At 38.3% G+C, this 72,089-nt stretch overlaps 1 non-coding gene across 1 annotated transcript; it reads right to left on the bottom strand.

The window, feature by feature from the left end:
- Positions 1-49,689: 49,689 nt before the first annotated feature.
- Positions 49,690-49,796, bottom strand: LOC125925011 (U6 spliceosomal RNA). The gene has a single exon (XR_007458665.1). It is a non-coding gene; the product is annotated as a U6 spliceosomal RNA (small nuclear RNA).
- Between the last annotated feature and the right edge of the window lie 22,293 nt (positions 49,797-72,089).

Here is a 72,089-nt window from a genome sequence, read left to right as displayed (position 1 = left end):
AACTAGGTCCCTCCTGTCAAGGAGTAAGCATATTAGAACAGCTGGGACTAAACGGTGAAACACAAACTGCTTTAAATATTCAGAACAGAGGAAATTTAATACAGGAATTGGTTACACAGGAAACGGAAGAACTGTGAAGGCAACAGGCCCTGAGAGCGAGGCAGTCCAGAGATTAGCAACAGCAAGAAGTCGCTGTTACCCCTGGGCTGGAGCACAAAGGGAGATGGTGTTATCAGAGCGCAGGGGTCTAGGTCACCTGGCAGGTCTGTGGATAGGCAGCTGGAGAGGCACAGCGCAGGCAAGTGTCGCTTCAGACCCCAGGCCACCTGGGCAGAGAGGGATGGGGAAATATATCTTGACTTTTTTCTTCTTTCCACTGCCCCACCGTTACTTCTAATTTTCCGAGCCCCGTAGGAAACCTGCTGGCAAAGGGGGCTGGCCTGTGCAGCCTGCAGGGGAAGGCCTGGCAATACTGAGCGGAACAGAGAAGGCTGGAGAGCCAGGAGGACAAACAGCATAGCATTAGGGCACATACGTTCTAGGGGATTTAGAGTATTGCCCCCAATCCCCTGCCTAGGCTGTTCCTTGCACCTGTAATTGGCAGATGAAAGTTGAGAAATATTTTAAACTTGCACAATATAGGAGAAGTCGGAGCAAATTAAAAACAAGGAGTACGGCAGGGAAAATAAAAGTTCCAATTTATTTTTTTTCTGTCATTGTAATACATTTGTATTCTCTCCTAAATGAATGAGATGTTTAGCATGAAAAGATGTTCATGTGCAAATAGAATAGGTGGATTAATTATACCACATTTCCTATCAATTCATTTTTTAATACTGACTACAGTGATTTAAGCTTTCAAAAAGCTAAGCGCTCACACAAATCATGTCTCCGGAGACTGTGTGCTTTGTGCTGATCAATAATTATTCTGTTAATTATGGAGATATAGGGAAAATTAGGCCATTTATAATTCTGCATGCATAAGAACAACTCTTCAAAGCTGAAAATACCTTTCTGTTTAGGTTGGCTTAATGCTCTGGAAGATGATTAGACCACATCCTCAATTAATCTTTTGGCAAGTACAATTTTCTTATTTTTCTACCAAGCTTATTTTGCTTTGGGAAGACTAAAAACTAAAAATCCCCATCAGCCCAAATATATATTTTTTCTCCTGTTGCGTTTCTACCAACCTTTAAGACCTTTTCTGTGAAGGGATCTTTGATTCACCGAGTGTTTAGTGCAGGCATCTCTGGTGCAAAATACTGTAGAGGGTAAAAATACTTTTCATAAGAATGAAGCTTGTACAGAGAGCAGTCTCCAAGCCTGGGTTTGAACAGTCTTCTGGCCAGATAGGCTGTACCTGTTAGATTTGTGACCTGGTTTGAATTAAATTATCCGAGTCCATTTCTTTCTTGGTAAAATGGGACTCATCATATCCGTCTCACAAAAAGCTATGAGAATTTAAAAATAATATATATTTCTATAGGTCTGATGCTGTGTCTGGAATACAGTGAGTGAGTACACTTATAACAATAAGTGTTAGTTTCCTTCCTAAATATTCTGCATACTTTCCCTCTCCCTAGATAATATCATTCTTTTTTTTTCAATTTTTTAATGTTTATTTATTTTTGAGAGAGAGAGAGAGAGAGAGAGAGAGAGAGGTGAGGGGAGCAGAGAGAGAGGGAGACACAGAATCTGAAGCAGGCTCTAGGCTCTGAGCTGTGAGCACAGAGCCTGACCCGGGGCTCGAACCCAAGAACCGTGAGATCATGACCTGAGCTGAAGTCAGACACTCAACCGACTGAGCCACCCAGGCACCCCTGATAATGTCATTCTTTTATATTTGTTCTTTAATATCACTGAGCTCCCTCTGTACCTTTCTCACGGGCTTCCTATATTTTTCAACATCAGAATAATTGACTGCCATTGGCAGTCATTGTGGAGAGAAAAATCTCTCTAGCTCACTCATATTGTACTTTGACATTGACTTTATTCATTCAAAGTATTTATTGAGGCTCTGTGTTCCAAGCACTCTTCCGATGGGTCCAAAGTTCTCCTAAAACAGACAAGATGTTTTCTCACTCAATTAGAAAGGTGTTTCAAGAACCAGCTACTAAGTGTATATGACATGCCAAGTTTGTTCTAGCAGTGAGAATACAACAGGGGACAAACAAGTCTTTGCCCTCATGAAGCTGAAAAATTAGCAAAGACCAACCGATTGATTAGCAGCCAATGCTAAAATACGCCGTGTAGAGATAAGAACTTGGAAGACAAATAAAGCAGGGTGAGGGCACTAGGGATGGCAGGTGAAAACACGACTCTTAGTCAGAAAGCAGAATGAACAGGGGGAGTAAGCAAGCACCCGGAGCGTCGGCAAGACGAGAGGCTGTGGGCAGTGGAGAGGCCAAGTGCCATGACGAAATGCCAGGACACGGCTGGTGTGGTGACGGTGGAAAGCAGGGTGAGTAAGGAGCATAATGAGGACTGAGAGGCAGTGGGGCCAGTTCCCATTGGGCCGTGTGAACCAACCTCTCACTCATCCTTCTCTTCATCTTGTGAGATGAGCACTCTTCATCTTGTGAGAAATGAGGGGCGTTTCTGACTTATTTTCTAAGGAGCCCTCTGGCTGCCTGGTGGAAGAAGGTCTGCAAGAGGGAGGCATGGAAGCAGAGAGGTGGCTCTCAGGGAACAGAACTGTGGCTCTGCTTTAGTAGTGTTGAAAGGAATGAGGAGGGGGCAGGTTCTGAATATATTTTCAAGATGGAGCCAATGGGATTTGCTGAAAATTGTAGATGGAGGGTGAGAGGAAGACAGAAGGCAGGCATGCCTTCAAGGGTTTTAATTTGAGCAATTGGAGAAAATCCCTTGCAGAGTGTAAACTCTGGTGGGGGAGGAAGGCACTGAACAAGTAAACCTACTGGAATGGCATTGACTAACCTGATGGGTGGTGGTGAAGGTGGGTCAGGCGGCCAGCGACACTTCTACAGGAAGTAGTATTTAGTCTGGGACCTGAAGGATGAGTGAGAGGTAGCAGGGGGAAGAGGAGAGTCTTAAGGGGGAGGGGAGGCAGTGGAGGGCACAGATGTCAACATATGTGGAGACCCTGACACAGACAAGAGCTTTATAACTGTCTGACTGTAGAGTAGACTCAAGGGGGACCTAGCCTGGTTTGTTCATTTGTATCTCTTCTACCGACGCACAACTTTTGCCCAAGTCCACGTATACCAAAGGTCTTTTGTTTGTTTGTTTCTCATTCAGCAAAATTCCAGTTTTAGCTTCTGGTTGTATAGCTGTCTTATGTTAAAAACCAGTAATTTTTACTTTGAGAAATTAAAAACAAATAAAGTTCAGAAAACAATAAAACACTCGCATGCCCATCATGCAGAATCAATAGCTAGGAACTAAATTGTTTCCAGTCTTTTTTATTTTTAAGTTGTAATATTTTTTTTTTTTTAGGCTGTTAAAGATGTAAGTAGAATTAACATATAATGCTATATTCGTTTCAGGCATACAATATAATGATTCAACAAGTCTATAAGTTACTCAGTCCTCATCAAGATCCATATACTCTTAATCCCCTTTGTCTATTTTACCCATCCCACCCATGTTTTCCTGGCAACTACCAGTTTGTTTTCTGTATTTAAGCTTGTTTTTTTGTTTATCTCCATTTCTTTGTTTTGTTTCTTACATTGATTTCTTGGTTTACTCTTTATTTATTGACTTCTTAATATAGAATCTGTTTCTTAATATAGAATCGGTTTTCTCTCCTTATGCTTGCCACACATAGATCCATTCCGTTCCCCCATGGACATTTGTCATTTAGTATTTTTACTGTTATGATCCTATTAATGCTATTCACAACTGACCATAGGGTAAATCATATGTATTTTTCCTTTCCTGTACACTTTTGCTTTCCCTGAAGTTAATAACTACCCTTTTGTTTTGATTGTTTGCCTGATTTTTTTGTATATTTAATCACAAATCTAATCGCAGACTCTCATCCTGTTGCCTGAGCTCATGGTTCAGGCACTTCAGATATTCTATCCATTTAATTTTCTGCTGGAATGACATCGGAGACCTTGGCCTGCTTCAGTCCTGGCTGGGGGTGTCCGCGTCTCATGTAGAAGTGGTCTTCTGGGACCTCCTTCCACCAGTATCCTAGGAGTTCCTTTCTCCTCCCTCCTCCTGTGGGTACCTGTCTCCCTGAACCTGATGTCCTCTTTGCTTTTGTTGTTGTTGCTGTTGTTGTTGTTTTACTCCCTCGTTTGGATACTGCTAATCCTTAGTAGCACATTTTTGATACCTTCTATGCTTTATTCTAGCCATACGCTTGTTCCAGTTATCTGGGTGCCTCTTGCTATGTTGGAGGCAGGGACTCTCCATTCTTCTTAGTGGTCCCCCGGGGCCAAGCCCAGCTCAACAATTAAGTACAAGAACAAATTGGTGAAGTTTATAACATGTACGCTTGGTCCATCAGTATCATATGTTTGAAAACAAGTTGTGAAACTTAAATTATCATAGAGGCATTTCCAAATACTTGTACACATGGCATCGGGTTGACCAACTATATGGATACTTGAGCTTTTTGGCATTCATGTGGATGTTGATGTTTAATAGTCCTCTAGGCCCATTGTCAGATTTTATTTTGGGGTTGATAATTTCCATTTAGGTGCATCTAATATATATCAATATATCTACACATATCTATATCTAAAATTAAAAAATAAAAATAGATTATATAAAATAAACACATAAGGGGTGCCTGGGTGGCTCAGTCAGTTAAGCTTCTGACTTCAGCTCAGGTCATGATCTCATGGTTCATGAGTTCAAGCCCTGCGTCGGGCTCTGTGCTGACAGCTCAGTGCCTGGAGCCTGCTTCAGATTTTCTCTCTCTCTCTCTCTCTCTGCCTCTTTTCCACTCATGCTCTTCCTCAAAAATAAGTATTAAAAAGAATAAAAAATAAAATAAACAAACAAAATGTAATTACATATATGCAATTAATATATAAAAATATAAATACAAAATATGTTACATAAAATTATATCATATAATGTAATTATATAATTATTATATAAGTATTATAGTATTAATACAATATAAAAAATATATGCAATTTTATATATGCAATTTTATATAAATGAATCAATGCCATTTTTGTTACTTTTTTACTGTTTTATTGTGGTAAAAAAATATATATGACAAAATTTGCATCTAATACTATTTTGAAGATCAGTCTTTAATGTAGAAGTTTGTGAATCTATGACTACCTGTGTCTGATAGGACTAATGAAGAACTCAGACTGAAATTCACAGGGCAATAATGGGGAAAAGATCTGCGCTTTTAAGAGTTTAGATAGTTTTTTCCGATGTAAAGTCAGTATAAATCTGTGTTGCATAAAGTAATTGCATATGGTCAGGATGGGATACTACTAGATAAGAGTTAAAGCAATTGTATATGTTATATGTTACAAACCGAATAGAATTGTAATAGTAACCAAAAATTATTGGGCTATTCGTATCTGCTGACACAATGCTAAGTGTTTTACACATATTAAGTTTTTTTGCAAAAAAATTAGTTCTCATACAAATAGTGAATTAAATAGTACTGTTTTTCCCCTTTTTTATATATGTGGCATTAGGCAAAAAGTACAAAGTTATGTAATATTAACTGGTCTGGTCAGGAGGTGAACCAAGGCAGTCACTCTAGAAACTGGACTCCTCGGGGCGCCTGGGTGGCTCGGTCGGTTAAGCGTCCGACTTCGGCTCAGGTCACGATCTCGCGGTCCGTGAGTTCAAGCCCCGCGTAGGGCTCTGTGCTGACCGCTCAGAGCCTGGAGCCTGTTTCAGATTCTGTGTCTCCCTCTCTCTGATCCTCCCCCGTTCATGCTCTGTCTCTCTCTGTCTCAAAAATAAATAAACGTTAAAAAAAAAAAAAAAAAAGAAAGAAAGAAACTGGACTCCTCACTGCTAGGCCCTCCTGTGCGTACTGGAATCAATCTTCGCGCTTTTGGAACGAGAACTTGATTTAGATTCAGAGTGTATTCAGTTTAGTATTCAATTTAGAGTTGAGTTCCTATCTCAGCTATATCACTTACTAACTTTTTAAACTTTGCTTCAATCCACATGACCTCACGCCAAAGGAACAGGGACAAATAATATCGATTTACGCCGAAAATTACATGTGGCAGTAAAGGATAGCCCGTTGCTTTTTTCCCTTAGGACTTTGAAATTCATCTCAGCATAAAAGATATTGTTCTATACCCAAGCACTAGTATGTCTAGGAAAACAGTATTTGTAATAAGAATTGACCATCAAAATCAGGAGAGCACCCCTGTCCTTTCAAAACTAGCATATATTAACTTTTTGCAGGAGTTGAGAGATATAAGATTCACAGACATCCAATTAACAGTCTAACAGGACAGAAACAGTTACAAAATTAATTACCTATGATTATCACACAAAAGGAGGTGATTACATTACTTGAGTGACAAAAAGGAAAGTGTTCAGCGAAGACAAAAAAGCACCAGTGGTTATAAACTGATAAAAACAAGGTTACCCATGGTTCACATAGAAATAGCACGCTTTAGTTTCTGTTTTCACAGTAACATTAAAATAACGTGTTTTCCATTTTCTTAGGCATCAGTACATCTTTTCAAGGAACATATAGTTATCATTAAACCTTTGTTTTGCTTTTCCCTCGCTACATTTTATAAACATCCATCACTAGAGAAAAGTATAAAAGAAACAATCTAGTGGCAGCTGAATCACATCAGAGGCATAATTAATATCTTCCCAACTCCTGCTAGTCCATTCAGACTCAGCTTAAAACCCTTTTGCTCACAAGCTTTGTTTAGCCTCCTTGATTATTAGGTGCCTCGTAAAATTATGCTCTCAGAGCACCCTGTATTTCCAGAGGAATTAAAATCATATACAGTTGCTCGCTTAATGTTTTGTCATACGGCCTGGAAGCTTGCTCTATAACCATGCGCCATATTGGCTTAGTCAATGCCCTGGCCGGTGCCTGGCATTCCGAACATGCTAAAAACTTAGTTCTGTACTTGACACTTTACGCTAATTTGATGTACACCTTTTCTTGTCTCAGTCTCCTTTCCCCACTAACCTCCAGACCCTCTCATAGAGCACTTACTCTTAATACTCTTCAAAAAAACAAAAGGGAGAGAATAAATCAGGAAAAGCTTTCATCTTTAGACACTGCCTCATCACTGACACAGTACCTTCCTCAAAAACATGTCACCTCCAAGGAAGTTTCTCGTCACTATATCACGTTTACCAAGGGTCAGTCACGGGAAGAAGTCTATCATTGCTGTCAGCTTTTTATATTGTATTTTGTAAGTCTAGTACTCCAGAGGTTTCTTCATAGTATTTTCTCTGTAAATAAAGTGCATGGTCACTTGGTGGCCCATGTGACTTGGTTATTTTTTTCATTGGGTCCCTACTGATATTTGAAGGTAAGTAAAGATACGGAATTCAGACTTGTGGCAAAGTCATACAGTAAAGAAATAATTAGAAAAAATGTTAAAATTTCTTTGCTCCCTCTTTAGCAAGGGAGAAATTAAAGAGTTGTCTGTCTTTGTTTTTGCCACTTTCTTCCCTCTCATTTTCTCTTGAGCTTGTTTTCATCAGGCTGTTATCCATTTCACTCCAATTCAAGAACTCTTGTCAAATCACTAATGACTTCTGGCATTACCAGATTCTGCGTTCAATTCTCAGTCTTTATTTTACCTGAACTTCTTGGCCTGTGGCACAAATAATTCCTGAACCACTCTCTTTACCCAGCTTTGGGCCACCCCTAAGATATGGCGAACAGACCCCTTTTGGACCTCATTCTTATGTACAAGATCTATTTGCCCAAGTGCCTAACTTTTCTACTTACAGATGATGTTCAAAACTGAACTCATGGTTTTCTCCCTGAAGTCTGCTCCTCTGTTGGGCTCTCCACCTCAGTTAGTCACAAACCTCAGAGTCACCCTTTGCTCCTCTCTTTTTCATTTAACCTTATCTCAGCAAAGCCTGTTGTGTCTATTTGCAACATCTGTTTTTTGAATGTATTCTTTGATTACTACTTCCAGAATGCTCCTTGGTCCACACCAATGTCCTCTCTTATGCAAGGCTGTAGTCACTTCCTAACCGGTCCTAATCCCCCTTTCTTCACCCACTACCCACCCCCACCTCCCCAGTCTATTCTCACAGCAACCAGAATGATCCTTTAAACGTATAACTCACATTTTACTCCCGATTCGAAAATATTGTCATGGCTTCCTCCGAATAAAATCCAAGTGCTAACAATGACTGAGAAGGCCTTGTGTGATCTGACATCTATCTACCATTCTGACCTAAATTGTACGACTCTCATTGTTCTTCTTGTTTCAGACACATCAGACTCGCTCACATCTCAAAGCCTTCACATTTGTTCTTTCTGCTGGAATGCTCAGCTATTCCGAGGGCCCACTCTCTCACTTCATTTAGATCCCTGCCCAAACATTACTTTTGTATCTAAAATAGCATCTACTTGTCATTCTCTAGCCCCTCAGCAGCTTTAATCATCTTCACAATATTTATTAATGCTTGACACTATGTTATTCTTTCTAATATGTTTGTTTGATGGTTGCCCATTTCCCCAATTAAATGTCAGCCCCATGACAGCAAAGGTTTTATTTTGTTCCCTGCATCCTCAGTGCCTAGAACAGAGTCTTGCAACAGAGTAGGTACCAAATAGTATTTATTGAATGCATAGATGAAGAAATATATAGAAAGCTAGAAGTGGTGGTCATGTAATATACTTAAAGTACCGAAGAAATTGTCAGTGTTTTCATTCAACAGACCTATTCTGAGTGTCTATTATCTGTGACACTGTGCTGAGCAATAAAGCATGAAAAAAGATTCCTGTCCTCTGAGTTCTCATGGAGTCCATAGTGGTAAATATGGAAACATACCAGTCACTTTAGAAACAGGGACACAGTGTTCCCATTGAGATTTCTTATACCGGCCTTTCAGTTTTGTCCCATTAGTCATACTGGAATTACAGATCTTCAAGATACATTGGTCCCCTCATAGTCAACCAGGATGAAACCAGTCATTTGATTTCGTCCCCAGATGAAAGCGATTCCACTTAAGGGTCCCCTTGTGATTCCATTCAGGGTGGAGGCCGTGTCTAAAAAAATAAAGCCTTTGGAATATATCTGAGTTGTGTCAATAGTTCAGGTAGTCTTAAAACTTGATTTATTTATAAGCATTTTCTTTAGAAATAGATTTATCCACATCCATTTACTCTGCTATCATAGGGTTAATAGGTGTCAAGATATTTATCTTAAATAGAGATTAAAAAATGGTCAAGCAAATGCTTCCATATAACATCTACGTGAGGATTGTTTATATAATTGTCACACCTGCTGTCTTAGTCATTTTGGGCTGTTCTAACAAAATATCAGTCTGGGTGGCCTAAAAATCAGAAATTTATTTCTCATAGTTCTAGAGGCTGAGAAGTTCAAGATCAAGATCACTGTCTTCAAGGGCAGTTCATTGATTTGCTTTCTTGTAAGGACTCTTCCTGCCTTGCAGATGTCTGTCTTCTCGCTGTGTCCTCATATGGCATTTGCTCAATGCATGCCACCTAAGGGATGCAGAAAGCGTAGAGAGAGATACAGAAAGAGAAAAAGGAAGAGAGAGAGGCAGAAGGAGAGAAAGGAAGAGAGAGAGGCAGAAGGAGAGGGAGAGGGAGAGAGAGATCTTCCTCTTCTTGTAAGGTCAATAATCCCATCACAAAGGTCCCAACTTTATGACCTATTCTCACCTTAATTACCTTCCAAAGGCCCCATCTCCAAACACCATCACATTGGGGGTTAAGGACTCAACATGTGACTTTTGGAGGGACCCAGGCATTCAGTCCATAACATCATTTAGCACAATAAATAATGTTTATTGTATTAAGTAGAAATTACAGGTGTGCTGGTTGATGGGGAAGAGGCAGGAAGACAGGATCTGGAGACCCAAGAATTGCTGGGAATAGTGAGGGTTGAGGTCTGTCTAGGCTCCATAGGTTCAGAGCCCAGGGAAAGGATTGTAGAGTGGTCTAGCACAGGAAATCATGATAAGGCAGAGGGTAAGAATTCAGAGAGACAGCAGATAGCAGCACAGAAGACAAAAGGAGATGTGTTTTTGAAGCAAAGGTAATTAGTACCTGATGCAGCATAACCTTTATATGCAGCCTGCCTGCAGGCAGGGAAGTCCGTCCTCCAAGCGGCCAGTTGGGTTCCTGAGAGTAGAAGCTACTAAGTCACATAAAGGATGAGTTGTACATTACACTGGCTGGAGTGCAGGTCTGGGAACAGAAGTAAGGGCAAAAATAGACAGTTCTTACCTACGCTATAGCTGACTAGATAGCAGTTTATTTATTATGTTTTCAAGCAACACCCATGCTCTCAAATTCCACCAGCATCTCAAACATCCCAGCCATTAACCCCGAGCCTAAAACTATCTCGTAGGGAAAAACACTATGCTCAAGACCCAGGAACCAGGGGAAGGAAAAGATTTATGATGTGTCTCCTCTTTTCTTATTTCTTTTGACTTATTAATAAACTATAGAGAAAATTGGCCTCATCTTTGTCTATTCTACGACTCCTGCAGATTAGGAATGTGGTTTTAAGCAAACTATTAATTTTAACACAATTATATTTCAATAAAGCATCCTCGATTTCCCATGGAGTTTATTACAGTGGGGGGTTTACTTGAATTAAAAATAGTTTTGTGGCACCATTTGTCGCACTTTATACTAGACTGAATTACACAACAGCAAGCAAACAGTGAGAGAGATCTGAAAAGTAATTTATCTACTCCGTGTTTGAATTCCTTCTGTCGTATCCTAGTCGCATTCTTCCCCATCCTGTGCTTGAACACCTCCAGTAATAGAGAACTCACTGTCTTCAAGGGCAGTTCATGTCATTTTTTTGGACAGTCCTGAATTTTACCAAGTTCTTTCTTATCCTGAGCCAAAATTTATCTGGAGCATTGGCCTAAAGTCAGTCCTGCCTCGTGGCAGAGGTGCTAACATCACCCTAATGGCAGAGGTGCTAACATCATCCTAAGTGCTAACTTGGATGTGCTTTTCTCCTACTCAGTTGCTTCCTCAATTTCCCAGTTTTCCTTTATTTTTGCCTCTTATTTTCTTTATTTTTGAGTTAAAGAAAAACAACGAGATGGAATTTTTGGACTATTTAGAAATGAATGACACTGATAGTATAAGCTGTGCCCTAAGATAATATAAATCATACACTAAGAGTTACTTGGGAAAATAAAAAACCTTAAATGAATTTATTATTAAAAGGCATAGATCAAAAATACATGGGTTAAGTATTAGACTCAGGAAACTAGATAAAATCTAACAAAATATATCTAAGCAAGTAGAAGACAGAAATGAATGAAGATAAAAACAGAATAAGTGACATAGGAAACAAAATGAATATTAGATTTGATCAATAATATCAGAGTTTTTTTTTTAGATCAATACAATAGAAAACAAAATCTTTTTGTAGGCGAGTTAAAAGATAATGAGAGTGTGTGTGAGAGAAAACACAAGAGACATTAGTTAAAGACCGATAAGAGTTAGTATATTGTATGATTGGAGGAACGATTATAGAAAAAATGAAATGGTTAATCAAATATGTAATACTTAAATAAATAACAGATCTTTATAAATGTTACCTGACCATCACATCAAAGATGTGTTATATTATTTAAATTCTAAAGGGGCACCTGAATGACTCTGTCAGTTCAGCGTCTGGCTTCAGCTTAGGTCATGATCTCCCATTTTGGGAGTTCAAGCCTCACATCAGGCTGGCTGCTGTCAGCCTGTCCCCCTCTCTTTGTCGCTCCCCCGCATGCACTCTCCCAAAAATAAATATTAAAAAAATTTTTTTAAGTAAAAAAACCCTAAATTCTAAAGACTTAAAAGAGCATTGGAAAATATGGAAAACTGGCTAATAGAGTCCATGTGCATTACATAATCCTAACAAAGTCTAGATAAGGATAGTTCAATTAAAGATCAATATCCTTATTATTATAGAGGCAGAAATATTAAATAAAATTAATTAAATGCAGCAGTATATTAAAAGACTTAACATTATGATCAAGTAGAACATATTTCTAGAATATAAGATTGTTGAATATGTGTAATAGACTATCCACATTAACAGAATGAAGAATGATATACATATTAGGTAAAAGGAAACAAAAGGCTAAATCTTAAAAGAAAAACAATAAAACCCTCTAAAAGTATTATTTTTATGAACTTTGCAGAGAAAGGTACAACTTTGTAAGACACAAAACCCAGGAGATAAAAAAAGAAAATATTCATAGATGTAAGTAAGCACAATTTAAGATCACTAATCATTAGGGAAATGCAAATCAAAGCCACAATGAAATATCACTTTACATGGATCAGACTGGCTTTATCAAAAAAGAGAAATAATGGTGAGAATGTGGAGGAAAGGAAACCCTTGTGCACTGTTGGTGGGAATGTAAATTGGTGAAAAACGGTATGGAGGTTCCTCAAAAAATTAAAAATAGAACTGCCATGTGATTCAGCAATTCTAGGTCTGGGTATTTATTCAGAGAAAATGAAAACACCAATTTGAGGGGGTTTATGCACCCCTATGTTTATTGCAGCATTATTTACAATAGCCAAGATATGGAAGTAACCTAAGAGTCTATCAGTAGATGAATGGATGAAGAAGATGTGGTGTGTGTGTGTGTGTGTGTATATGTATATGTATACACACACACACACACACACACACACACACACTGGAATGTTATTCAGTCACAAAAATAGTGAAATCTTGCCATTTGCCACAACATGAATGGACAAGAGAGTATTATGCGAAGTCAGACAGACAGGAAAAGGCATATTCCATATGGTTGTAATTATATGTGGGATCTAAAAAACAAAACAAACAAGCAAACAAACAAAGCAAAACAGAAGCAGACTCATAGATACAGGAAACAAACTGTTGGCTACCAGAGCAGGACGATTGGGGGGGGGGGTGGATGAAATAACTGAAGAGGATTAGGAAGAACAGACTTTCAGTTATAAAATAAATGAGTCATGAGAATGTGAGGTACAAGATAGGGACTATGGTCAATAATATGGTAATAACTTTGTATGATGACAGACAGTAGCTAGACTTATTATGGAGATCATTTCATAATCTGAAAGAGTACTGAATCACTGTGATGTACACCTGAAACCAATAGGATACTGATGTCAATTATACTTTAGTAATAGTAACTTAAAAAACAACGTTTTATATATGTTGACCTTGGATCCAGTGACTTTGCGAAACTTACTCAATGATTCTGAAATTACCTTTTGGCATTTTTAGATCTTCTGTGATAAAGCAGTATCGTTCTTTTCTTCCCCACCACATGAAAATAAATCTTTTGCAAGAGTTGTGTAATAGATCAAGAGAAAACATTTTTCCAACTTATACAAGGGGCAAGGTTAGTGTCCATAATATATAAAGAACATTTAGGAATAAATAAGAAAAAATAACCAAAATTGGTTAACTGAGAATTTATGTAGAAATAAACACTACATATGTATTATAAACATATAAAAAGTTGCTCAAGCTCAGTGGAAACCAAGGAAATATAAATTAAAGCAACAATTTTGCAGGTATACTTTCTCATCCTTCGTAGGCATAGAGTTAACTGTTGTCAGAGCCTTAATATAATTGATAATTGTATGTGTTACTGGTAAGAGTATATATTGGAACAACTGTAGATGCTTATATGTTCTTGACCTAGAAATTCCATCTCTAGAAATCTGTTGTGAAAAAATATTTCCACATGTACATAAACATTGCAGCATTGGTTACAGCAGAAAAATATAAGGCACAATATAAAGGTGAACGATTAAATAAATTGTGATTCCTCTATACTATGGAAAATGATGCAATCGTTAAAAGTAATGAAATAGATAAATGGAGAGATGGATGGAATTATAACAACAACAAAGGATAGTATGCACATTATGTTCATATTAATGCCGAATATATATGCAAATGTACACAAAATAACTGGAAGGATATCAATTAACGTAAGCAAATATTTAGTGAATACTTACATGTACTCGTGATTGTTCTAAGGTACTGGTTTTATGGCAGTGACAAAAGAGGTAGATACCCACTACTTTGTTTATCTCTAGGGTACTGGACTGAGTACTGAAGAGGGACTTCCACTGTTATTCTACATGTTATTGGATTGTTTGAATTTCTTCTCGATTGGTATGTATTAATATGCTACTTTTATTTCTTTTTTTTCAATATATGAAATTTATTGTCAAATTGGTTTCCATACAACACCCAGTGCTCATCCCAAAAGGTGCCCTCCTCTATACCCATCACCCTCCCTCCCACCCCCCATCAATCCTCAGTTTGTTTTCAGTTTTTAAGGAGTCTAACATATAAGATAAAAAAGAGATAAAAACTAAATTCACATGTAGTCCTTATCCATTTGAATCTTATAAGTCCATTGGCATGAAATTGAATAATTTGGTAATTATTGATAATTACATATTTAGATACTTTTGCTGATTTATCTACCAGCAAGGGATTAAAATAGTGTTTATACACATACTAAAATTTTTAGGGTTAATATGTAGATTGCTTTCATCTATACTATGAAGGGAAACAATTGCAGCCACATCTAGAAATCGCTATCTGAAAGGCCGTATGGTGTTAGCAAACTTCAAAGAAACTCTTCATTTCTTTAGCTAGGGCATATATGGCAGCCAAAAAAAAAAAAAAATATATATATATATATATATATATATTTTGTGGGTGATACTTTAATTTGAGGAGGAAGAAAGAGCTTGCACAAGTAATTTGAGATAAATCATTTTAAGCAGATGCATATTCATTCAAAACAAGTAATTATACCTGTGTTTATACAACATTTATAATTTATCTAGTTTCTTTGAGAATGATGTGCTCTGTCTCAGTTTATAGACTTAGTTTTATAGCCAATATTCTGCAGAATACGGTGTAACTTGCACTGCTAAGGCCTTTCTGTTTCCTTGTGTCAGTCATTATTAATCTGAATTGTTGAAGTAGGTATAAATAAGTCTAAAGGAAAAGGGAAGTTCTTCTTTGTCCCTATTGAGTTTGAGGCGGTCAGTTCATAGGCTCTAGAACTCAGAAAAGTGGCTAAGAGGTGATATAACAATTTGGGAGTCTCCGATACCAAAATGGTAGCTGAAGCTTGATCATGAACGCAACACATAGCTGAGGAAGAGAGTCCGAGGAAGATAGCGAGCAGAACAAGTTGATGATGAAAGCTGGGGATGTTAGAAGAAGGTGCATCCAGTAAAAGACAGAATCAGGAAAGAGGGGTGTCACCGACAATAGGAAGGAACATTGAAGTTGGTATCTACCTCTACGTATCTTTTAGATTGTTTCCATATCCTCTGAGTCATTACTTAGATATAAAAAGGTTCTGATGCAACTGTACTAATCATATAACTGAGTCTCAACTCTTGGCTTATGTGTTTTGCTTATGTGCTTGGCTTATGTGTTTATGATTCAATGAACTACTTGGTCAATTTGATAGCAACTGAAAATTAAAGAGGTTTAATTTACCTGTTTATGTAGTCACTTGAGTGTCCTACTTTTCTGTTGTTTTTTTTCTTTTAAGGATACCTGATGACTGTCACCTATCATATCTTCTAACTGAGCTATTCATTGTATATACATATCCTTCCTTAGTACAGATTTTGTGCTCTATTTGGCTGATGTCAAATTTTGGTTTGTATCATCTGCTTCCTAAGGAGATTAAAAAAAAATCCTAACGTTAAATACGTTGCTAACATTGATATAACTAAATCAATAAAAGCACTAATATTTCCTGTATGGTATGCTGGTTTTAAAGGTGAGAAGAATTCGAAATGCTGATATGCTTCGGAGTGGTAATATTAGGGGTGGTGGAATTATTCAGTTAAAATTAATTCAATTAGACACTTTTTTTTTTCAGAAAAGTGGGGTTATATTTTTTTTACAAGCTGATTTATGTGGTTTCAACAGAAATGATCAAATTAATCAAATGCTAAGTTTACTCTTTTTTTCATGCTACATAGATTCATTTGGTCTACAAAGGTTGTTTGGTTGAATTTACACAACTTTAGCAATGTGTGCATTAAAGCTGCATTTCCCCCGAATAAAGAGCTGATTTCTCAGGCCCTAAAACACACCAGGAGTTAAATACCACTTATCCAGTCAAATAAGAGGTATTTTTGAAGCATTACAAAAGGAGAGAATAGACAAATATTATGGTCCAATGATTCTGATAAATACAAACGATCCAAAACCTTCAATCCGAGAATCAAGCATAAGCAATGCCCAGTTTTCCTGAACTCCCTGGAGAAGAAATAATGGAAATAATTGTAATGCTGGAGAAAAGCTTAGCAGAAAGAGTCTAGCTAGGCTTCCTGTGCAAACTCTTGCAAAGAAAAAAAAAAAAAAAAAAAAAAAAAAAATCGCCGAATCTCACACATGGTGAATGCTGGAAGTTCTGATTGCTTATCTGAGCTCTCCAACCTTTGGCTACCTGCCCACCTTCAGGGCAGACCCTGTCATCCTTGGCATGAAACAGAATGAGGTGATCTGAACCTAGGAGTCTATTTCTTCCCTAGATGCATGTGTACGATTCCTATTAATTTTAATGAGAATTATGTTTGCACATCGAGGCAGGATAAATCCCTTTGGGAGGAATCTTGCCCTTGGATGCGAACGCGTAATTTCCATTAAAGGGACAAAACCCCAGGGGAACCATACATGGGCGCCCGAGGGCAAGCTTTGACCCTCTGCATAAAAAACACTGCACAAATCACCGGGTCATCTTAAACTTGTAGATGCCAAAAACATAAGAGGTAAGTGAGCATTTATTTAAGCCTGGATTTTCTATTCGGTTGCTGTGGATTTGTCAGAGAACTACCTTTAACGTGTGATAATATAAAGAGGAGAGGCCACCAAACAACAGACTCTAGTCAGAATCAGGATATTATTAAAGAACAGTAACCAACATAAGGTGAATAGTATTTTTTTCTTTTTAAGAAATAATACGATTGGAACGAAAGAGCGAAGGAAAACTGTGTTCATGAAGAAAGTAACCTACTTCACATACTCTTGCTTCTAAAAGAGACATTGAAGATTATGGACAATTTAAATCTTTTCATCAGTGAATCCGGTGTGAAAACTTTTTAAGTGGCCCTAATATATAATGAATAATCTCAGGGCAGAGATCTGTTTGAAGGAGATATGATTGATGGTCTATCATTCCTAATTCACTGTTTATACTGGTAGCGAGCCTACTGGGAAAATACCTCATTCATCAGGGTATTAGTGAATTCAACCAACGTATGGCACCTTCATTTTAACAAACTAAAGGAGAAAAGCTAAATGGGGGAAATTGACAACCATCTCTGATTCTATGATAATGCAATTAGGCTGCTCCTCTCCAGAGCTTTTGCTAATTCACAAAACAGCTTCAGTCGGCAGGTCATAAATATATGATCATTTTTCACACTTTGAAAAGTAATGATGCCTTGACATGAATCAATAAATCTTGGTGAAGTCCTTTATACTTTTTATGTTCAGCATGCAAGTCAGTTTTAAAACTCATGTGTATTAAATCTGACTTGCTATCCAGCCTGTGTTTACATAATCTAATTTAACAAAGTCTCAAATAAACGTGTAAATGAAGTGTTTATAGTAAGCACAAGGAAAGTTTCCCTTTCATTGAGAAAGTGTGATATGGTGCATCAAACTATTTTAATTTGCACCCTGAAATACCCATATTTGCAAATGTGCCACATACAGAGAGCTGTTGCTCTTAAAATTTGGTAGTTTCTATATTGAGCTTTGCATGTTATGCTCAATAGATGAATAAAAAAAATTCTACTGCATATGACACAGTGTGTAATACATTATTTATCTAAAATGGATCCATTGCAAAACATCCAGAAAGCATTAATAACCATCTTCCAGGCCCCCCCCCAAAAAAATGTTTGTTCATCTTTCTAAAACAATTGCATAAAAATGTGTGGCAAACATATATACATGTATTAAGTAGGAAACACTCACAGCAGCACAACATTTTTCTAACAATCATAGTTCTGCACGCTCTATGGGGAATAGGAAGATGGACAGGCTAATGAATACAGCAGGTAGCAAGCAGTTGAGGTTTGCTTAAGAATGAATTATCAAACAGCTACAAATTGCCAATTTAAAGAGGTTATACCATACAGTACATAACATTTTATTTTTTATTCCTGGAATGGTTGACAATTTTCCTGGATGAAAACTGAAATGATACTAAATCATAAATGTACCTGCTGTGCTGTCATTCCCATTAAACTCCCCCTTTGTTTTGTTTATTCACTGTTCATGGTTGCAAAAAATGATGTGCTTTATCACTGGGGTGGACAAAGCAGCACTTTCATCAAAGACCTGGGTGACAATATATTTTTAAATTAAAAAGAAAACAATCGGCGCTTGGCTCGTGAGTCTTTCACAGTCATTTGGAATTGCTGATGAAAATAAATATTACGTAGAAAATTGTTTTTAAAGTGCTCATGCATTCTGCTTCATCTTCATTATTTGATATTTGCTATGATGAGTAATTGATATGATAGACTATCTATAAATAGACTGTGTCTTCACAATACAACATGGAGGGGGTGATGTGACTTCGATCCCACTGATGGAAATTTCCATTTTGTCTTGTGCTTGGTAAGTCTAGCCTTAAGCATACATATTCCCCACAGGCACTGTCGTACTGGGCGAAAGTGGGCAACGGTTAACACACGTTATAGGTTCTTAAAAACGTGACTTTTTGAAAACCAGATCATCAAATCACAAACCCTGTCATCGGGATACTTTGGCACTGGGTGTGAAGTGTAAGTGGTGACTCACTGAATTCTACTTCTGAAGCCGAGATTACACTAGATGTTCACTAACTGGGATTTAAATGACAACTTGAAACAAACAAACAAAAAGGACACTTTGGGAAAGCCATCCTGAGAACTCCCTTCAAATGTTCATCGACACCACCTGGCACTTGACTACTAATATCAGGGAAAGATTTACATCCTTCAGATCTGTGCACAGCCCGTTGAGCTCTCTTGCATCGCTCGTTATAGCGGATCCTGGTTTGATGTGGGGTGAAATGGGCTGTTTCCTCCAAAATAACCACCTTTACTTCAAAACAGGCCGTGCAAAGGGATGCAAAACCACCTCAAAAATTATTGGACCGGATCCTGTGTCTCGCCCTCTAATTCTGACCGTGAGTCTGCTGGAGGCCTGGCATCCATTTTATGAAGGTTCTTGCGAGGAAAATATTTGGATTAATGATATAATTTAGTGACAATTTAGTGACAGTAGGTCTAACCTCAGCTGAGTGACAATAGAATTGAAAAAGTCAACCAGTGGGGGAGAAGCCACCGTGGCTGTTGGGGCAGCAGCAGGGAGGCTGCGGGGGTCACTCTGATTGGCATTGTCACTTTCCCCATTCATCAAGCAAGGCCAGACTTCCCGAATCATTTACCAGATGGGGCAGCTCGTCAGTTTAAACACCTGATATGAAGCCATCCGTCATCTGATAACATGATCGTTGGGCTGCAGCTGGCTGGGTGCTCTGCAGCCCGAGCGCACATGTGATGGACTGAAGCCAGGGAGGCAGGCTTAGCCGGGTTGCCCTCCCTTGATAGGATTTGCAGTCCTCCACTGGACCATGGAACAGGTGGAGGCTGAGAGAGAATGAAAAAATTACCATGTGTTGCAGGGATTAGAGCCTTACACACTCACCACTCCACTTGAATACCAATCAAAGCCAGACACCCCCACTGGAGTCAGGCTAACTTCAGGCCTGGCCATACAACAGAGAGTGAGAAGAGACGCAGAAAAACCTGGAAACCCTGGTTTCCTGCAGTGAAGAACAACTTTTCACATGGGTAACCTGCCTCAATTTTTTTTTTTCCCCAAACCCAATGGCCAGAGATGAGATTTGTCGCGAAAATTCAACTTTCTTTTTCTTTTCCTTCCTCAAAAAATAAATAAACAAATAAACAAAACAAGCATCTTGAGCATTTTTAAAAGGGGGGGGGGAGAGAGAGAAAGAGTAATCTCTAGGGAATCATCACACATCCTGTTATGTTGTGCTCACCATGGAGAGAACTAATGGAACAAAGAAATCAGACAAAGGGACAAATTACGCGCACTTACGCTGAGAGTGTTTATTGCCATGTGAAATATAATTACGCTGATTTAAAACGTTCACTGCTTAAATGGGCTAGAGCTTGCTGGAGTTAGGGCCAACCCCTCAATGGAGAACGGGGCTTGTGCTAAATTCCAAGGTGGCACGGGAAATCGGGCCGTGCACAAGGGTGGCCTCATTTCTCACCCTGGTGGACCACTCTGTGAAGCCGTCCCTTTTTTGGTGAAAATCAAAATCCCTCAATTGGAGAGTCTATCACTGAGATAACAAGTTAACTAGCGAAGACTTAATCCTCTTATGGCTGTAGGGGAATAATATAAAGAAGTTTATTCTGCTTAGCATATGACACCCCTCATTGTCATAATTCCTAGTGAGGGTCTCTTCCAGCTTATTTCCTGTTCTTCAGCAGCAGTGAACAAGCTCGCTCGCTCTCTCTGTCTCAGGTGACCGACTTGGCGTGTCCGCCCGAAGCGACTTTGTGCGTCCAAGCAACCTCTCCACGAACATGATTTTGCAGCTGTGAGGGGGTGGGGCCATTTCTGAGGCCCAGTCTCCATGTAGTTTTCACTTCCTTGTTTCACATTTGCCGTTCAGGGTACGTTGTCTCTTGCCCTGAGACGCACCATGGAAGCGCCTGTCTGCTCCGACTTGGATGGGACCTTTAGACGATTATTTAAACATATACGAAGACAGAAAAAACACGAAACCCACAGGACAGCCAATCTCCTAAAGCCGTGTGAGAAGTTTTACTTTCTTCTTTCTTCACTCATATTTATAGTTAAGTTTTATGCCCAAATAGTGAACGGAGAATGTCACAAAGATGTTACTGAGCAGAAATAGGGAACGATGAGTAAGAATTTAAGGAGCATATGTGGTTCAGAGAGAGAATGTGGAGAGGAAAGAGGGGAGGTTGGAAGTCAGACCGACCTGTGTGCAGACCTTAGTATTGCTGGAATTCACTAGGTAGCTTCAGACGAATTATCTTCTTTGAACTAGAACGTTTTGATCTGTGAAAAGTGGTTATTTAATATACTTTTTGTATTGCTCATGTTTAGCCATTGCAGGCTCTGTACAGTGGTATATCACCGTGCTTTTAATTCTCATGCGTATGGTTTTTTACTTGTTTTCATTAATGGTTTCCATTATTAAATATCTTTCTCAGTTATTTTAACAGTTAAACACAGTACTGAATTTAAATAGTTAACAGTGCTCGGCACGCAGGGGGATCTCTATTAATAATAGCTGCTATTTTGCTCTATACACATTGTATGAATAACAATGAGACAATTTATCCGTAATAGGCAGCAAAACTTTTGCAGTTTTAGTTCAGTAACACTCATTATGGGTTTACTTTGTGCCACTTGCCATGCCTGGGATTACAGACATAAAAAGACACTTACGGGCGCCTGGGTGGCTCAGTCTGTTAAGCGTCCAACGCTTGATTTCGGCTCAGGTCGTGATCTCATGGTCGTGAGACTGAACCCCACGTCAGGCTCCACGCTGAGCACGGAGCCTGCTTAAGATTCTGTCTCCTTCTGTCCCTCTTCCTCGCTGGTGGACTCTCTCTCTCTCTCTTTAAAAAAAAAAAAAGACACTTAAGACATAGTGCTTCTCCTTCAGGCATCTAAGCCAAGGAGGTTAAAGTTACACAAGGAAAACTTTTTTTCACGGTACACTTTTATTGCTTTTAAAGGTCCGATCAGCCCTTGTAGAACTTAAATCACAAATTCTTCCCCACATATTGGTGTGACACATAAAATGGGCCTAACACTGCTTGGGTCAACATAAAAAATTTTCACATCTTGAGCATATATTAGAAAAGAGACGGTTTAATGATTAAAATAGTATATTCTCTTGGTCTGTGGTTCATAACGATTCACTTTACAAACACTTGAAAACGTAAAAATGCAGTCTACTGTGCGAGGCACAAAGAATGCGGAGTTAAATAAGATGGAGTTTTGCAATTAACTGAGGTGACAGACATAAAGATAATTGTTATATGATATGAAATATGCTATAAAAGATTTGTAATAAATGCAAGGAGAAAGCAGAGTGAAAATAATTAATTTTGTGTAGGGCATATGGTCATCAGGGAAATCTTTGTAGGGGAAATAATATTTGAATAATGAGTAGGATTGAAAAGAGGCAAAGTTCATTCTAGGCTGAGAGACTAGCACAAAGGCCCTGGGGGACTTCTAACAATGCAAAGAGCATTTCGTTTATTCATTCAACAAATGTTTCAAAACAAATATTTATCGACTTTTATACAAATGGTCCTGTGAATTTACACTTCGAAGCACTCCTTAGTTCCAAATACACAGCGATGATAGATAAAATTTTTAAAGTAAAATTTAAAAAGATACAGCTGTGCTAAAAACAATAAAGTAAAGCAAGGGTCTCTGTGGAACAGATACAAAATAGAAACGATTGGTAGTCGGCAGAGGCACAGATGAGGGAACAGGCCTGACTCTCTCTGGGCACAAAGCCTGGTAGTTGATGCTTGTGGAGTAAATTGCTCCCTGTAAGGTGGTAGAAAGAAGAACCAAGCTCACTAATTGAAATCAGGGCTGGGTGAGAAGCCACTCTCTTGTGAAAGGGGGAAAAAATCTGGCTCATATGAAACTGTGGAAGACAGAAGAAAAAAAAACACAGGCTTGTGACCAGAAAAGGAATTGAGCCCCAAGATGACTTTGTGACAGCAACTGCTTTATAGTATCTAGTCTTCAATGTAAGTTGTGGCCTTGGGGCATCTTGGTGGCTTGGGCGGTTAAGTGCCTGACTCCTGGTTTCGGCTTGAGTCATGATCTCATGGTTTGTGAGTCGGAGCCCCACGTTGGGCTCCAGGCTGACAGCTCAGAGCCTGCTTAGGATTCTCTTTCTCTCTCTGCCTCTCCCCTGCTCGTTCTCTCTGTCAAAATAAATAAATAAAAACTCAAAAAAATAAAAAAGATGTGGCTTTGATATGAGGGACTTGGGGGACAGAGTAAAAGCACCACAAAACTAGACATGGAGGAATAAACAGAGAAAGGAATCCTGGAGACCATTGATGGCTCCTGAAACCACAGGGAGAAGGAAAAAAAGAAAAAAAAAAAAAACAAAACCCTATTATTAAAAAAGTAGTCAAGAAAATAAAAACCTTGTATATTAATTCAGTACATCATAGTTAATGTAGTAGGACAACCTGATAAGTAGCTTAAAATAAATATGCTTAGGATGTTCAGGGAGATGACTAAAGGAATAACATCCATAAAGAACAAAGAAATAATTAAATAAAACCCAGGATAAAAGGAAACAAAAAAAGAGCTGGATATGAAAAAGAGTTAGTTAAAAATTCTGAAAATGAATATGATAGGCGCTGAAATTAAAAACTCTACAGGTGGGGGGGCGCCTGGGTGGCGCAGTCGGTTAAGCGTCCGACTTCAGCCAGGTCACGATCTCGAGGTCCGTGAGTTCGAGCCCCGCGTCAGGCTCTGGGCTGATGGCTCGGAGCCTGGAGCCTGTTTCCGATTCTGTGTCTCCCTCTCTCTCTGCCCCTCCCCCGTTCATGCTCTGTCTCTCTCTGTCCCAAAAATAAATAAAAAACGTTGAAAAAAAAAAAACAAAAAAAACTCTACAGGTGGAAAACACTCTGAAGTTTTTTTTTTTTTTTTAATGTTTATTTATTTTTGAGAGAGAGAGAGACAGAGTGTGAGCAGAGGAAGGCGGAGAGAGAGGGAGACACAGAATCTGAAGCAGGCTCCAGGCTCTGAGCTGTCAGCACACAGCCCGACATGGGGCTCGAACTCATGAACTATGAGATCATGACCTCAGCTAAAGTCAGATGCTTAAAGACCAAGCTACCCAGATGCCCCTGAATACACTCTAGGTTAGACACAGGCAAGGAAGAATTAGTAAATTGGAAGAGAGTAATAAGTAATTCACCCAGAAAGCAGTGGTGTTAGAGATGAGAAGTATGTATATGAAAGAATATTTAAGAACCTGGAGAATACAAGGACAGGCTCCTGTATACATCTAACAACAGTTGCAGAAAGAAAAGAATACATTGCAGCAAATGCAAAGGAAGAATAACTCTCAGAGAAAAACTTCTCAGAAACAGTATATGTCAGAGATGCACCAATATAATCAGTTTAGGAAAAATAACTACCAACATAGAATTTTATACCTAATTGAATTATCATTTAATATTGAGGTCAAAATGAAGACATTTCAGGCACACAAAGACTAAGAGAGATTGCAACAATCAGACACCAAAACAACCACTAAGCAGGAGGGATAATTTTGACCCAAAATTTGAGCAAATGAGTAAATTCAATAATATACTAATTGGAAAATACAATGTATGTGTGTACAAAATATAAAATAGGGGTGGTTAATGTGTAGCCAGAGTAGGTTAAGGGCTTTGTGATCTGAGCAAAAATAATTTTGAATAATTTCAGACTTAAAAAAATTTTATTTTATTTTTAAAAAATGTTTATGTATTTAGAGAGAGAGAGAGGGAGCACAAGAGGGGTGAGGGGCAGAAAGATAGAGAATCTTTATTTGAGAGAACGCATGCTGCATGTGGAAGCTTACATGGGGCTCAATCCCATGATGGCAAGATCATGACCTGAGCCGCTATCAAGAGTTGGATGCTTAGGGGCGCCTGGGTGGCTCAGTCGGTTAAGCGTCTGACTTCTACTCAGGTCACGATCTCGCGGTCCGTGAGTTCGAGCCCTGCGTCGGGCTCTGGACTGACAGCTCAGAGCCTGGAGCCTGCTTCCAGTTCTGTGTCTCCCTCTCTCTCTGCCCCTCCCCCGTTCATGCTCTGTCTCTCTCTGTCTCAAAAATAAATAAACGTTAAAAAAAATTAAAAAAAAAAAAAAGAGTTGGATGCTTAACTGACTGAGCCACCCAGGCACCCCAATTTTAGACTTACAAGAAAAAAAATTCCATTGCTGCTCAGAGTGAGTAGGCCCTTTTTCAGAAGTAGCCTATATTCAATAACTGGTTGATGTGGGAATACAAAAGTCTGGTTTATTTTCCCCAGAATTGGACAACTCTGAAGTGTCATCCAACTTCCTAACACTTCATGGGATCTGCTGAGGTCTATGCTACAAATGCATCTCACTTCAACTTTCCTCCTGCCCCGTGCTGCTTTCCTTTCTACTTATAGAACTTCTCAAAAACTCTTCAGCATGCAAATCTCTGTCTCTGAGTCTGTTTCCAGGGAGCCTGACATAGGACCATTGGGGATGGGAAGTCGTCCCAGGAAGCAGACTCTACAATGGGAAATTAAAGCTGGATTACTTCCTGACCAGCTGACAGTGAGAACTCCATCACTGCTGGTCCGTGGAGTCCTGATATCTCCAGGTTGATGTAGCAGTGAAAGAATTAAATTTCTTTCCGGTGATGACCCTGGATTTGATACTAGTAGAAAAGAACACACTGGCAAGAATAATATCTCAGGAATTAAGAGATTTAAGGGAAGTAGTAAGTAACTATCTGGACCATGGAACTAGATGGCTTTTGCCATCAGCGAGAAGAAAGCACAGTGCTTGGTAGGCCTTCTTGCATTCTGGAGGAAGCGTATTTCACACTTGAGAAAATTGCTGTGATTTATTTACCAAGTCTGGCCCAGGAAGGAAAAGGTTCTGCAGCAGGTCTAGGCTGTGGGGCAAGTGGTCTGGCCACATGGACCACTTAACCTTCATATAACCTTGCAAGTCCAATGGTATTAAAGCTGTCTGTGGTACGAAAAGTCTCTCGAATTTAAGGCAAGCCCCAATAGGAAAATCACAACCAAGATTCCTAAGTTTTCAGAGGGAGGCCATGACCTCTGCCGAAGTGAAACTATACTCCACTTTAAAAATAGCCCCTGGAGTGTTCCTGAGTCCTGATGAGAAGAAGCATCTGATCATGGAAACTCAAATAACCAAGTGATCAGAGCTGACTCTTATGAGCTGTGTTCTGTCACAGCCATCATGATATAATGTCAGGAAGGCTCGGTGCAATCCATTAATAATGTGGAAGGGGGATCAGACAAGATTGGGGCCAGAACTACAGGAAGCCTTCAACAGCACGTGGCCCAGGACTCCATATCATCCGCTATGTATGGCTACACAGGGGGGGAAGGAGAAGAAAGGTGAGGAAGAAGGAGAAAGGTCAAGCATAAGTTAGGGATGAATTGACTTTCTATGTGGGTTAAAGTTAAAAGTGGACTATTCAGGAGTGGCCCTAAAAGAGAGTTGTGTGAGGAGATCCTCCCAATGGGAAGAGCTTTGAGTGGAACATCTGTTTCGTGTGGAAAGTGAAGTAACCCAACAAAGAGTATACATGGACTTATGAACAGTGATGAATGGTTTGGCTAGTTGCCCAGGAACCTGGGAGGACGGAGACTGGAGGGTTGAGGAGAAGGAATTCGGGAGAAGAAGCATGTGCCTGGACTTAGGGAAACTGGCATGAGTATCTTTACGTCACAATTAGTATGGAACAGAGAATATCCAACATGAAAGAAAGGAACCAGCCAAGCAGCCAGAATGACTCAGCGATTTTGTTTTGGCCAGAAGCTGTCGTCATTAGTTAATCCATTGCTGCAACAGTGGGCTTCTGAATGGAGCAGCCATACGGGCAGGGATAGAGTTCATGCAAATGGACTCCCACCCGCCAAACTTGATCGAGATACTGCTATGGCCAAGGTGTAATCTGCCACCATAGCGGCCAAAGCTGAGCCCGTTTTTGCGCTATGTCTTAAAGAGACCAACTTGCCTTTTGATTACATGGGTCCCTATCTTGCCCAGGAGGGGCAGCATTTCATTTTGGCTAGAATTGACATATCTTCTGGGTAGAGTTTATCCTTCCTGTCCTTAGATTCTCAGATGATATAGATTGTCTAATTCGGTGAAACAGTATCACACAAATCACCTCACAACAATGCATCCATTTTGTAGCAAGTGTGGGTGTAGCACATGGGATCCGTGGGATCCATGATCCTATCACATTCTGCCCCTCCCAAAAGCTGGTAAAGCAATGAACAGTATTGCCAAATATTTTTCCTTGTATGGATATGTATTATAACTTGTGATATCTCTGTTTTATTGCCATTTGTAGCAACTCTTCTATGAACATTCATGTACAGGTCTTCATGTAGACATTTGTTTTTGTTTCTCAAGGGTAAAGGCCTAGAAGTGTAATCGCTGGGTTTTAGGGTAGGTAAATATTTAACTTTATATGGAACTACCAAATTGTTTTCCAAAGCAACTGTACTATGTTACATTCCCAAGAACAATGTACAAAAGTTTCAGTTACTTCATACTTTTCTAGGATTTGGTCTGGTCTGTTTTTGTTTTTGTTTTTAATTGTCATTCTAGTAGAGATACAGTGCCTTTTCATTGTGTTTTTAATTTGTACTTCTGTAATGAATGATGGTGTTGAGCATCATTTTATGTGCATATTTGCTATCCACACCTCTTCTTAAATGAACTGTCTGTTCAAATCTTTCGACTATTAAAGACATTTTTTGGTCTACTTATCAGTGAATTGTAGGAGTTCTTTATATATTCTAGATTTAAGTCGTTGATCAGATATTTATTTTTCAAATATTTGCTCAGTTTGTGTCTTCTATTTTTCTTTTCTTTTTAAAAAATTATTTATTTTTTTGAGAGAGAGAGAGAGAGCATGAGCAAGAGAGGGGCAGAGAGAGAGGGAGAAAGAGAATCCCAAGTAGGCTTTACACTGTCAGCATAGAGCCCAAAGTGGGGCTTGATCCCATGAACTGTGAGATCATGACCTGAGCCAAAATCAAGAGTCTAACGTTAGCTGACTGAGCCAACCCCAATCTTCTAATTTTCTTAGCAGAGTATTTTGAAAAGTAGTTTTAAATTTTGAGGAATTCCAATTTATCCATTTTTTTTTTTTTATGATTTGCATTTTTTTGTGCAAACTAAGAAATTATTGCCTAACCTAACATACATTTTTCTCCTGTGTTTTCTTCCAGAAGTTTTATGGTTTTAGGTTATACATTTAGGTCTATAATCCCTTTTAAGCTAGATATTTTGTATGGTATTAAGTCAGGGTTTAAGTTCACTTTTTTTGGCATATAGATGTTCTATTACCATTTGTTAAAAACAATATTATTTCACCATAAAGAGATTAACTTATGTATATAGATAATTTTGTGTACCTTATTATACATCTTATGTATATAGATGACCTAAAACAATTAAAAAAATAAATAATAAACTGTGTTATTTTAGTACAGTTTTAGATTTACAGAATAATTGAACAGATTGTACATAGATTTCCATATACCTACCTACTCCTACCCCTTGTGTACATGCAGAGTTTGGTTTATTATTAACATTTTGCTTTAATGTGGTATATTTGTTATAATGAATTAACCAATATTGATTTTTTTTTTTATCTTGAGAGAGTATGCATGAGCAGGGGAGAGGCAGAGAGAGAGGGAGAGAGTATCTTAAGTAGGTTCCATACCCAGCACAGAGCCTGACATAGGTCTTGATGGCACAACCATGAGATCATGACCTGAGCCAAAATCAGGAGTCAGACTGAGCCACCCAGGCACCCCAATATAAATATTATTAAGTATAGTCGATAGTTATGTTAAGATCCTCTCTTTGTGTTGTACAGTTCTCTGGGATTTGAATTAATAAATAACTTTAAGTAATTATTAATTATTTAAAAACAATTTGCATAATGACATATATTCATCACTATAGTTTCATTTATGCCATCTGTATATCTTCTTTGGTGAAGTGTCTATTCTGATCGCTTACCCATCTTTTAAACTGGGTGGCTTTGTTTTCTAATTATTGTTCAGTTTAGAAAGTTCTCTGTATATTCTGAATACAAGTCCTTTTCTGGATATAATGTTTTACAAATATTTTCTCTAATATCTTCACCATTTCTTAGCTGAAGTTTTTAACTAAGTTTTTAAAGCTCTTAAACTAAGTTTTTCTGTCAAAAATTTAAAGTAACTACTAAAAGAAATGAAATCAATAGCCTCCAAATCATATAGAAACTAAACAGCATTAGAAAGTATTAATGATCCATAAGTGGAAGAATGTTAGAGAAAAAATGCAAATACTAAATATTAATTGGAAAGCAAAAAATAGAAAAAATAGAAATACGGCCAAGTATGTCAATCACAAGTATAAACATATTCAACTCTCTTATTAAAAGAGTCTAGTCTAGTATCAAAGTCTAGTCTCAAACTAGACTAAAAATGTGTTACTGAGAACATATAGAAGAATTATAATCAAGAAATGGAACAAATAGTTGAGTATGTACTCTGAAAATCATAACCAAAATAAAGTTATTCTGGAAATATTAATATCAGACCAAAGAGAATATAGCATGCATTCCTGAAATGCAAAGATGATTTCCCACCAGAAACAAGTGTATTCACACAACACATCATATTTCCAGATTAAAGAGGAAAAAAATGTAAATATATGAATGGACACATAAGCATCTGACAAAATTCAACATTTAAGTATAGTCAAATAATGTTACTAGGCCGTAGTTAAAATCAATTAACTAGAGAGACAAGCATTCCAACATGGACATATTTTGAAAATGTGATGTTGAACAAAAATGTTATAAAATAGCATCTATTATCTGATACCATTTATATAAGGTGTAATTACTTATTAAATCAGTATCATCCTGTATACGGGTATATGATCTATTATATTAAAAAAGTATAAAAATATCTTCAGGAAAAATAAACATTACATTCATAATAGCTTTTACCTCTGGAAGGGGGAGAGTATTCAGAAGGTTTGAGCTTTATTTGTGATATATGCAATCAAAAGCAGAAGCAAAACACCAATAAGTAGTATTCATTGAATTTGAAGATATTTTGAAGATATTTTCTAGGCACTGAAGATACTGGGATGAGTGGGTCATGACCTCTGTTTTCAAAATACTCTCATTTCAGGAGAGGGACATAGTTGCACCTAAAATGGAGACTCTAAGGAAGGCCCTCGTTGATTTTCATCTGAATTACCCCAACAATAATTCTGTTAAAAGCTCCACATACGTCCGTTGTTATTACTGTTGAGAGATCCTAATACAACTGCACATAAAGCCTCCGCTTGTTGTTCATGTTAGGAGAAAAATATAAACCTTAAGTCTACTTCCTAGTAAAAGATAGTACATTGTGTATAGTGCTTTATGAGACCATCAGTCCAGCGATAACAGACCAGATCATTCCTTCCCTGTCCCCTCTTCGAATCCAGGCAAACGCCCTGGTATTCAGTACAAAAAGTTTCCCTAGTGAAGTTAGCCTATAACTGGCTTGTAACTGTAAGAGAATTAAGTTGAGAACCAGAGAAGAAGGCAGGACGGATAGGGGCTGGGAACAGAATCCAGGAGGCAGAAATGGAGACAGGATCAATGATACTCAGCACTGGGAGAGATTCCCATTCACAGGACTGTAAGTTAAAAAAAAAAAAAGAAAGAAGAAAAGAGAAAAAAAATCATTGTAAACCTTCTCTTCATGCCACATATAAAGAAAATCTTCCTCTTTATCTAGTGAAACATCGATTCTTTCTCATAGTTAATTGCTCTAAATTAAATAAAATGTTTCTCAGAAACAAGATGAAATACATTTAGATATTTTCCTATACATTTGGAATGCTCTAAAAAGCCATTTACAGCCCTTAAAATGATTGGCTCCATTTCTACTTCCTGTTCTGTAAATGAACCAGAATCAATAAAATATTTTATGGTTCTGAATATATTTAGTAAAATGGTTCCTCCCAAACAACACACACTTATGCCTAATATTCAAATTTATTTTATGTTCAACCTACTTAAAATGAAATGTAAGCTGCAATGAAGACCCAGGTAGTGATATAAATACAAAGAGTAGATGGGCCATCTCTAACATATTTCAGAACAGGTTTTCTAGTATTGACTTAACATTCAACATACATGAACAAAGAAGTTATGCGTAACTTCCTTTTGCAAGATAATTAAGAATTAAAGTACAAGTGAAAGTATGTTTTAGTCAATTACCTCCGGAATTTTCAAAAAAAGGTATATGTTTGTTTATAATGATAAACAGAAAAATTTTGAAGCCAAATATTTTACTTTCGGTAGTCCAAAGCTATGCTTTTTAATCTTAGAAGATGATTATGCCTTTTAATCATGGAAGAAATTTCAAGAAAGCTGGTGGGGGGCGGTAATATAGATTAAAAAATAGCAAATGGCTTACGATCCATGGTAAAAAAAAGTCTTTCAACAAGCATACAATATTTGAAGAAGTCTAAGTGAAATTTTTGTGTGTTTTTCTTTTTAATGTAGAGTAACATAGGTATAGAGGGCTGTGTAATTAGTTACATTTTAAATAAAATTTATCAGATAAATATTTCTTATGTATTTGGTGGGTCTTAAAAATCCATATATGGACTCAAATGAAAGGTTACAGAATTTGGGATTGTTTGGCCTGGATATTAGAAGGATAAAGGATTATTATCAGAAGAACATTCTCTGTCTCCACAGAGGACAAAGCAAGAGGAAATGAGCTTAAACTGTTTTAAAAGAAGGTGAGTCAACATGGCTATACCTTCAAGATCATTCTGACTGAGTTCACCAGTTAACAGAGTTCCACCTAAATGACTGATTGGATCAATTCAGCAAACAATCCATCAGCTAGTTATTTTGGCAAAGAATGCAAATGCAAAGCCTTTGATTAGAAGGAAGTACTCCTTTAATTAAACATTAGGACATAAATTCAAGTAAGATTATAGACTCTATCCCTAAAGGTCTTTCAAATTAAAGTAGACAGCTCTATAGATTGAATGGTTTAATCAGTCAATGAATATTTATTTAGTACCTACTTCATTCTTAACATTGAACTATTGAAAACAAGGGACTAGATAAGAGAATCAATTGAAATAACTGACAGTCTGTTACAGAATGAGTTTTGTCCCCCCAAAAGATGTCAAAGTTTTCATCCCCAGTACCTGTGAATGTGACCTTCTTTGGAAAGAGGGTCTTTGCAGCTGTAATTAGACTAAGATGACATCTTAAGGCTAGACCCCAATCCAATATAACTGGTGTCTTTATAAGAAGAGAAGACAGAGACAAAGAGGGAAGGTGGCCATACGAAGACAAGAAGGAGATGGCCATATAAATATGAAGACAGAAACTGAGGCATGCACGTATAAGACAGAATGCCAAAGATGATTGGCATCCCCCAGGAGCTAGGAAATAGGCAAGGAAAAGATTCTTTCTCAGGAAAAACCAATCTGGCTGACACTTGGAGTTTGAACTTCTAGCCTTCCAGAACTGTGGGATAATAAATTGCTGTTGTTTTAAGCCACCCGGTTTGTGGTGCTTTGCTATGGCGGCTCTAGGAAATGAATACACAGTTTTTTTGTTTTTTGTTTTTAAGTTTGCTCATTTGTCTGTAAATGTGGCTAGTAATTTTGGGATTTTTTTGTTTTTAAAGCTTATTTATTTATTTTTAGAGAGAGAGAAAGAGCTCAAGTGGGGAAGGGGCAGAGAGAGAGAGAGAGGGAGACAGACATGTGGGGCTCAAACTCATGAACCATGAGATATTGACCTGAGTCGAAGTCAGACACACTTAACCAACTGAACCACCCAGGCATCCCAGTGAATACACAGTTTTAAATTATTTTTTCTGTTACATTAAAATACAGTATAATATTTTATTTTATTTTAAAAAATGTTTAATGTTTATTGATTTTTGAGAGACAGAGAGAGAGAGAGAGAGAGAGAGAATGAGCAGGGGAAGGGCAGAGAGAGAGGGAGACACAGAATCTGAAGCAGGCTCTAGGCTCTGAGCTGTCAGCACAGAGCCCAGTGCAGGGCTCAAACTCACGAGCCATGAGATCATGACCTGAGCCAAAGTCAGATGCTTAACCGACTGAGCCACCCAGGCACCCCAAGTATAATCTTTTATAAGTCATTGACTTATTCTTTTTTTGAATTGATTTTTAAAACCCAGCTTTATTGGCATATAGTTCACATATGATACCATTTACCCATTTGATAATATTGATAATAAATATTATTTAATAAATATTGATCTTGAAACTAAAACTACTGGAAGAAAACATAGGTGAAAATCTTTTCGATATCGGTCTGGCAATGGTTTTTTTGAATATGGCAACAAAACACTGACCACAAAAGCAAAAATAAATAAGTTTGCATCAAACTAAAAAGCTTTTGCACAAGAAAGGAAACAATCGACAGAGTAAAGAGACAACGCATGGAATGGGAGAAAATATTTGCAAACCATACATTTGATAAGGAGTTCATATACAAAATATATGAGGAGCTAAAACAATGCAGTAGCAAGGAAATAAATAACCCAGTGAAAAAAATGGGCGAAGGACCTGAATAGACAGTTTTCAAAAGAATATATACTAATGGCCAAGAGGTATATAAAAAGGCATTCAATATCACTGATCACAGGTTAAGGCAAATCCAAATCACAATGAGTCATCACCCCATGCCTCTTCAAATGGCTTTTTCAAAAATATAAACAACAACAAAACAAAAAATGAAGTGTTGGTGACAATGTGGGGGAGAAAAAGAATCCTTGTGTGCTGTTAGTAGGAATTGGTACTTTCATTTTGGAAAACAGTATGGAGGTTCCTCAAAAGATTAAAAATATAGCTATTGCATGATCTGGCAACCCAACCTCCCAGTATATTCTAAAGGGAATGAAATTGGTATCTGGAAGAGATATGTTCACTGCAGCATTATTCATAATAGACGTGAAATGTAGTCTACCTAAGCATTGACATATGAATGGATCAAGAAAATGTGGTATGTATAGAGATGGAATATTATTCAGCCTTAAAAAACAAAGAAAGCTTGCCATTTATGACAACAAGGATGAGACCAGAGAGCATTATGCTAAAGGGAAATAAGCCGGACCCAGAAATACAAATACTGCATGATCTCGCTTACTTGTGGAATCTGAAAAAGTCGAATTCATCCAAGCAGAGAACAGAATGGTGGTAATCAGGGATTGGGGGTGGGATGGGGAGAAATGGAGAAAAGTTCATAAGAGAATATAAAGTTTCAGGTTTGCAAAATGAATACATTCTGGAGATCTAACAGTGTGATGGCTGTACTTAATTATACTGTTTTGTTTACTTAAAATTTGCTAAGAGAGTAGATTTTAACTTTTCTCTCACACTCACAGAAGGCTCTGTGATGTGATGAACATGTTAATTATTTCGATTGTGGTAATCATTTTATAATGTATATGTATTTTAAAACATGTACACCTTAAAAAAAGTATACAGCTAAGTAGATTTTAGTATATTGACAAAATTGTGCAACTATCACCACAATCTAAGTTTAAACATTTTAAAAATCATTTTTTAAGTTTATTTATTTATTTTCAGAGAGAGAGAGAGAGAGAGAGACCGAGCATGGGGGAGGGACAGAGAGGAAGAATTCCAAGCAGGCTCTGCACTGTGCAGAGTTGCTTAACCGACTGAGCCACCCGGACGGTCCCTAAATTTAGAATATTTTTAATATCCCCGTGCTTCCTCATTCCTCTCCTCCAGTCACTGGAAACAAGTCTACTTTCTGTCTCTATGGCTTTTACCTATTCTGGAAATTTCACGTAAATGGAATCATATTTGGTTTTTTGTTACTGGCTTCTTTCAATTAGCCAAAGTGTTCCAGACTTACCCGTCCTGTCACATGTATCAGCACTTTAGTTTTTATTTCCAAACTACATTCTCCTGTATGGAAACACAACTTTTGTTTCCTCATTCATCAATTAACGAACACTGAATTTGTGTCCCCCTTTTGGCTGTTGTGAATAATGCCGGTACGAACATTTGTGCGAGCATTTGCGGGGACGTGGGTTTCATTTCTCTTGGGTATAGGCCTGGAAGTAGATTGCCAGGTCCTGTGGTAACTCTTTGTTGAGCCTTTTGAAGAAGTGCCAAACTGTTTTTCTAAAGTGGCATTTCATATTTTCACCAGCAAATACGAGAATTCTAAATATGTTCTGAGTATTATCTTGCACATTCCTTATAGCAACCCACGAGGTGGGTACTGTTTATTGCCACCTTGTAGGGCGAGTACACGGAGGTATAGACCGGTTGAGTAAATCGTCCAGCCTCACAATTTCCTCAGACCCCTTCTGAATGAGTAGGTTTCTGAAACTCCCTACGTCCCCCCATCCGTTCTCCAGGACAAAACAGCCTCTTCTTCTCAACACATACTTTTGAAGGCATCTCGGCTGTTCGTTCTCTGAACACTATGTCGTAAAGAGGATTCTGGGTGAGAGGGTACCACTGTCCACGGCAGTGTTCGAGGCAGGAAGACGGGGAAGTGTTCCAGGGCAGACATGGAAATATGAGATCCCAAATTGCTTTTATTTTTTCCTCTTGACTTTGTTTTATTCGGACATTTTGTAAGACTCAGAAGATAATGTATTTCTTGAAGACATTAAGGGTGACTTCTCACTGGATCTAGGAGGAAACCATGCCCCCAGACCAGCATGAGCAAGATCCATGATACTTACCTGACCAAACTATGAATTAAGTAGTATTCCTTAGGGGTTTGTGTGGGTTGAAATAACAAGGAAAGCAATTCATTTCTAACATTATGAAAAGAAAGAGTAAACAGATACCGTGTCTATCTTCAAAGGCTAGTGAAAATGGAAGCAACGGTGATTTCCATCCTGATGTGAATGACCATGTAGCTTGAAGTAAGGTGAAGTCTCTTAAGATTCCTTTAGCAGTACGCGTTATAGTTTTTCTAAGAATGCTGTAGCAAATTACCGCTAACTCCAGTAGCTTAGAGTAACAGAAATTTATTCTCTCACAAGAGACTAGAAGTCCAGAAATAAGGTGTCAGCAGGATATGTTGTCTCTCTTCTCACTTCTGATGGTTGTGGATCATCACAGCCATGCCTTAGCTTGCAGCGGCATGACTTTATTCTCTGCCTCCATCATGACAAGGAACCTTCTTCCTTATGTGTATCTGTGTCTTCACATGTTTCTTCTCCTGCACAACTCTTTCTGTATCTCTTTTTTCTCTTCTCTCTCTCTCTCTTTTTTTTGAGATAGAGAGAGAGGGAGCAAACACGGGAGGGCAGAGGAAGAAGGAGAGGGAGTCTTAAGCAGGCTCCACGTCTAGCACGGAGCTCAACGCTCACTACCGTGAGATCATGACCTGAGCCGAAATCAAGAGTTTCTGACTTAGCCACCCAGGCACCCCTGTGTCTCTTCTTTTCTAATATGGACACCAGTCAGATTGGAATAAGGGTCCATCCTACTCCAGAGTGACCTCATCTGAATATGTATCTTAATTACATCTGCAAGGAATTGGACCTATTTCCAAATAAGGTCACACTCACAGGTACCAGGAGTTGGATTTTCAACCTGTCTTTTAGGGAGGACACAATTCAACCCACAACACAGTAGATTAGTGTCAATAATATGACTCCACTGGGACTAGTACTCCAATAGTATATTCCACTAGTATTCGTTTCTGATGATCTTTTGGACTTAGGTATTTGTAGTATGATTAAAAGGCACTGCTAAGGTATTATGGCAAATACTGACCATTATACATTCCAATCCCTATAAATTCCTATCTCCTTTGAATTTTTTTAATGTTTATTTATTTCTGAGAGAGAGAGACAGAGCGTGAGCAGGGGAGGGCCAGAGAGACAGGGAGACGCAGAATCGGAAGCAGACTCCAGGCTCTGAGCTGTCAGCACAGAGCCCCACGCAGGGCTCGAACCCACGAACCGTGAGATCATGACCTGAGCCGAAGTCGGACGCTCAACCGACTGAGCCACCCACGCACCCCCCCCCCCACTATCTCCTTGGAACTAGAGGCAACCAATTTTTAAAATTCTGATTCTGATAATTCTGCCTTCACTCAGTGTATTTGTGGGAACTTCTATTTCAAAAGTGACGTAAGGGATAGTAAATTATTCCAAATCATGGCATGTGTTTATTCTTTGAAGAGGTAGTATGCTGTGGTGAAGAAAGTAGCTAGACCTAGTTGGCTAAAAACTGGGTTTTAAACTTACTGGTGAAGTGACATTGTTCAGCTATAGCTATTTGCTCCAAGCAGAGGAGAACTGGAAAATCTTGTCTGCAGAGTCATGCTCAGTGAGTCTCAACCCTGTATGAAGAGAAGTGTTTGATCTAAGAGTCCCTGAGAGGTAGTGCCTGACAGAATTTCACGGGTCTCCGGGTCCAAGAGGAAGTCTCCCTTCCTTGGTGTCTCTCAATTCTCATAGATCCTTTTGCCACCACGGTGTGTTTTCAGTCAATCAAATCTCTTTACCCATATGCACAGCCATTATTTCCAAAGTTGCCATGGCAGGGGTGCTCTGACACACACCGGGCCCAGGAACACCTATGCTTCTGATCTCTCTATGCCTTCTGGAGAGTAGAGCAAGCATTGCCTCCGTTGCCTTTTGCAGATGGTTCGGGGAGGATGTTAGAATGTGGGGCTGGTGGCCAACCTCCCAGATGTGAATTGTCTCTGTCCCATCCTGCAGGGAGGTCGGACAGTTTACTTACCCACCCCGTGCTTCAGTGTGCTCAGCTGTAGAAGGTGGTAATAATAGTACCTACCTCATGCGTTGCCATAAGGAATGTGCAAGATAATACTCAGAACATTTCCTGGCTCTGCTCCACAAATGCTTACAAAAACAGCAATTTATAGTAATTGTTGTAATAATAATCACAGCTCAACCTCCACTCTTCCCTATTTTTCTTCTCTTACCCCCAGATCTCCATTCTTTGGTCCTTCTGTGTTTGACCCTCAACTTGAGATTGGAGAACCACAGGACTGGATTCTGGGTACCCAAGTCCAGCCAGCATTATCGTTGCCTGTTTTACCACAGTTGGCTCCTAACCCACCTCCTTACCTATCTTGACCTCCTGTGATTCTTTTTCCACAAAGGAGAGTCATTTTCTAAAACATGAAGCACATCATACTATATCTCTGCTTAAAATCCTCCAGTGGCTTCCCAACATATTTTGTTTGTTTTGTTTGTTTTTGGTTTCAGGAGTAGAGTTCAGTGATTTGTCACTTGCATATGGCACCAAGTGCTCATCACAAGTGCCCTCCTTAATACCTATCACCCATCTAGCCCATCTGCCACCCACTTCCCTCCAGCAACCTTCAGTTTGTTCTCTATGGTTAAGAGTCTCTTGTGGTTTGTTTCCCTCTCTTCTCCCTGCCCCCTTCCCATATGTTCATCTGTTTTGTTTCTTAAATTCTACATGTGAGTGAAATCATATGGTATTTGCCTTTCTGATTGACTTATTTCACTCAGTATAATACATTCTAGCGCCACCCACGTCATTGCAAATGGCAAGATTTCATTTTTTTTTTTGATGGCTGAGTAATATTTCACTATCGATATCGATAATGATATAGATATATACAACATCTTCTTTATCCATTCATCACCCGATAGACACTGAACTGTTTCCGTAGTTTGGCTATTGTAGATAATGCTGCTATAAACATTGGGGTGCATGTACCCCACTGAATCTTTATTTTTGTATTCTTTGGGTAAATACCTAAATGTGCAATTGCTGGATCATAGCAATTTAGTTTTTTTAGGAACCTCCATAGTGTTTCCCACAGTGGTTGCCTCAGTTTGCATTCCCACCAACAGTACAAGAGCGTTTCCCTTTCTCCCCATCCTCCCCGATACCTGTTGTTTCTTGTGTTGTTAATTTTAGCCATTCTGACAGCTGTGAGGTGGTATCTCATCCAATGCATTTAAACTCTCAACTTCTCACCTTTGTTTACAGATCCTTATGCATCTGGCCTCTTCAGTCATTGGGACCTCATGTCACCTGAGCGTTCCAAGCTCACTGTATCTAAGTACACTTGTGACAGCTCTCCCGTCTGCCTAGAAGGCTCACCCTCATGCCACTTCCTGTCACCTCATCTTAAGAGGCCTTTCGTGGCCTACTAATTCAAAATTCACATCCTGTCAAATCAACCTATTCTCTTCATTGCACATATCACCTTCAGTGCTTTCCTTCCGCTTATTTATTTGTACTGCTTACCTCTCCTCATTTGAATGTAAGCTCAGTTAGAATAGTAGCTTTCCTTGTCCTGTTTAGTGTTCTATTTCCTTCACCCAGAACAGTTCCTGGCACATAGTAGTTACTCAGTAAAGTTGGTTGTTAGATTAATACTAATACTAACATTGCTTTCTGTCTCAGTAGATGTACATTCTTTCCAAAGGAAACTCCATCTTTTTATAGGAATGGTGACATCTACTTACCACACACCTTATTATTTAGATTAGATACAAAAAACAGTCTTGCCCTTAATATAAGGACAGGTTTTTTGTTAATGAATAGCCCCTACAGGTAGAGAACAATCATGGTAAATGGGCAGGGTGATGAGGCATGTAAGGTCACATACCCAAATGTCCCATACTGAAGAAATTTTCCTAAAGCACCATTACATCATCTTTTTAAGCAATGAATATTTCGTCTTCTATTCCATACTACCTAATTTTTGTTTTAATTTATAATTTCTCTAAAAAAATTCAGGTGAAAATAACACTCTGGAATGATAAACTAAATTGTTAGTAGCACAGAGTAATTATTCAATTAATATTAATTAATTTTCTTTTATTATCTTCCGTTCCAGAGACCATGCCTTTGAGAAACAGTGAAACATCAGTCAACGTGGTACATTTGTACATGGATAGAGAAAGTCTGGAATAAATTAGCAGCATCAATAACTTCTGGCAAAGGGATGAGATAAGCACACGAAGAGATACTTCAAATTTTTGTTCGACTTACTTCTGTGTAGTTTGGATTTTTAAAAAAACTTAAAAAATATCTCCATGCAGTCCTTGTGTTCTTAAAAACAAACTAATGGAAGCAAGGAAATAAAAGGTTGAAAATTCCACACTTTTTCATTAAAGTAAACATGAGGAAATTTGGAGAAATTTTAGAGCGATGCAAGACAATAGTTTAAAAAATGACTATGTTTTGAATTGGCACCGACATCAGTTTTTTGTTTCTAAAGTGCAGCTCTGAGGATTAAAAAAATAAACAACTTGCTGTTCATAGCAGCCGCAGTTTATTTGGAAAAAAAGATCTAAAAATATAGCGAATTAGTAAGTTATTTATAGCATATTAAGAGGAGTAGAAGAAATGATTAATTTCTGTAATAATATTTTGGTTGTGACTATCAGAACATCAAGTGGCTTAACGGAAACGGCAAAAGAAAAATTCCACAAATGAGACCATTTTAGAACTAAAGGAAATTAGTTGCAAGTAAAGGTTCGACTGTGTTCAGACAGTTGTACGTTTTCCAGTGTGTGCTTGGATAAAGTAATGCACGTGAAAACCAACAACATGACAGTGGGATTGTATCATTTTCTTAATAGTTTTATCTAATGTTGTCACGTTTTAGCATTTTAATTTTATTATTTAATTATTTTTTAATTTTTAATCTTTATTTTTGAGAGAGACAGACAGAGCGGGAGAGAGGGAGAGGCAGTGTGAGCGGGGGAGAAACAGAGAGAGGGAAACACAGAATCGGAAGCAGGCTCCAGGCTCTGAGCTGTCAGCACAGAGTCCGACACTGAGCTCGAACACGCAAACCGCGAGTTCATGACCTGAGTCAAAGTCCAACGCTTAACCGACTGAGCCACCCAGGAGCCCCTGGAATTTAGCATTTTTTAAATACATGAAAAATTTAGGAATTTGCATTTATTTTTATGTTGCTTATTTTTGTCTTACTTTTGTAATCAAATAACTTATACTAAAATTAACACATAAGAATTGAGGATAAAATTATCTATCTCACATGCGTTGTCTTTATTCTTTTTCTTTTATTGTCTTAATTTTTGTTTTAATTTTTCACTTTATTTTTATGTTTTCAAGCCACGCTTTTCTCTTTTTGTCCTTTTCTTTATGCTACCTCTAGTAATTATACTTTTTAAAAAGTGAGATGGATCATTTTGGGGATGAGTAAAACATTCCAATCTGGGATTCGATTCCAAATATCCAATGAACGTGTGTAGAAAAATATTCAGGTTATTTTTTCCATTTGAATACAGTAATCTATGTGGAAACCGAATGGGGACAGATGCTCTGAAAAATGGTTATGTTTACATTCAAGATTAGAGTCTCCTGAAGAATAGGAAATAAAAGATCTTTGTGAAGCATTTCAAAATCAAAGACAAAGCAGAAATCATGCAATTAGATATAGGAAAGCATATGAAGATGTTCAAGCTCAATAATACAGTCTGGTTAAAATTAAAGAGAAGGAAAGTATGATTAATAAAGCTTAAGTATATAATTCAGCCATCAATTTCTATCGTGTTTCCAAATTTCAAATTGCTAATAAAATTATTATGATATCATTATCACAATGTTAAGTAATTACAAAACCCACAAATTATATATAAAAATGATTATTAAAATATGTAATAATAAAGTAATTATTCTTGTGTATAGGTAAAATATAATGATTGCTTTTTAAATTCAGGGTATAATAAATGTCATGGTGTGATCAATGATAGTACAGGATAGTACAGGATCAAAGTTTGAGGTCAATAAAACCACAAACAACCTTACATTATTTTCAGTGGATTTCTACACACGATGACAAAACAGCTGTGCTTCAAGCCTGCCTTTACAACAAATTATGAATAGGCATGAAAAAAAATGACAATTACTGTAGCTATAAAAGGATCCATTGCCTATAGATGTTTAAATTGTTCCATATCACTTAGGTTGATATATAAAATCTCGTGTTACCAAGAGGGCAGTAAAATTAGCCCTACTATCCTAGATGAGTTAATACTTGGAATGTTTAAATGATGTGCCCAAGTCAAATAATCAGCTATTAAATCAAGAAGAAAGGGCATATGGGGCGCCTGGGTGGCTCAGTTGGTTAAGTGGCCGACTTCGGCTCAGGTCATGATCTCTCGGTCCGTGAGTTCGAGCCCCGCGTCGGGCTCTGTACTGACAGCTCAGAGCCTGAAGCCTGTTTCAGATTCTGCGTCTCCCTCTCTCTGACCCTCCCCTGTTCATGCTCTGTCTCTCCCTGTCTCAAAAATAAATAAAACGTTAAAAAAAATTTAAAAAAAAAAAAAAAAAAGAAGAAAGGGCATGTAAGTCTACTCCATGAGGCAACTGAGGAGATAAGATGTTGCATAAACCGTAAAGTTTGGAGGCATCTCTAATTTTTAATAAATGTTAAATAAAAGAAATATATGCAAAAACGGTTATTAATCAAATGAGACTGAAAGGCTCATAATGAAAACCAGCTACTCTGTTTTCTACCTTCCCCACCCCTTTTGACACCCCTTCCCTGACCACTTCCTGCTCCAGGTACCATTCCCCAAAAGCAACTACTTTTAATTATTTAGCTGTTTCTTCTGTTAGTTACACTAAGGCTCAGCAGTATAAAAAAACCAAGTAACCGAAATAATGCATATAGCAACCAACTCTAATACCAAGTCTTAAATGTTTCAGAAACACAGAAACTTAGTGCCATCAGTGAGAATATCAACGGTCATTTTATAGAAGTGCTAATCAATAGATTTTTGTGAGAGGAAATGATGGACAACAGACCTTTTTTGTATATAGGATTTTGTGGTCAGCTCTTTTTATTTTCACTGAAGACAAAAGTCATCTCTATAATATCATGGTATTCAGAGAGAATTATGTTGGCGTATGCTTTGAGTAGGATTGTCTCAACAGCAAAGTAGCATCTGCCCAATAAAATGTTCCCTTGAAGCATCCTTTGGCAATCTTTGTCTTGGCAAAGGCAGTCCTCTGGTCATGTTACCTGGCGTTGGTCTTTTGAGGACAACAGAGTTAGTGGATGCAGGCTCTGAACCCAGCCTTTGTACATGCCTCGTGATGGGCAGGGACTGGATGAAATCTGTTCACAGAGAGCTGTCAGTTGTCGGGTGGGTACCTATGGGATCTATCAAGCATCACAGCAAATTCTGCCTTATACTGTCAATGCTTCATTTTATCTCCAAAATTGCATCTTTCTTTAACTAGTATCTGGTGGGATAGAGATAGCCTTTCAGAGGCTAGGTGTTATCTCCTATAAGCTGTCGTATTTTTATTGCTTGCCTTGAAATCTTAAGGGGCAAGAAGTATGAAGAAGCCGTCATTTATTATTTTTATGACAATATATTAAACTGGATTATTAATGCTCATCTCGTTTTCATAATCATATGCTAAAAAATGGATTGTCAAGGTGTAGATGCACCCAGAGATCATGGAATTTAAAAAAAGGAGATTCCTTCCTCTCAGATGCTACTATTGAAGTGTCCAACTATTTCCTTCCCTGTACTGAAGTGGAACAAGGAAAGCTAGACCTGCTTAAATGATGCTAGAAAGACTGCTTAAGTAATTGGATACATTGTCAGTGGCTGTCAGGAAGAAGGTCGTAGAATACCACACTCAGTGGCTCTTTATCTGGGTTCAGTGATAAATGCCAGCTCAGTTCACTCAGTCAGCTTGCCTCCCTAATGATATGCTGAAGCATTAAAAATGGATTTCTTCTTTGTCAATAGTACGTCATGTATATCTAAAATGAGTGGCAGTTTTCCACTCTAATTTGGTCCTTAGAATTTTCTTTTTTCTTTTTCTTTCTCTCTCTCTCTCTCTTTTTTTTTTAGGAAGTTGGTACATGAACTTGGTTTGTGACACGGCTATAGCTCTACAGATTTTCAGTTTTGAAAAGTAGAGGGGTATCACAGAAAGATGAGTAGCCAGAATCTTTGGGTGAGTACTTGGCTATTAACAACTGTGGAAACCAGTTAATTAGTCATTTCTCTGCAGCTCAGTTTCCTCAGCTGTACGTGTGCAATTAAAATATCTTCCTGTTTGGGATGAGCACTGGGTGTTGTATGGAAACCAATTTGACAGTAAATTTCATATATTAAAAAAAAAAAAAATCTTCCTGATGGTGCTGTGAGGATTAAATAGAATAACGTAGGTACAAAACACAGTAGGTCCTCAGAATATGCTTATCTGATTCTAGATAATAATGCCTTTAAAAATAAAAAAAAATGATTCTCTGATGTTCAGTTGACATTTTCCTGGTTGAAAATAATCTATGTAAATTAGATCTAAACAATAACAATGGTTGGAGGCTATGGACCAACAGGAACACTCATTTAATGCTGATGAGAGTGAAAATCGGTTCAATCACTTTGGAAATATTCTGCTATTACCTGAAGAATGTGACTAGCACGGACTCCAGTAGTTCTAATCTTAGTTATACTTCCTCAGCCAGAGATATTCTTGTTATATGTACCTGGAGACATAATTCAAACACGATTTTAGGAGCACTGTTTGTAGCAGAAAGAAAACTATAAACAATCCACATATCTCTCAACAACAGGTTGACAAACGGTAGAATGAATAAGCTTTATAAAGGGGAACTTCATCTGTTTAAAGCAACATGAAAGGATCTCACAAACATAATATTAACCCAAAAGGCAAGTTAGAAAGATATACAATGTATACAGTGTTCCATTTTACATAAAGTGCAACAACACACAAAACCAAAACAGCATAGTTTAGACTATCTATCTATCTATCTATCTAATCATCTATCATGCATCTATGCATCTATGATGAAACCGTACAGCAAAACAAGGGAATGCTTAATATAAGGTTTAGGATAGTGATTACTTTTGGTAGGGAAGGAAGGTGATGCAACTGGGAAGAGATACCAAGGTAACTTCTTAACAAACTGGTTTCAGTCCTTTTTTAAAAAATCTGCAATTGCCTCTCTTTTACTTTCATTTTTAAAAAAGCCTTAATTTTTTAGAGCAGTTTTAGGTTCACAGTAAAATTGAAAGGAAGTTTCAGAGATTCCCTAGGTAGTTTTTGCTTCCACACATGGATAGCCTCTTTGTTATCAACATCTCTCACCAAAATGGTACATTGGCTACAATTGTTAAATCTATATCAACACATTATAATCATCGAAGGTCCACAGTTTATATTGTGGTTCATTTTTGATGTTTCACATTCTATGGATTTGGGCAAATGTACAATGACATGTATTCACCATTACTGTATCATACAGAGTACTTTTCCTTCCCTAAAAATTTTCTGTGCCTTTCTTGCTTATCCCTTTCTGCCCCTCACTCCCCCAAATCCTGGCAAACACTGATCATTTCACTGTCTTCATAGTTTTTCTGACCTATTCCAGAATGTCATACAGTTGGGACCATAATGTATGTAGCCTTTCCAGCTTGGCTTTTTTTAAATCTATGTAATATGCATTTAAGTTTCTTCTGTGTCTTTTTATGGTTTCAGAGCTCATTTTTTTCTAGTATGGAATAATATTCCATTGTCTGGTTGTACCACCTTTTATTTATTCACTTACCTACTGAAAAATATCTTGGTTGCTTCTAAGTGTTGGCAGTTATGAGTGAAACTGTTACAAACATCTAAACCTTTGTATGGACTTAAGTTTTCATTTCCTTTGAGTAAATGCCAAGGACCATGATGGCTGGATTGTATAGTAAGTATATGATTGCTTTTGTAAGAAACTAGCAAACTGTCTTCCAAAGTGGTTGTGCTGTTTTGCATTTCCACCAGCGGTGAATGAGAGTTACTCCACATCCCTGCCAGCATTTGGTGTTGTCAATTTAACCTATTTTAGTTTTTCTGTTAACAAATTAGCACAAAGTGGAAGGTTTAAGACAATTGAAATTTATTCTCTCTCCATTCTGGCAGTCAGAAGTCCAAAATCTATGTATCAGCAGAGTTCTTTCCTTCTGGAGGCTTTAAAAAAAAATTTTTTTTTAATGTTTATTTATTTTTGAGAGAGAGAGAGAAACCCCGAGCATGAGCGGGGGGAGGGGCAGAGAGAGAGGAGAGTGGGAGGGGGGAAAGAGAGAGGAGAGTGGGGGGGGGCAGAGAGAAGGAGGGGGGGGCAAAGAGAGAGGAGGGTAGGAGGGAGGGGCAGAGAGAGAGAGGAGAGTAGGGGGGGAGGGGTAGAGAGAGAATTGGAAGCAGGCTCCAGGCTCTGAGCTGTCAGCACAGAGCCCAGTGCAGGGCTCGAACCCACAAACTGGGAGATCATGACCTGAGCCAAAGTTTGATGCCTAACCGACTGAGCCACCCAGGCACCCCATCCTTCTGGAAGCTTTAAGAGAGATCTGTCCCATGCCTCTCTTTTAGCACCGGTGGTAATTCTTGGCATTGCTCTGCTGGTGTGTGCCTCAACCCAATCTCTGTTTCCATTTTCACATGGTCTTCTCCGAAAGTCTATATTCTCCTTTTCTGTCTTTCACGAAGACATATGTCATTGAATTTAGGGTCCACTCAACTCCAGGATGATCTCCTCTCAAGATCCTTAGCTTAATTAATCACATTTGCCAAGACCCTTTCTAAAATAGTCCCATTTACAGGTTCTAGGTAAATGTATCTCTTTGAGCATCCATTATTCAACCACTACAGTTGTTGTACATTTCATTGTTATTCCGTGAGTATAACAGACATGTTCATTCCTTTGGGTGTTTGATATATTTTTCAACAAAAGTAAATATGCTTAAAATAAAAAAGCGAAAAAAAGAAAATAGAGAAAAAATGTTCTAATGCCAATTGTGTGATTACGTTGTCTTCCCAAGTTGACAGCATAAAATAGAATTTTCTCAGTAAAGAAGTATTTTCCTAACATTTTGAAGTAAAATATGTTGTTTATATATTCATATTTATATACATGTATATACATACTACATATTGAATTCTCAATAGAGTCAATTTCGAAATGTACTGAAGCTGAGTTTTCTATTCCTACATATATCCTATTAGAAATAACATTAAGCCTGATGTGATGCTTGAGATTCTTTTTAATTTTGATGGTTAAAGTTCTGGATTCAAAGAATAAAGCATTAAATAAAAATTTTAAGTTGATTTAGGAGTAGTTTCTTCTGATACCATGGGGCACTTCATGAAAGAGGAAAAAGAAAGGATCATCTGAAAGGAAAAGGTTCATCCTGACTTAGAGCATAAGAAATACATGGCTATCATATTGACCACTAATTTCTAAAATATTAATAACCCATGTTGGAAGGGATGTGAATATACAGTCACCTTTTTCATTACTGGGAGGAGTGTGGTTTATCATCATCTTTCCAGAATGAAACTTGGCAGTGTATATCACGAAGCTTACAAGTATTTTTATGCCCTTTGACCTAGTAATCTACTTATAGGAGTTTCTATTGAAGAAATAAGCAAATATTCGTCTAGATTTATACCAAACATATTTAATAGAGGATCATTAACCATAGTATAAAACTGGAAATAACTTAATTTTCCAGAAATAGGATGAGTAGTCACTACCCGTTCCAGTTTCTATTACCATGTAAAAAACTGTCCCCCAACCGAGTGGCCTAAAATAAAAATACGTTATTACATCTCACGATTTTATGTTCGAAGCGCACAGATTGTACTGTCTCTGCTCCATCATGTCTGAGGCTTCAGGGGGGTTCACGTAAAAGCTAGGAGCTGAATGGAAGAGCTGGGCGTGTCTCTCTCTCTACAACATCTCCACGTACCTAGTTTGGGCTTCTCCACATCCGGGTGGGCTCAGCATAGCTGGCCATTCACGCGGCAACGCAAGAGTTCACTACTGCGTTTTACAAGAGGAAAAAAACGGAAACTTCGGTTTCTCATGGCTTGCTTGGAATCTGGAAGAGCGTCTGTCACTTCCACCATATTCTCCTGGTCAAAGCAGTTAGAAAGCCTATCCATATTCATGGGGAGGGGACACAGGCCCTAACTTCTGATGGAAGGAACGTCAAAGAACGTGTGTCAGTCTTCAAATTTTCGCATTTGACGATAAAATCGCAACCAGTTAAAAGTATTGCACTGCTCGTTGTTGGAAAACAAAGAGGGCAATCATTCTGAATAATACGTCTTGGTTGTAATTATAAGAGAAATCAGCTGATTTCCAAGGAAATTCCAAAATAAGAAAAATACTTTGCATAATGGTGTGATCTCTGAACCAGAATAAAAATCTATGGGAGCTCCTTTGAAGATGGGTGTGTATTTGCATGCGATGTTTTGAGAAGTTTATGCAAGTTATGAACATTTTTATAGCTTTATTCTTGTGAATATCAGAAACAATTGAACTTCACATTGACATCAAAGTCAAAAAGAAATTGGTGACACAAATTAGTTGCAGACAGGAGAAATGGTGACAGGTCTCTAGGGACATCTGCAGCCTAAAGATATGGGAAGAAATACAAAGATTCAGTAAAGGAAAAAACACCAAAAAATGATGAAAAAAGACAAAAGGGAAAAAGTTTGAAGCATATTTTAAGAAGAAAAAATGTCAGGGGCTCCTGGGTGGCTCAGTTGTGTCCGACTTGGGCTCAGGTCAAGATTTTGCAGAGTTCAATCCCCGAGTTGGGTTCTGTGCTGACAGCACAGAGCCTGGAGGCCACTTCAGATTTTGTGTTTCCCTCTCTCTCTGCCCCTCTACCACTCGTGCTCTGTCTCTCCAAATAAATAAATAAATAAATAAATAAATAAACAAATATTAAAAAGAAGAAGAAGAAAAATATCAGCATTTACAAGGAAATAAGTGAGATTTGTAACTACTCGAAACTTGTGACACCACTATTTGGCATTTATTGAAGGTGACAAATTAAAGGCATTGCTTTTTCAGAGGTGTCTGTAGAAACAAAATGTTGAAGACAAGAAATATTGAAACAAACGGAGTCATGATTAGAGTAATGGTCAAGGAAATTATGGAATAGCAATGTATGAGAATATTATATAACCATAAGATTAAAAAATTGAAAGACTAAGACTAAGAAAGACTGCATCATAAAGCTAATTGAAAATATATAAAAGTGTCAGCATGCTAGAGTTAACATTTTGTGAAAAATACAAGTGGTAAAAACTGGTATCCAGCTCAGATACGAAAATCTAACAGGGTCTACGGATAGCTGTTCCTTGGTAGGTTTGCTTAGTGTTGCAAATCTTACATTATTATGTAAGGGAGTGGTAAACCACTGTTGCTAAATATAGGACAGCAGAGCTGGAAATTCAAAGACTCTTTATGTTTCCTTTTTTAAGGATCAAACGATTTATGTTTTTAAAGATTATTTTAAAATATAAGGAGAAAAGGGGGACGGAAAGCTGTATGCATACGAAATTATGAGATACCAGTTTTATAAACTCCTCCTCATCCTTCTGCAATTATGGTTTTGCCAACTACGGCAATATAGTCATAAACCAACACTGATCTTTTTAAAGACGTGAGGTTCTGTTCAGTATCCTTACGCCCCAGAGCCGCACAATTATTGCCCTTCCTTTACACACAATGAGAAAGAAGGGCTGTTTACTTTTTAATTTACTTGTTATTATTTATTTATTTATCCATTTATTTATTTTAAATATGGAACACTTCACGAACTTGTGTGTCACCCTTGCGCCGCGGCCATGCTAATCTTCTCTGTATCCTTCCAATTTTAGTGTATGTGCCGCCAAAGCGAGCCCAGGAAGAGCTGTTTACACGCTATTTCCCTAATGCATGGCCAGGGTTAAACCAGGTCCACAAAAATGTACTTTTCATCATGATAACTTGTGAATACGAAAAATTACTTGAAGGCATTTTTTTCCCCCTTCTACCTTGGAAGAGCAAATAAGGAAGAATGCAAGTATTAGTTGCCCCATTTTAATTCAGAAGCGTATTTAAGAGGTGGGATCTGAGCATCATGAAACTTGTAAATACTTGCCTCAGTAGACTGTGTTCCAACAGACAGTGCAAAATCATGCCTGTCTCTTCCTTGACTCAGAGGGTAGTTAATGTCCTGTAATAGTGACAAGGACAAAGGTTGCAGGGCATGGATAAAAGGAATTTTACCAATAGTTCAGTTTCTAGGGACCCCAGAGATACAGTCCAACTGTAATTTAGGAGGTCTAGCAACAGTAAATTATTTGTTCAAGGGCTCAAAGCTATTCAGTGAGTCAGGGCTTTGGCTGTGCTATCAGGTGTCCCATCTGCTGCGTCAGGTCACCTTGGTCCACATCCCTGGCCCTCGCTCTGCCCAGTACCCGTGGTCCCGGAAGGTTGGTTGCCTAAGACTGTGCCCTGGAATCTCTGGCTCCTCCCATCATTTCCATTTGTAAGTAACTTATGTCCCCACATCGTGATATCAAAATATTTTCTTGGAATATAAGGCTAATGTGTGTAGACTAGTCACCCTAACTTTTGTGTCCTAATATGGTGGTTCTGAACGTCTAGTGTGCATCCCGGTCATCTTGAGGGCTTGGTGAAAGAGAGATGGCCAGGCCTCGCTGCCAGGCCTTCTGATTCAGTAGATGTAAGGAGGTGGGAGGGTGGTGGGGCTGAGAGTTTGGATTTTTAACAAATTTTCACATAGTGCTGATACTGCTGGTTAAGGGACTGTATCTTGAAAGCCAGGGCTCTTCTAAAACATTTTTTGTGTCATTGTGTTCATGGCAGATTTTGTGTTATCTATATGCTGTAGGAATTATGGATGTTTCCTAATCCTTCCACACCCTTTTGCTGGATGCACACTGAACTTATGAGCCCAGTCATAAGAAGACTGGCCAACCTTCACCTGGTGGTGTGTGTGGAGCTCCTGATGCTAACTGAGATAAATCCTGCCTCTACCGTCCAGGACCTTTCATGTTTAGGCTAAAATTGCCCCCTCCAGAGATTGCTTAGCCCAATAGATTAGAAAATCCTTGGCACGATGTCATGATCTAATGAGATTCCTCTTTAACCTTCAATTTCCAGTAACATTCCAAATGCTAGGGAACTATTAAAGCCACAGTGCAATCATAAAATGTATACTAATGATCTCTCAGGGACAAATGTATTTGGAGTAGGAGCCATTAGATAGAATAAGAATTCTAGATACATTGTTTTGATTCATGCTAAGAATTTGTGGTTTATCCTTCACATGGGTTTCTATATTCCTTTCCCCATATATCATTTTTTAAATGAAAAAAAATCAGTATCACAGTATTGGATTTTCCAAAGAGTTCACAATTACCACCAGTAGTTAGATAATAGTATTTTGGATGTTCGAGAATTACTAGTAGAGGTCAGCTGAAGGGAAAAGAGAATAACTGCAAAACTAGCCAAATAAGAGCCTCACCTGATGTACCTGCATCATTTTTCTCTACTCTCGTCTCTGCTTTGGGATGAAGGTTGAGTTCCGGAAGAGCATTAAAATATCTTGTGGCTAGGGGTGCCTGGGTGGCTCAGTCAGTTAAGCGGCCTTATCAGGTCATGATCTTACGTCTTGTAGATTCGAGCCCGGCATCGGGCTCTGTGATGACAGCTCAGAGCCTGGAGCCTGGTTCAGATTCTGTCTCTGTCTCTGTCTCTCTCTCTCAAAAAATAAACGTTAAAAAATTAAAAAAAATCTTGTGGCTTCATCGAGATGATGTAAATAAGGCACATCCTAGCACATATTAGAACTTCCATATCTGCCCCACCACCCAACTCCACGATATTCTCCTTTGTGTGGAGGAAAGGCACGTGGCTAAAAGAAAAGTTATTCATGCATTCTACTTAGGCACATAGTTCCCTGCTGCCTGTCTAGCCTAGAAAGGAGTCTAATTTGCTGATGATCACAATTAGGAGGGAATGATCCATTACATTACCTTTAATGAGCTGCAGAAGGTCACTTGGTTATGGATGGTCCCATGCAAAGGTTGCAGTTCAGGGTGATAGGAAATCCCTGACAGCATCTTCCTGACATTTGTGCAGTGGCCATAACAAAGGAAGGATTGCTAGTTTGTAGTCATTGGAATGCCTAAACTTCACTGCATCTTTCCATTTGGACAAGCTTTAGTGTTACTACCTCAAGTGCTTAATAATTTATATACAGAGCTTATGTAACTGGCAGTTATGATGCACAGCATTAAGTTAGAAGTGGTCTCGTAGTTGAAGGGATGATAGAGTTTCCACATTTATTATATTTCCTCTCCCTTGATTTTAAGGGTACATTTAAACTTCTGCCAGTAAGTTCAGGAGCTCTGAAAACCAATTAATGATTTAGTTAAAAAGTCTGCAGCAGAACGTATTAGACTGACTTGTCTCTGAGAGCGAGGAAGACATTTCTATGGGGAAATTTCCACTTTGAGACATATTAATATTTTTATTTGTATTAAATTTTTTTTGATGTTTATTTATTTTGGAGGGAGAGAGAGAGCGTGAGGGGGGAGGGACAGAGAGAGGGAGACACAGAATCTGAAGCAGGCTCCAGGCTCTGAGCTGTCAGCACAGAGACTGATGCAGGGCTCGAACTCACAAACTGTGAGCTCATGACCTGAGCAGAAGTCGGACACTCAACCGACTGAGCCACCCAGGTTCCCGTAGACACATGAATATTTTTAAACATCGATGAAATATAAGCCTTTCAAGAAGATGAAACAAGAGGAAGGCAAATGTAGAATATTTGCTTTATCATGCACTGAAGGGGTACTTAACTGATGATATGAACTTGGCTCTGTTGTATTATTCTAGTCGAGCAATAAATAGAACGTTAAGGTTTATACAGCATTCAGTAAACTGTAACAGAATGTGCTTGAAAGGCTTCTAATTTTTCAAAGACAAGTCGTTTATTTTGTAAAAGCGAATAAAAATGAAACTAGAAAAACATGTCGTTTCTCAAACCGTACCTGTGGTGTAAGAAAGGTTATTGGATTAACTAAAGGCATTTTTGAACTCGTGACTGAAAACCCTAGCTTTCCTTATGCCCAAGTAGAAAATATCTGTATGTTTAAAACATGGATGGCTGGGGAATGTTCCAAGGGGAATGGTAGCAGGGGAAAAATAAGGTCCGAGTCTGGAAAGTGAGTCCATTTGGATGTCACTTCGATAAAGGCATAAATCCCTGAGAACCTCTCCATTCAAGAGGATAAACATATCACAGGTGAAGAACACTCACCTAATGATTTCAAGCTCACAGCAATCTTCTCTACACCATTATCATAAATTGCTGGCTTGGCAAGGGAGACATAACTAAGGAATTCATTGTTTGAAGCAACTCTTTTGACAGAGTTTCTTTCCCGGTTCGTATTTATATGTGTGCGGCTGCCCCTATTTGTATCTTTGACAACGCAACTTCATTTTCATTCAGTGTGGTTTTTCTTATCATGGATATTTTACCATTGCACGTTCAGTTATTTTTCCTAAGTTCTGTCTACAAAGGGAAAACAGAATATAGAGGTGCATGGATAAAAAAAAAAGTTTGGTTTGGGCACAGTCGCACGGTCTCCCTTCATGTGGGTACAAACACTTTAGCCGGGGCTAATTGTGGGCTAGTCACATCCTCAGAATTAAGTGTCTAATTGTTCCCACAATGGTCTTGGTCCAATTGTGGCTGCAATTAGCTACAGGTGCAATGTTTGCACCTGCAGCTAATAGAGGGGTTAAGCTACCCAAAACAAGTTGCCTGAGCAAAGTTAGGGCCCTTGCCTTCCAGGTCCCCAAACCCTTGAAGCAGCCTGTTTTTATCCCAAAGATACTGTTTCACAAACATCCTTTATTGTACTAGAACTTCCCTTGGTCTATCATCCTTTGCATTTTGTGTCACAGTGTATCATTTCTCCCCATGAGAACAGAGTAGATCTGGGCATTTATATATATATTTTTCACGGAAACAAAATCTTTGTTAAATAGTTCCTGAAAAGAACAGATGTTGCCCATTATCTGAGTGGAAAGCCTCATTTCTGCAAAGAGCAGATCAAGGAGTAAAGAAAAGGGTTTTTTTTGATGGCAAAGAGTCACGACTGGGGCACCAGCCATCAAAGGCGCCCCTTCATTATCAATATAAATTTATATAAAATTTAGCAAGTGAAAACAAGGCAGGGACTCGCATAAACATCTGGTTCACAACAGCAGTATTTTTGCCCATAGACTCATTTTTAATAGCCCAGGTGTATTTGCTAATTTACAGTTAGTACCCGAGGAACGTAGCACCTACTCGCCAGGCACATTTTTCTGAATGAAGCAGACGATATTGAAGCAGTGGCTCGTGGGTCATTTATACCATTTTAGCCACGGAAATTTTACTTTGTTTTCTTTCTCATCTCTCCCCGTGCCGCCTTCCCCATCCCATTTCCTCTACTTGGAAGAGGGCTGATACGCAATTCTCATTGTTCTTCCTGGGAGTGCTGTACATCTGGGTCGGACTTCCTAATGAAATGGTGGCCTTTCTGATGAGTCCAGCTGGTCAGTGACATGGTGTGGCCCTGTTTTGAGATGAACGCAGCGTGGAGTCAAGGGAGAGAAACGGTCGGCGCTCCCTTGAAGGCTGGGCGGTGGGGAAGAAGGCCTCACAGAACAATTGGCCAAGGCGTGGCCCAATGATTAGCAGGTGCTGCCCTCTCTGCCCTTGGCTGTATTTCCTGGCCAGCGAAGAAGCTTGTATCAACACGCTTGGAACGGATGAAGACATGGATGTTTCCCAATTGTTTGACTTCTAACCTTCCTGGGTGACCTGCATGTCACTAGCTGAGAGGCCACAGCAGAGCCCGGATGGGGCCTCCCGGCTTCTACGGTGGATTGCCAACTAACGAATAAGGCCATTTGATGCCGGTCTCGAGGTTAGAAGTCAACAGTCAGGATTTTCACAACATCATCTCTTAAAGACGTTACTAAGTGGACACACATCATCCTTACAACTCCTGGAACTCAGAGAGGAAACTGTCTGACTTTGGAGCTGTTGACAATGATGGCTTCAACGGGATTTTCGTAATATTCGAGTAGAGTGACACCAGAAATTTTTACAGATCCTCAAAATCTTCGAAAGGCATTTAAGTAGTTGTGGCTACATTTAAATCTTCTTGAAGAAGTAAATATCTTTTAAAGTATGACATTGAATTGGGATACAGGCACGGACACAGCTGATGCTATAAGTTTCTCTTCAGAAGTAAATTAGTGTCATTTCTTATGGTAAGTGTCGTATATCTCTGTGATGCACCATATTACATATATAACGTTAAACTTTATAACATAAATGGACACTTCCAAGGGATTCAGTGTGCTAGCAGTTTTAACATTATGTATTTTGTGTATAAATTTCAAAATCTGGCCAACTCAATCAAAAAATTCTAGCTAAGTGCCTTAATCCTGCAAACTTTGATGAGTCCTGGGTTTTAATTCTGGCTTCCTATGGTGAGACAAGTAATTTTACCAGATACATTTTTCATCCCTATTGCTAAAAGCACCTCTAAGGGATTTTGCTTCTCTATGTATGAAATGTGAGTCCATGGGCTGATCTTCCTGAAGGAACACCAGGAGTTGGTGAAACCATTTATGTACCTTTGTGGTTCATTTATACACACTTTTCTCAGTTTGAAGAAATGTTGAAAAACTAGAGATGATCATTATTAGTATCTAAACAATGATTAAAAAAGCCTTCTTTCTCCAGTGATAGCTTGGTAGCTCATATCTGGAATTTGCTGCTTAGGCTAAGACTTTCTAAAAAGTTCAAATCAATAGCTGTGACATCTTCAAGGATGCCAGTTTTCTTCTGATAATGTTCTCCTCATGTCATATTTTGGAAGAATACCATTATGATATTTAAAAAGTGAAGGGTATACTTTTCAATTGGCTATTATGTTCCCGTATTTCTAACTGTAGATACAGCAGATGTAGCAGACCCTGTGGTGTGCTGCCCAGATTCTCCCTTCAGGAACAAGGCTCTCATCCCCTCAGCTGCCGGGAGCGTTGGCATAGCTCATATGCCAACATAGGAGATCAAGACGTGGCCTAATTAGCCTAGTTTACTCTTAGCTGAGTCACTTCCTAGCAATCGCCCTCTGCCAAAGATGACTGCCTTCCCTAACACTGTCGTCTCTCTCTAGGGGCAGCACACATTCAGTGAGGGGGTGATGCAAGGGTAAAATGGCCTTACCCTTTTGCCTCATTGGAGACAAATCTGAAGGCCTATCCAGCTGCAGAGTTCTTTGGGGGACTGGCTGAGATCTTGGTTCCAACTTTTTTTTTTCTTTAACTTTTTTTGCTACCAAATCCTGCTTTCCTCATTCTTTTATCAGTTCTGAGAGTACTCCCGATAAAAATACTGGCCTCCAATTTTTAATTTGGAGGCTTGAGTTCTTAAGGAACTCAAAACAGCATAGGAATACAAAGTTCAAAAGAGTATACTATGCAGAAGACACTTCCTGAAACTTCCTTTCTCTTTTGCAAACACTGCTCTTTTACAGTGTGTGTGTGTGTGTTTTCCTTAAAGCCTGTATACTCAGGATCCACAGATGGGCCATTTTAGTAGAACTTCTGTTAATATATTTCTAAATCTTTTAGTGCTAAACCAAGCACCTAATACTAATTCTTTTAGGCTATTGCTAGGCCATGAGATTATCGCCCAGAACAGACTTGGAAACAGCATGCGTTGAGAGCTGAGGAGTTAATGGGGAAGACCATCTTAGTGAGCACACACTAAACCATCTGCAAAACTTCACATCTCAGAATGCAAGTGACCGGGTGACTGCACTTTCTAAACACAAAGGGAAATGTTTCAAAAGTCAGGCGCCAAGAATGATTTGTTTTGCACTTAGTAAATCCCTTACAAAGCAGTCAGATATATGGACTGATCTCCTGGAAGGTTTGCCCCTCTGTCATGAGTATGCGGATATATGGCCCTGGGGGATTCTTCCATTTCCTGGGAAGATAAATGGTAGATGGTATTACCAAAGCTTGGCATTTACAAGTTTTTGGGAGATAATTTGGGACTTTCTGAAGGCTAGTTTCGGGGATGTTATAAAGAGGTTACAAGGCAGAAATACGAAATAAAGATTGACAGAAGGCAGAGAGAAGAACAGGAAAGGATTTTTTCCTAGTTTTTGGTCACACTGGCCCTCTCATTCTGTAATTCCATCACTCATTCATTTATTCATTCATCCATTCATTTAATATATGCTAAGCTGGGCTAAAAATATTAGATGTTCAGACTGGCACTCTTTTATAGGAGCATGTGCTGACAGTGCCTAAGTTTCAGAATCTGACCAGCTTAACTTAACAAAACGCAGATGTCTAAGTGCCTCATTCCTACAAATGTCTACCATCTCTCTACGAGTAAGACATTGGAAAGGTACAAATTTTGTGAAAACTGGTGGTGCCCTGGCAAGCTTTCTTGCAGGGAATATTTGACTTACAGTGGGCACTCAGTCAAGCACTATGACACAGCAAGAGAGCTTCAGAAGAGTAGTTTGCTAGACCATTTCTGAGCAGTATGGGTGGTGGAGGGCAGTACAGGGTGGGAGACCTACAGATTCAGGTATTGTTTTGGCAACCTCTCACCTGTGAACAGCTACATTGGTGTGCAAAGAAAGCAAATGTTGCCTTCACCCACAGTCAGGAGACTTTTGTGATTCATTTCTGTTGCCCTTACTTGGACTTTGGTGACCTCAGCAACTTCACTGTCATCCTTCAAGGTTCGTTGTCATGGAGGCAGCGGTGGCAGTAGAAGTTCTGGAAAGCCACCAAATTTACTCATTGATCGCATCCACAGGACCTGCACTTTGTTAAACAATGCGCATAGAATGATGAACAAGTCAGGTAAGTTTCCTGCTCTCCAGTGGAGATGATATGTTACTGTTGAAGAGAATTAGGTGAAGCAAGAACACGGGCCAGTGCATGGCTGTATACACATTTGCTTGTAGAGCTCTTGTCAGATTTTGTATGGGCACATTTTTTGCTACTTAGGACAGGGTTTGATAATGTCAGGGGAATTGCAGTTTGGTCGGGGCAGGGTAGGGATTACATTTTTGAGACAATATAGTAGCTCTGTGATATGTGTGAGGTACATGGCTCATATTGATATTTTGTGTTCTAAGTATAGAGAGAGGGATCTGTATGGACTTGTTGAAGTTTGAAGCTTAATATCAGACCAGAAAGTTGGAGGGCATGGCCCAATAAATTATCTTTTGTTACATAGCAGGTGTCTCAGCACTTTGTATATTGCCAATCTTGGGTGAGAAGTCACTGAAGACTATAGGACCATGAAATAAAGGCCATGGCTACTCTTGGCAACAGGGACCCCTGGGAGTAGATTTGTTGGTGTATTCTGGGAGAAGATGCACCCCTGTTGGTGTCCCAGGAACTGCCAAGAAACCATGTTTCCACTGGTAGGCAAGTTCAAAGGGTTAACTTTAACTAGGGGAGTCGTCACCACCTGAAGCATTTTTCATCAAATTGACCTGGCTTTGTAGAATTCTGTGAACTCCTTAACAGGCAAGAATCCTTCCTAAGGCTCTTTGGGACATTGCCCTTGAGTTGAAGAGAAAAAGGTTATAAGTGCCTCTACCAATATTCCAAGACCAAGGTAGTATTGCTGATAGAACTATGGTCCTGTACAAAACTACATAAACATTATTGTGACACTTTATGCACCATTTTTTAAAAAAGGATATTTAAATTTGTTCTATTTATGAGTTAATGAATTTGTTCTATTCACTGTTAGCCTATTACTTATACCTACTCTTTAGGAGGCTTGTATAAAGATAGCTGATAGATTCATAAAGTTTTTAAAATACTGTGCATTATTGGTTGTTGAATATAATCTCCAGGGAACCTTGGTTTATAAGCTTATGAGTTACATGAGACAGCGCATGCTACTTAAGTAGTCAATTTGTATTCTTTGATGAGAATGATTTTTGACTTTGACGGCTTGACATATAAATAGGAGGAGGTATTATTATTAATCCTTTCCCCATAAGGATCCTTCTATCTGATTGCGTTCAATAATGTTCCATGAAATTAACTCATCTTAGAGCTATGGAGAGAGCAGAAAGAAGTAGAAAACTAGTGAGATCACAAGTATGCAGCTAATCACGAATCTTCTTTGGTAACCAGTTAGAACTCAAAAAGGATAGCATCATAAGAAAGGAAAGAGCATCTGGTAACTGGAAATCTAATATTAGCCATTTCTCAGGAGAGTTGCTAAATTTAACTGGTGAGCTAAGGAGTGAATTTGAATATATGTATCTAGTATTTCTTGTGGTCAATAGTACTTTTAGGAAGCGAGTGACACCGATGATACTTAACAGTTCTAAGAAAAACCAAATAAGCATCTTGAGTAGAAGTGTAATATATTTACATTGAGATGTAGTTACTCAGATTTTAAATCTTCCTAGAAACCAATCAGAGAATGGTCAATTTAGGCGTGCCTTGAAAGGAATATTAAATTGAATTGGGAACTTAGCGTACCTTTTTTGAGAGACACTAACAGAAAATTCTCTGTTATTATTAGAAGCTGATTTCCCTTAAGGTAACCTCTCGAGTTTTTAATGCGTATGAGTATGATTTGCATCAATTTACTTTCATGAATCTGGGTTTTCTGTCAAAGCAGCCATCAAAACAAAATGAATCATCTCTCTTATTTAGCCAGAAGGTAACTTTTGCCACTTTTTTTTTTTGGCTCATAACTCTGAGCCAGATAACATTGACCTTGACCACTGTAAGTTCAATGACTATGGTCGGTGCATATAAGGCTTGCTTCACATAAATATTGATGCCATGTAGTAGAACGTGCTTACCTGGTTTACCTAAATGTTTAATATAAATAGGGACTCATATGCCAGTTTTCATAGAGATAGTATAATACAGTGATTAAGAGCATGGGCTTTGGATCAGATCTATCTATCTATCTATCTATCTATTTTTACTTTGTGGAATTTATTTATTTTTTAAAATTCCAGTCCAATTAACACACAGTGTCATGTTAGTTTCAGATGTACAATATATACAATGGAATGTTACTCAGCCATAAAATAATAATGAAATCCGACCATTTGGATCACACACATTTAAACCTGAATCACATTTCTACCACTTACCAACTGAATGACTTAGGGGAAATTATTTAACTTCTAAGTCATAGTTAGACCCATATTACAGAGAGCTGTCAGTAGGATTGAATGAAATGTCTACATAGAACTTGGCATAGAAACTGGCACACAAGAAAGTTATCATCTGCTGAATATACTTGGATTGGATCATTCTTATTAAAACTCTAATGTGGTCATATCCACAAGGCATTTTATAGGGCTAACAAAGAAATTTTTTGATAAGGGACTAAAATTATATATATATATATATTATATATATATTATATATATCAGCTAATCTCAGTTAATTTAGGAATAAATATATTTATACAAATGTATTTGGATGATATGTGTATTATTGCAAAATATTTATTATGGTGTATTTCTCTTGTCAGTAAAGCTCTTAAAAATGAGCCCAAAGTTATTTAGTTATTTATTTTTTATGTTAGTATGAATTCATCCTTTGTCCCTAAATCCAGTTCTGTTTTTCCAACTTGGCATTTCCTAGTTAGGCTTCTCACTGTGATTTACTTCAGACTGATTGTTTCCTGTGCCAGTACTGATCTAACCACTGGGAGGTCTCAGCCTTATTGTTCTGAGTTTAGACTTCAAAAGATAGATAGATCTCTGCTCAGCCACATGGAGCTCATCAACTGACTTCTTTCCCTATTTGTTTTAGCAAAAGTCTTTGTGTGGAGCTGCCAGGGTGGCTCAGTTGGTTAAGTGTCTTACTCTTGATTTCGGCTCAGGTCATGATCTTACCATTTGTGGGATCGAGCCCTGTGTCAGGCTGTGTGTGCTGACAGCATGGAGACTGCTTGGTGTTCTCTCTCTCTCTCTCTCTCTCTCTCTGCCCCTCCTCATTTCGTACTGCTCTCTCTGTTTCTCCCTCTCTCAAAATAAATAAATAAACTTAAAAAAAAGTCTTAGTGTCCCAAGCAAGCATGAGGCATGCTATGATCGGTTAAGTTTTCTTTCCTTTTATCCATTTATTTGTTGAATTATTACTGTGTGTTAGTTACTGTGTTAGGCTCTGGGAAGGTAATGGCAAATCTGACACGATCCCTCAATTAGAGCTCTCAGGTGGAAAGAGACAAGCGAACACACAATTAGAAGACACTGTAAGTCATTTCCCTCCAGTCTTGGTGTAGGGTTAACATGGTCCTGAAAAGGCTTTCTGAAAGAAATGATCTCAAAGCCAAGACCTGTAGGATGAATTAGCCCGACTCAGAGTACAGTGAGGGGTGGAAAAGAATAGTCCATATACAGAAACTAGCACATGCAAAGGTCATGGAACAAAGGGAGGCTGGTTTGCTCTGGAATTACAAGTAGAAAAGGCTGGAGTACAGGGTTCAAGGGTGGGAATGTAAGCAGGCACCGTATGGTCATCCCCTATGCAAAAACAAAAACAACAACAACAACAACAACAACACCACAAAACCCCATCACAACAGACACTTCACCAGTGATTTTAAAACAAGATCTGATTCTTTAGAAGTGAAATGTCTATCTCCTTGCTCTTTGATATCCTAGCCCAACAGCATAGTTACATGGGTGCTCCCCTTAGAGTTCACGCACCCTCTCCTGTTAGACATTCAGTATCCATGAGACCAATTCCAGAAGCCTCACTATAGCCTAACAGGTAACCCTAGAGTTCAGGACCAGCTACACATTTTTGTGGCCGTCACAAGGATCTCTGCAGTGGGCTAGACCCTGTCTGCCCTAGAGCGACTGTCTTTCTGCCCAGACCATGGGAAATAGATACCAAAATCATTTGCAAAGCTAGTATCTGTTGATAATGACACAATTGCATTTCTGCACAGACGCAAACATGGGGAAGACAACCAAGCAGCGTGCTGGCTCAGTGCTCTGTGCTTCGGCGGGTGGGCTCCAACTGCCCAGCCAAGATTTTTAGCACATTTTGACCCCTCTTCCTAGTAGGGGACGAATTATAATTATGGAAATAATGGGCATTTTTAAGACTGTTTCTAGCCTTGATTGAACTATATTTAGGGTAGCATGAACTTTTTCTGACGGTGCTTCTCTGAAAGGTGAATCTTAGGGTTGTGATTATAAGAATAAACCCTGACCACCAATTTTAGCACCTGGTCCATGAAAAGTCAGGTACTTTTTATACCGAGAATATTTCTAAAGCAAAACAGCAAGTATAAAGGCACTTTTGAAGAACACATCAGCAGTTGGTATAGCCTAGATTTAGCCTAGTATAATGTGATGCAGAGATACAGTGTATATATGGAAGTTTCCTAATTAAATTACACTTTATCTGGAACTCAGGAGGCAAATTGGCCAACTATGAATGCGAAGCGACTAGAAGGCAGAGGCCAAATAGGGATTGGAGAAGTTTTCCATTTGCTCCGCTATGATCTCCTACCTCTCTACCAGTTCGTACTGAAAGAGGAAAACAGTAATGGTTACCTCAGCTGCTTTTTCTGTTTGTTCTATGAAATGTGAAGTCTGGGGCTTCCTGCCTCGTTATTTTCTATGTTTTTTCATCCCCGGCCCAACATAATGACTGTCGGAGAAGTTGTTCCAATGGAATGGGATAATGTGTGCACAAAAGGCTGACAGTGTTAAAATGTTATACGAGTACGTGTCGTATTCGTTTTGCTAGCTTCTGTGTGAGGACACGTTAGGAAGCATTGTGGTGAAGTGATTAAGAGTGTGGGTCTGGGGTCTCAGCTCTCCCACCCTGCCACTGTGCTGTACTGGGCAAGTCATTTGCTTCGTGGGACTTGACTTCCCTCTGTAAAATGGAAAGAATAACAGACCTTAGCCCTGGAGGCTGTAAGTAATTTCGACTGAAGTTCAGCATGTGAGCGGAGGGGTGGTGAGAGACGAAGCACTCTTAACTCCCACGTCCAACCAGCCTCTCCAGACCTGGGTTTCCTTGGCTGACATCGATAGTAACACTTAGGAGTGTTGTGAGAATTAAATGAGACAGTACCCATGTCAATGGTTAGACAAAGTGACATGTGACAACCGTGGTGTCTTTTGAGGGAAGCTGTGGCTTTAGCAGCTTAGGGGGCAGTGCCCCTAGCTTGGTGAGCGGTGTGAAACAGCACCCCTGAGTGGACATCAATCCGTGGTGTCCTTGACGTGTTGCACTGGAGGAGATGGCAGTGGGGAGCCAAGACATCATCGTGAGCCTTCGGTGTTGAGTTTGGACCAGCAGCCCTTTATCAAGGTCCATTCACTTCTCCAGTAGGCAACTCTTTTACACTAAGACCAGAGAAGACTAGATCAAGAGTAAGCAGACACTTGCAGCTTCTGGAGGAATCTTTTTCCTCCGCCGTTTCCTCATACCCTTTTATTGAAATTTAGGGCAGCAGGAAGTGGGGGACTTTCCCATCCACTATTGCCTGTCGGCTAAATCTCTGCAGACTGTAACTGTGGTGAAGGCACTTTGATGACACCTGCAATGTCAGTGGGACCCAAGTAACTCTCTGGGCTCATAGGCAGAGAAGTGGGCACCAGGGCCAATCAGTCATTCATTTGACAGGTATTTATTTAGCACCTATTACGTGCTGGGTCTTTTAGCAGGAGCAGGGCATACAGCAGTGAATACAAAGACAAACATCCTTAACCTTCTGAAGCTTACATTTTAGAGGGAAAGATAGACTGTGAAGAACAACTACGACAACAAAATAACTGAGTACAGCAGCTGGTATTAAGGGCCATGAAGGAAAACGAAGCAAGGAAGATGATGGAGCATGGGGGGTTCAGTCCTCACGGAACGCTAAGACAAAAGTATTTGCCATGTTTATTTTATGTCTGCTTGACGGTAGAGTCATGATGAAAGAATCAAGAGGCAGCAGTTGGTACTGTTGGTGTCAGGAACCGGATCGTCTTCCAGTCAGGGTGGGAATTCTATATTCAACACTAGAGACAGACGAAGCCAGGGATTCTGCCCTTGAAACATGGTTATTACTTAGCGTTAGAGATAGTTTTCTTCTGGGTTCTGTCTTAGGCTCCAGATTTGCTCCCTCATCTTTACTTGATCTCCTCTGCGTTATGCTGTCATCTTGAATGGTGTTCGAGGCTAGCGCACATGTATATTGTGAGTAACATAAAGCTTCTCCTCCATAATCACGTTACGTAACTAACCGCGAAAGCTTGATTTCTGTTATTTGAGACAATAGGAACTGGGTCATGAGCAATGAGATAAAATTCAAATCGCCATTTAGCACACTATTTCAGCATCTTTTCTTACTCTGCTTTTTTTTTTTTATGAGAAATGCCAATAGATACTTTTATTGGTCTGAATTTTGCTTCCTTTACTTTTCTTTGCCTCCTCTCTCCAATAGGGGCTAATAAGTAGTAAAGTAACCAACTCTGAGTTTTCTAAATAAAGAAGGAGGCTAAGAAAGTGGGAATAAGAATGTCTCACTAAGGAACACTCAAACTTTAAATCATAAAGAGTTAACTGCCCCCTCTAACTTATGACTGGCTCCTTCAGTAATGTGGCTCATTGTATATTGTGCTTTTCTTTAACTGTCTGAATTTTATGAAGCTGATGTAATCTTTGGTACTAATTGCCAGTACTTTAAGAAAAGATTGTTGCTATAAGAGAATGTCATCATTTCATTTTTCCTAATAGTACTTCATGCCCCATGTTACATGTGCACATAACACAGAATCAAAACACACACTGGAAACATTACGAAAAGTTTCCCACTAGAGTAGAGTGGTTGTGTAGAAGTGAAAAATACCTACACTCAAAACGGAAATGATTTATGACCATGGGGAACTGAGTTTTGGGCGGGCCACAAAGGATTTGGTAACCCAAATAGTGTCTAGAAAGTCTACACATTTGGGAAATATTAGTGAGATTTTGTCATGCCCTTTTGCTAGTTTGTTGAACAAATGCTCTGTCACCGAAGAAAATAAAAATTTAGAATTTGTTTAAACAGAGTGAGCTCTTCACAAATAACCTTTGGAATTAAAAACAAGCATTCACTTTAATGGCAAAATTCTCGTCTTTAATGGTACAGTTTTTGAATTCATTTCAGTTTCTGGGCCATTTAAAAAAATTTTTTTTCTGAAGTAACATTCATTGTGTCATCATCTTTTACAAGTTGAGTACTTGGTTGTAAAAGCTTACAGTCTTGGAGTTTTGTGTGTGTCTGTGTGTGTGTGTATGTGTGTGTTTTAAGAAAGAACAAAATCTATGTAATATCTTGTTGATCTTTACTAATTTCATGTGAAATAAGAAGTTAGATATCTTTTTAATTTCTGTTTTTATAAGGATGAAAAGTTAAAAGTCATCAACTGCAGTCTGGCAACTTAATTCCACTTTATTCTTTTTATCTTACTTTAAAAATTCCCTTAACATATAAAATAATGTTTTAAAATTTTAATGTTTCAAGATTCTCTCTTTTTTAAAGTGTTTTATTTATTTTTGAGAGAGAGACAGACAGACAGACAGAACATGAGTGGGGGAGGGGCAGAGAAAGAGGGAGACACAGAATCCGAAGCAGGTTCCAGGCCCTGAGCTGTCAACACAGAGCCTGATGCGGGGCTTGAACTCACAAACCATGAGATCACAACCTGAGCTGAAGTTGGACGCTTAACCTGCTGAGCCACCCACATGCCCCTCAAGATTCTCTTAATTATGTTTTTCCTGTTAATAAACACTTGACTGTCAGTTCTTGGAGGTCAAGGACTATACTATACTCACATTGTCATCATTACTAGGTTCTTTGTAGGTTTCAATGCACACAAGTTGGATCTTTAGAGGACTTATTCAATCCTACAGAGCAACAGGGTGGCAAAAGTAAATGAGCGTCATTCCAGTCTAAGCCAAAAGGATACTTGCTAGAGCACTGTAGAATATTCCATAATTCATACAGCTACATAGTTTATGAAGGTAACTAATTGATATAATAGTTCTTTAAAGAAAATTAATTAATCTATTTTTTTTAAGTTTTATGTTCTCTAGAATTGTAGTGTCCAAATTTTTATTTATGCGTCCGTATTAAGAACTTTTAGGCATCCATTCCCAATAATAAATAAATATTGATGCATACTACTTATGTAATTATAACCACTCATTTATACATATTTCTTTACACATGTATATAATTATGTACATTTTGAAACATATAATTTATAAATTAGAAAAAAATACAGTGAGGATGCAAAAGATAGTATCTCAGGGTGAAATGTAAATTTAGGCAGAGTTTCTCATTAGTGTCATGGAGTTGTGACATACATTAAGTAGTCCTGTCAATAAGTTGGAATAGCTGAATCTCTTCTTGTCAAATCTGCTTAGGTGGCCATTGTCTATACCTTGCTATGGAGCAGATGGTAAGATCGATCATGCTAGGGGTAAAGGAGTGTTAACTCTGTCAGTTTCTTAATTTTGCTTGTACTTGGAAAACTAGCAAGTCTTTCGGTTTCTTGTGTTCACCTGGCACTTTTGGGAAGAAGCCACTTGTCCATTTTTGTGAGGATTTGTTTAATTAATTAAATAATATGATCTATCAACCAGCATACTGGTACCTACCAAGACTGTAGTATGTTGCAGTATATTTTAAAAGCAAGCACAGTCTCCCCCAACCTTACTAAGAATATCTAGTACAGCAGATGGGAAACTTGACCTTCTGAATCAAATGACTAAGGAGAGGGATCAAGGGACGGCTCCAGTGATAGCCACATATGGAATATGTGGCTGAAATACTATATGGAATATAGTAAAACTTAGTGGATCTCTTATTTATAGATTAAAAACAAATATAAATAGGGGCCCTATTGTGTTTTTCTGGACCCAAGTGATTTATATTGTGTGCTCCTTCCCAAACTTTGGGATCATGTAGCCTATGTAAAAATACTCTATCGTGACATACTCCAACATGTATTTATTTTTTTAGAAAAATACACAACATATTGTGACAGAATATACACAGTTATTACAAACCTATGAAAATATGAAAATATTTGAAAATATAATGTTTAAATTAAAGAGGATGAGATAAAATATACTTAAGAAGATGCTGTCATGTTGTCTTTTCCTACCATTGTGGCTTGTTTCGTGCACACCATTTTGGAAACTACTCTTCTAGGGACTGAAGACCTGTCAGTGGAAATTTATACTTTGTTTTTAAGTAAGAGAGAAGAAATATGGATGACCCAGGAAAAAGAAGTGACCACAGTAAGTAACCTTTTTAAGACATTCCTCTTTTCCTAACTTCCCAGAAGCGATCACACTTAGAAATGGGAGTTAAATCCTCCAATTCTCGTGGTTCTGTCCTTATGTGAGTTCTCAAGCCCCTCCCTGGGCTCTTATCACAACCCAGAACCTCAAGTTTAATGAACAAATGCTCTACCTAAGAGATACAGTTTTATCTTCAAATCTGTCACTTCAGATGAAAAGCAGGCCCCTGAATCTTTGGGCTAAGGAATAGGGTCATTCTGTTAGGGTCGAGTGGTAACATGGAAAGTATGTCCTATTGAGAGATCATGTTCTCTGTTTTCTGAAGCATAAACTGTGGTGGTAACTGAACAGGTAGTAGTTTTCAGTGTTTGCAAATTTTATTAAAACTTCAAGTATACATAGTATCTATAGACTCATGTGTCTGTTCAAGAGTGAGCTTATTTTGTTCTTATTTTATATTTAACCCACTAAATGATGTACCTATTTTTTCCCTTTCTGGTATAAATTTAATTTGCTATAGTAATGCCTACATTTGCTAGAAGTGATTATATTAATTAATTCGAAAGCTGAAAATTATTTTCTTTATTCTGTTGCATAAATAAATTATTGAATGCCACTGCTTTTGGATAAGCATGGTCAAATGATAATTGTGTTCATATTTTTGGAATCAATTTTATATTACTCTAATTTGTTACAATGCTTTTGTATGTGCAATAGTCTCTCGTTAAATCAGGCATTCCTTAAGTGGTATTAATTAACATGTGTAAAATCTACCTTGAAAACTCATTTAATTTTACAAATTATACTACTTCATGACAGTATCCCTGGAGCTTCATCAAGTCTCCGATTTCTAAGTAATTTTGAAGTCAAAAGGATTTTTAATTAAAAAAAAAACCAAAGTTCTTTTCACAATCGTATTTGGCAGGAAAACATTGCATCATAGACTTTTAAGTGCCGCCTGGATGATTTCATAAGAGTAGTTTTATCTATCCAGCCTGTAGTGTGCCTATTAAGTGCTCAATCTGGTTAGTAGGGCAAGGTCTCTACTTATAAGTAGGAGACACTTCATCAGGAGTTACTATGATACAAGTAAATGTCATGTTGTCAGTAGAACAATGTTAAGGTCCTACTCACATCCAGAGGGGTAGAACCTTGAGATAGAAGTGGAAGAAGATGTCAAAGAGACCTTCACAGAGGAGCAAACATTTCAGCTTGACCTTGAGGTCTGTGGGCTGAAAGATATATCTGGTAGGGGAGATTTCAGTATCATTACTATGGAGATCAACAGACTGTTTGGGGAACAGGGAAGTTTGTTCGGTGAGGTTAGCACATGGGATTCAGTGAGGGTAGAGAAAGAATAATAGAAGGTAAGGCCGAGGATACAGTTCAGGGTCATAGTCTGAATTTGAGAGTAGACAATGACAAATTGGACAATGACAATGGACAATGGCAATGACAAATTATCTAGTACAAGGCAGGAAAGACAGTTTATGCTGATGAAGAGTGGCTGTTGGGAACCCTCCTATTATGGGCCCTTTTGGATTCAGGAGGAAAACTTATGGCTACAATCTATTATGACAGAGGTGAGGAAAAGGGGTCTGTGGTTTTGCAGATACTAATCTAAGGTTTCCAAGCAAAGGATGGACATAACTAAATCTGTAATTCGAAGAACAAAACAAACAAAACAGTTCTCTGGTATCAGTAGAGAAGATGGATTAGAGAGAAAGGAAGTCAGAGTTTAGTTTGAAGGTCTTTGTAATAATTCAGATATGCAATGATCAGACATGAGTTCGAGCAGTGATAAAGAAAATGGAAAGGAGTGGCATGGCAGAAACACCGGGGCAGAACAAACTTCTTAAGACTGATTGGATTTGGAGGGTGAAAGAAAAAGAAAAGTCTAAGACTCTAAGTCAGTATTTAGTTTGTGGATTTGAGTGACTGTGGAATCAGCCATTTATTGCTGCATACCAAACAACTCTCGCATTCAGTGGCTTAAATAACAAGCATTTCATAACCTCGTGAATCTGTAGGTCTAGTGAAGTTCTCCTGATGCAGTTTGGGCTTATTGATGGGGCTTTCTTCAAGCAGAGGCGGCTAGGGAAGCTCCACTTAGCATTGCAGATTTGGGGGGCTGCTGGGGCAATTCTCCTTGACGTGTCTCTCTCATCATCCTTGTCCCAACGTGTTAGTGTGATACCGTGATCTCTAGTAAGAGATGTATATTTGGTCTTCATCCCCTATTTGGCACAGAGCTTCTAAAGCCTTGAAATTTCCTAAGTGGTGAGAGCCATAAAGGTGTTTTTTATTATGTTAATGAGGTAACTTTTGGACCACATCTAAGTATGGGGACTGTTGCCAGGAGGACCAACCATGTATTTGGAGGGTTGAAACTTTCAGTCCCAGTCCCCGGAACCCTTCAGGAGAGAGAGGGGCTGGAGGTTGAATTAATCACCAATGGCCAATGGTTTAATCAATCATGCCTATGAAATTAATCCTCCATAAATCCCCCAAAGGATGAGATTTGGAGAGTTTCCAGGTGGGTGAACACATGGAGATGCATGGAGAGTAGCACACCTGGAGAGAGCATGGAAGCTCTGCACATACCTTTCCCACATACCTTGCCCTATGTATTGTCCATCTGGCTATTCCTGAGTTATATATATATATATACATATATATATATATATATGTATATATATATATGTGTGTGTGTGTGTATAATATTTTTATTATATAGAATATAAATATATTTTGTATAATAAAATATATATAAATATATATCATATAAATATATATTTATATTTTATATTTATTTATATATTATATAAATGTTATATAAATTTTATTTATATTTTTATTTATAATACATATATTTATGTATATATTTATAAATATTATAATTAAATATAATAATATAATATATTTATATATTTATTTATATATAATTATATATTACATATATGTTATAATTATATATTATAATATATAACTATATATAATTATAATATATTATGTATTTATTTATATTTTATATGAATATATATTTATATATTTATTAATATATTTATATTTTATATACATTTTGTAATAAACCAGTGATCTACTAAATAAAATGTTTCTCTGGATGCTGTGAGGTCCTCTAGCAAATTAACTGAACCGAAGGAGGGGTTGTTGGAACCTCGATCTACAGCCAGTCAGAAGCACAGGTGACAAGCTGGACCTGTGGTTGGCATCTGAAGTAGGAGCAGTCTTGAAGGACTGAGCCCTTAATCTGTGGGATCTGATGCCGTTTCTGGGTATATAGTATCAGCATCGAATTGAATTGTAGGATACCCAGCTAGTGTTGGTGAATTGCTTGGTGGTACGGGGAAACTTCCTTGCACACACTGGAATTGGTGATCAGGGTTTTAATTGGGTGTCAGAACTTGAGTTGGGGTATATTTTTCTTATTAAATGGCAGAGCTACAAGAGGGCACAAGGAATAACATGAAGCTTCTTAGATTCTAGGTTCAGAAATGATGTTTCATCATTTCTTGCCACAAGCCACTGACCCAAGGAAGTGGCATGGCTAAGCCCAAAGTCAAGGGACAAGAAAGTTTACTCCACCTACAATGAGGCCATGAGAAGAGTGTTGATGTTAGGATGGGAAAAAATTGGGAACAACAATGCAATCTACCACATTGTGGTGCCATCATGCTTTTAAATGAAAAAATAGTTTTGGAAAAAATCTTTATAAAGAAGAAAATGCTATATTTTGTTGTATTATATTTGTGGTTATGAATGAATGAGCTTAGAGCCAGAAAGATCAGCCAAAGGGCAATTAAGCTTAAATTAGCCTGTTTTTAATGAAGAACTATAACTCTCTAGGTTGTTTGCACTGGAATGCTTCCAGGAAGCCCCCCTGCAAATTATTTTCAGTCACTAAATATCAGAAGAGGAGGTATGGGAATTTAGTCTGCAGTGAGAAAACCATTAAGAGGAAATTCTCAAGTTCTCCAGTTGAAATTTATTTATTTGGTGAAATAACAGTAAAGTCACGGTTTATTTGGTCAAAGTTGCAAATCTGTGCTATCTTAAGGTTATGAAAATCCCAATTGCTTTATTTTTTTAAAAAAAAATATTCAAAATACGGAGACTCGATTCCTTAGTATGTTTAGGGTTTCTAATAAGAGTGGATGATAATTTGAAGAAATAAAAAAAGGCCAATGTCAATGAAGTACATATAGTTTATGTTGTATCTCTTCATAGTACAAATATACATCCTGACACTTCATTTAAGAATTAGAGATATTGCTGAAATTTAAGAACTTGTGTGGTTGGGCAATTCCCTTTCTACCAGGATTGCTTTTGTGCTTGGTTAACATGCCCTCTGAAAGTCGGTGATATAAAAAGTAGTGTAATACCATGGGCCAAAGGGTATGGGGCACATGAAAATGTGTTGCAGGTGAAAATGCCATTAAATTCTGTAGCATTTTATGATATCTATATCCTTATCCATGTCTATTTAATCTGATAATTATAAAATAGAATACTTAACAAAAAAACGTTCAAGACCTATATGAGGAAAACTGTAAAACACAGTGTAGATTTCAAATAATGGACATGGTTAACCATGGTTTTGGACTGAAAGACCCATCATCGGTAAAAATGTCAGTTCTCTCTAAGTTAATTTATAAATTCAATGCAATCTCTATAAAAACACCATCATGTTTTGTTATGGACCCAGACAATTTGATTATAAAATTTATTTGGAAGAGCATAAAAAGCAAGAACATCCAGGAAAA

The sequence above is a fragment of the Panthera uncia genome, chromosome F2, assembly GCF_023721935.1.
Source record: "Panthera uncia isolate 11264 chromosome F2, Puncia_PCG_1.0, whole genome shotgun sequence".
In the NCBI taxonomy this organism is placed as follows: domain Eukaryota; kingdom Metazoa; phylum Chordata; class Mammalia; order Carnivora; family Felidae; genus Panthera; species Panthera uncia.
The sequence above is the reverse complement of the archived record's forward strand: the minus strand, read 5'-3'. Positions and strand labels throughout refer to the sequence as shown.